This window comes from Nelumbo nucifera, chromosome 1, assembly GCF_055504915.1.
Source record: "Nelumbo nucifera cultivar China Antique chromosome 1, China Antique-T2T, whole genome shotgun sequence".
NCBI lineage: Eukaryota > Viridiplantae > Streptophyta > Magnoliopsida > Proteales > Nelumbonaceae > Nelumbo > Nelumbo nucifera.
Window position 1 is genome coordinate 99,103,592 of NC_142649.1, and position 68,522 is coordinate 99,172,113.

The 68,522-nt window shown below is 36.9% G+C and overlaps 1 protein-coding gene and 1 pseudogene across 10 annotated transcripts; one reads left to right on the plus strand and one right to left on the minus strand.

The window, feature by feature from the left end:
- Positions 1-17,447: 17,447 nt before the first annotated feature.
- On the minus strand, positions 17,448-37,689 carry LOC148803599 (uncharacterized). Of its 10 annotated transcripts, none has more exons than XR_016077457.1 (6): positions 37,453-37,689; positions 36,894-36,992; positions 36,702-36,760; positions 33,294-33,319; positions 32,871-32,989; positions 17,950-19,730 (listed from the first exon to the last, which is right to left on the minus strand). XR_016077457.1 is itself a non-coding variant. In XM_088889933.1 (5 exons), exons 1-4 carry the CDS (start codon positions 37,106-37,108, stop codon positions 32,912-32,914), a joined length of 378 nt encoding a protein of 125 aa, XP_088746059.1. In that variant the 5' UTR covers positions 37,109-37,445; the 3' UTR covers positions 17,450-17,908; positions 32,871-32,911. The 10 variants fall into 10 exon arrangements, 6 of the variants coding, with proteins under 6 accessions (XP_088746073.1, XP_088746059.1, XP_088746062.1 ...); XR_016077458.1 differs by lacking the exon at positions 37,453-37,689 and adding an exon at positions 37,112-37,445; XR_016077454.1 differs by lacking the exon at positions 37,453-37,689 and adding an exon at positions 37,106-37,445.
- Positions 37,690-43,115: 5,426 nt separating this feature from the next.
- On the plus strand, positions 43,116-50,742 carry LOC148803600 (protein FAR1-RELATED SEQUENCE 5-like; annotated as a pseudogene).
- The last annotated feature ends 17,780 nt before the right edge of the window (positions 50,743-68,522 follow it).

Sequence of the window (68,522 nt, forward strand, 5' to 3'; positions counted from 1 at the left end):
AAGCGTCTCAACCAGTGTAATGGAAAACTAGAAGACTAAAAACAAGAAGGATGCGACTGTGGTGGTGAAGGGAGGCAACGAGGATATTCAAAAGAAAGCACCACTTCTGGATATGACTCTCAACATCATGGGAGTGGTAAAATATTGATTTTTAGACTGTACTCTACCTTAGAAATCTGATTTGAACTGCAGGCCTACCTACAACAATTCAAAATTATAAACATCTCCACCTATAACACTCATACCAGTCCGTGAATTGGCATCAATTCCGACCTGACACCTACCTCCAACTGTATGGTGGAGCTAGGATTTCTGAGGTGGAGTGCAGTCTAAAAACCTCAATATTTTTTTTTTGTAACAAAAATGCAAATCTATTAAAAAAAAAGCAGGATATGTTGTAAGAGTGCTGACAAAGCATAGAAGCATAGCACATTCAGCATTCCCTTAAACCGGATGCACCAATAACCGATCAAACCAGATGAAACTAAAAAACCAATCTTTCACTGAGTAAAATAAAGTAAAACTTATTAAAAAGAAAAACATAATTCTAATGTTAATTCAAGTCTTTTTTTTTTGAGTCAAGTTGAAGTTTGAGTAGTCCAGAAGATCTCTCATTCCTTATAAAAAGGGCCATTACTCAATGTTGGTACTAACAGTCCACGGTTAGCACATTTTAAGATTCAAACCTACCTTTGGCATTTTTTCCACAAAGTGACCATTCTAAGATTCAAAATCACATCTCACACTAGTCAGCACTTGAGTAGTTCGGAATTCTACTTATGAAGTTTGAGTAGTAGTCCTGAAGACCTTTTTCTTTTTTTTTATAGAAATGGCCATTACTCAATGTTGGTACTAACAATCCACGGTTAGCACATTCTAAGATTCAAACCTACCTTTGGCATTTTCTCCACAAAGTGACCATTCTAAGATTCAAAATCACATCTCACACTAATCAGCCTGAGATTTTAACATTACACCAGGCAATGTGACAATTCTACTACCTAGTGACTGACAATTGCCCCCCAAGCCATTACTTCCTTTCTACTTATGTTTATCTTCATTACTACAAGTGGGAAAGGCATGCTTATTGCACATGGTATTCATATCAGATAGAAAAAGAAGAAACCCACTTTATGCATTTCTTTTCTTTTTCGTATGTATCGAAGCCTCTCATGAAAGTGGTCATCTGTTTTCTTTTATATAGTAATAGATTACAAAATTAAATGGCTGAACCAGATGCAATAGTTAGAAGGATGAATCTGCTCTTACAAATTACAATATCCCATACATAAAGCATGATTATTCTGATGTTTTCCATAAATTCTTTGGAATGCAAGCATTAAAAAAATATATGTGGTATAAATGGAATATCCATAATTTACCCTCTTAAACGAATTCTTCCTCTTGATTTGCAAAGGAAAGTTACTGTATTGCCTTGCATGGTGAACCAATCCTTTAAATATGTACCAACAGATACAATCCTCATTTCACAAGAACAATATTCTCTTCCAGGCCTTTCAAATAATCAATACAACCTACAATTGCAGCTTTTTCAAAACTCAAGTAGGTTCTTTGAAACCATTAGAGCTATCAATTGGTCGGGTATAGCTAAGTATCCAACAGAACTAAACCAACCAAACCAGTTATGCCAGTTCTCATTCTATGGCTTGGGTCCCGATTAATAATTAGCTCAGGAGTGCTTCTTTCTGTCCCAAACTGATTATATATAGTTAATAATATATGTCTAATTAATGGGGTAAATTTATGTCCAAATGAGTAAATTCTTTTTGTTAATTTCTGTCTAAAGGGGTAAATTTCATAGACACTATATAGATATTTTTAGTTAAAAACACTTGTTTTATAAACACTATATAGATATTTTTTTTGTCTAATGGGGTCTATTGATAATTCTTTCTGTTAACTTGGAGAAACTTTGATACGGGTTCTAGATATAGTTTAAAGTTGGCACTTGGAGATCAAAGGGAAGCTTTTTGATTTCCTTTAAGGCCGATTTATGTTGGACAGTGTTTTGGAAACTCTACTGGAACGGTTGCACTTTCTCTTCTTCTCCCATCCTATTGGGTCTTGTGAAACCCTAGTTTTTTTTTTTTGGGGGGGGGGGGTGAAGAGTTGTTTTTTTGCTTGGGTTAGAAATTTTAGTTTAGTAAAACCCTAATTTAATTTCCGTTTGCATTCGTTTACTTAATGGAGCAAATTGAAGGAGAAATCAAATATACCATAGATTTCGGGTTTGGACATGGAGGGTTTGTGGAGACTTTATTAGGGGCAATGACCATTGTAGATTTGTATGGAACTAATTATTTTGCATGGTCTTCATCTATAAAAATACTTGTATGTAGTAGAGGGAAATTGGGTTACATCACCAGGAGCAAGAAGTAACCTGTAGTGGATGATACTACCTATGAGAGGTATGTTAGATAGTGTATGCCCTTAGCTCCAATCAGATTGATGTATATATCCATCAATTGTAAATGAGTAAAAGTACATAATTGTTTCATGTTATAATTGATGTGTTTCTGTGTAATTACCCTTAAACTGGACACTTATGAGACTCGCGTTAGTTTAGAATGTTCTCAGCCGTTCAAAAGACTTGGGGAAGTTTATCCTGCCAAGCCTAACACTGATGTGCTGCCAAGAAGGTTGGGGCAGCCTGTCTCAGTTGCTAGGGTTGGACCCGAAGCACATGTGGTGTGTGTTTGTTTGAAACACTGAACCCGGACCAATTTCCGGTCATGCCCTGGACACTTATGGGAAAAATTGGAAAGTAACACAATCCCTAGACTCGATTATGGTACTGCACTGGGTGTCGAAATGGGGTGTCTTTGATATGCCAAGTAGTTAGATCCTTTGGGAGTCAAAACCTGGGTATGCTGGAGTTGTTTGAGAATTCACTCAAGTGGATGATCATAGTGACAAGATCAACCCCTTTGTCGGACAAAGTGAATGATCGAGACTGCACTCTTTTTGATGGAAATCAAATTTGCCGGCAGTCGATTTCAATCGTGTTTGAGATTTGTTTTGCAAAATATATTTATATGATAATATATTTTATGTTTTAAGAAAAAATGTTTGCAAAAGGTTTTAATTCCCGAGACCCATTCAAATAGAGAGTGCAACACTGCACCTTGCAGCCTGGGGTGAGATCCTTCCCTGTCGGGTAGTGTTAAGTGTAAGAGACCATTAAGGGCGGTATACCTGATGGGCTATATCTTACTTAAGTCCATTACCCTTGGGCCTTCATAGGATGGCTGGAATCAAGGATCATTTAATGTAAATTTTGAGCCCATTAAGAGCCCATAGTGATGGACTCAGGGGTTCACTGTACTTGATAGTGATTTCGGCCAGGCCTTTTCACAAAGGCTGGGCCAAACCCATTTGGGCTTATCTCAAGTCATTGTTGGGGTCCCACACCATACAAAGTGAACCTAAATGGGCCAACAACTACCTAGGGATGTAAGCCACTTGCTTAATGGGCCTAAAGCCCATGATTAATTTGATTAATCAAGTGGTCACATGACAAACTTAATCAGTCATATGACTTGGGCGAATATGGGTTTGGATAAGGGTATGAAGCACCCATTAGATTAAGAGGATAAGTCTTATCCACTTAGAGAGTCCAAATCCAAATAAAGATTTGGATTAGGAACCTCCTAATTCAATTAGGAGTGGTGCTATTTTAGGCTTATAAAAGGAGAGATCGAACTGCTTCAGTGAAACACTCTACTATCAGCTCTTTCTCTTTGCTCTTTCTGCCCTAGAAACCCTATTTCGTTCTCCATCTTTGTGACTGATTTTGATCGATTTCAACTTCTGATTTTTGCAAGAAAATATCATAATTATTTCGTGCTCACCTCCCTTGTACGATCCAATCTGTTGAATTGCAGTTTTGCTGAAAACTGCGTTGTTGTACCGGCTTCATCTCAAGTTACGCCATCTTCAGTGGAGGCTGGTTTGGGATTCAGTTTGGGCGTGAAATACCACTTTGGGAGCTACATTTGTGGAATCCATATCAGGTATACTTCTCCCTTACTTTTGGTTTCAGAATTGGTCCGGTTTCGGTGCAAGAATGATGCTTGAAAAATGCAGTTTTTCTAAAACTGGGAATACGATTCCCGAAAGGTTGCAAGAAAATTTTTGAAATTTTGCCAAAACCATCTACCATGGTTTGGCCATCCATATGATGGATCTAACCTTCCTTCAAGGTCGATGTAGGAGAATTACACAGTAGTAGGCTGGTTGGTAAATTCCATGCAACTACATATTAGTCAGCACTACCTGTGGATGGATACTACAAATATTGTTATACCCATTCTAATTGGAGTGGAAAATGTAATCAAAAAGAAAATGAGAGATTTCTTAAAGGGAATTTGGAAGGGTGAGAAGAAATATAATTTGGTTAATTGGAAAAAGGTATGCAAAAACCTAAAGTTCAAGGCAGATCGGGTGTACGGAGAGTGAAGGATATTAACACAACTTTGCTGGGAAAGTGGTTTTGGAGGTTTGGTGAGAGCCAAGGAGGTCTGTGGAGAAGGGTGGTAATTGCTAAGTATGGACTGAGTCACACGGGATGGGAGTCAGGGGTACCTACTCAGCCTTATGGGTGATATGTTTGGAGGGGCATAAGGAAAGATTTTGACCCTTTCTTAAAGGGAATATGTTTTAAGATTGGTGATGACCATCGAGTAAAATTCTGGAGAGACTATTTGTCCGAAGGCAGACCTCTGAAAGAGTCTTTCCCTACCCTATATGTGTTGGCAATAGACAAAGAAGCTTAGACAAAGAAGCTTGGGTGGTAGACCACTTATAGGTGCAGAATGGGAATGTAGTCTAGACTCCTCAATTCAGAAGAAACCTAACTGACCGGGAAGTGGAGGCAATGGTGGAAATGCTTCATAAATTTTGTAGCACTTAGGTGGAGATAAGGAGCAGTGATAGAAGTGAAATGGGAGAAATTTGGAACTTTTACAATCAAATCTTTCTATAATTACATTTCCAGATCAGAGGAGTAGACTATTCCACCAAACATCATTTTGTGTAAAAATGTTCCTTCAAAGGTAGCCTTCTTTGTGTGGACCACTTACCGTAACAGAATTCTAACTAGGGATAACTTGACCAGGGGGGACATGCCTCTAGAGTCCAATAATTGTGTGTTATGTGACAAGCATGTCAAATTAGTTAACCACTTGATGTTACACAATCATTTTGCCCATGAGATATGGTCAAGGATTTGGAAATTTTTCGTGGTGCAAACCTATAACACAAAATCAATGGTGGACTTCATACAAAGCTGGAAAAATGATGGTCAAACCAAGAGGGGGAAGGTAGCATAGAACATTATTCTTGCAATAGTTTTTTGGTGTGTATGGCAGGAGATAAACTCAAGGATTTAAAAACAATAGCAGCTTGGTAGACTTGGTTTTTCAAAAAATCTTGGGGAAATTGTTTTCCTAGATGGCTATGAACAAAATTTGTAGGGAAAAAAATTTCAATTCCATTTTCATATTTGATAATCTTTTTGTAAAGCCGGTTGTGGGGGTGTAGGAATGTATGGGCATCAACTGTGTATTCCCCTTTGTACAACAACTTGTCATTCTTGTTTTGGTTTTATCAATGAAATTATAACTTACTTTCTCTCAAAAAATAAAGGAAGTGTGGGATAGTATCACGAAGACCTATTCCCAAAAGCTGAATGTTTCCCATGTTAAGAGTCTCAATGATGTATCATACTCTGTATTCCCTGTTGTATTGTATTTTCCTTCTTGTTTATTTCCTGCAAGGGATTTTATGTAAATATTAATTTTCAAATATCTAATATTTCATATATATAGTTGTTGTCTCTTAGGGTGGAGTTGATGGGTTCAATTTTATACCCCAGAACTATGTTCTCTTCTCGTGTACGAACTGGTTGTATGACATGGTATCAAAGCAAAGTTTCATTCTTGGTTGTCAAGACTATTATTTGAGTGTTCAAATCGGCCTATTGGAGTTGTTAAAGGCTTCTCTTTGGGACTGTTTCGATCAATACACGGTGAACAACGTTTTTTGGGAAGAATGCCATTCAAGTCATATCATAAGAAGCCTTGAATTCTCACACTTCATCATGCATCATTTAAACCATAAAACACCAGGGCAAGAGACTGAATTATAAACTCTTTTAAACTAACCATTGCTATGTACTTAGTGGAATTCCACTGCTCTTTGGAAAAGCCTGCTTTTTCTTTCAGTCCAGATAGTGCTACTCACTGGAGCCATTACAAAGACCCAAACACTGCTTTTAGTGGAAATTTTTTTAGTATAATTTCTCACATAACATAATTCACCCAATTAGACTAATAACTGAGTTTTTTTTTTTTTTTGTTATTTGGGTAAACCCATTCAGGATATCACGTAGATATTCCCTTAATTACGTCTCTAGTAGGGGCAGAGAAAACCTTTTGATTCTGATTTAGAAGTACGAATTAATAGACTAAACTAAGTATCATTTCTTTACAGAATTTTCCTTTGAAAAATCTAGTATATATTCCCTCTGTGTTTAAGAAAAACACCAGCAAATAAATAAACAAACTTTTATATATAACAAGTAAATAGGTATCATAAATAATCGTATTTCATTAATAAGGCTGCAAATGGCCTTTAAATTGAGATTATGCGCATTTATCATGGTGTGAGAAACCATAATCAACCAAGTTTCATGAACAAGGTTGTAGATATTTTTCCCCCTTACACACAGGTTAATAACTTATGACGAATCATAACCAGCCAAGTTTCATGAACAAGGCTGTAGATGGTTGCCTCCCTCACATAGGATTGTAATGAGACAAGAATAAAAAAAAGGAAATAATAACAACAAAGAAGGAAAGTGTGTGAAAGGAGTATAAGGAAAGACATAAGTATAATAGAGGAAGTTGTAGGAGTATCATAATGAAGAGGTGGAGGAGGAATACTGCAATCCCTACCTTCTTCTTTCTCCTATTCTCCCTTTTTCTTCCGCACCACAATCTTCTCTTCTTTCTCCTTTGGTTTGTCTCTTGTTGTTGTAAATTCTATCAACTAAATAGAATTAACCAACAAAAAGGCATTAGCCCCTTCCCCTTGTAGGAGAGGGGTTTATATAGATCATTCTTCCTTGTAGAAAATAAATCCTACTTCGTAGGTTGACATGTGTCCCCCTCCACTTAAAGTTATTGGAGGAGGGAAAGTAACTCTCTCCCCTAAGGTGACATGTGTCCCCCCACTTAAAGTGGTTAAAGGAGAGAAAATAAATCGTTCTTCCTAGGGTGACATGTGTCCCCCCCCCCCTTAAAGTGGTTAGAGGAGGGAAAGTAACTCTCTCCCCTAAGGTGACATTTGTCCCCCCACTTCAAGTTGTTAAAGGAGGGAAAATAGCCCTCTTGTTAGAATAAGACAAGTGGCATCCCCTTATAAATAATTGAGACATGTCACAAAAAATTAGTTAATACAGATTTATTCTTTTAGGGCCTGGTGTTCCCTTAAATGGGTTATATTACAAGCCCATTAAATGCTTATTGCATTACAAACAAGACCAATTAACTTGGGGCCTGTTGCTCACCAAACTAGACTGCATGCCCCTTTCTTTACTAAAATGTTTCAGCCCATCAATAAGATTAACTAGGCTTATAAGAAAGCCCTTTTTCTTCTTTATTATTATTATTATTGTTATTGTTATTTTAAGATATGTTTGGGAGTATCTTAATAACCTACTCCTAATCTAGCAAACTTAAGGACTTAACAATGCCCCCTTGAGCACTGTGAGCTCAAAATAATAACTTGAGGTTGTAGTGCTCAAGCCATTTTTAATTGATCGGGCTAGATTTTTGTGAATTAGACTTAATTAGGACTTAAAGTGAAAAACAAAATCCCCTTCAATGGGCTGGAAATTGTAAAAGAAAAAGGGTCTACACGTATATTGTTAAACTTTCTTTTATTATTATTGGCCCATATGACTTATGTGTGGCCCATTATTTAATAGGCCCAAGAATCTTTTACATAAGGCTTAAAGAGTATAATTAAATGGGCTTAAGAAAATTATGAATGTGGGCCCATACATAAAGTGTAGTCCCTTGTTTTAAATTGAAGTTGGCCCAAGTTATGTGTTAATGGGCCTACAAACTTTTATGGTAAATGGGCCTTAGTAATATGTTAATGGGACTTAAAAGCTTTTAAATAATTATGGACCATTATTTAAAGTGTGGTCCCATACTTCACACTTGTCTTTATGGGCTTAAAAGAAAGGCCCAACAAATTAAAAGGCAGCCAGCTATCCATTAGTTAGGTAAACAAAAGTCCTACTATGATTAGGACTTCTGTTTAGATAAATATAGAAGCTAAAGAGACCTAGCACGCTTCTAACTTCTCTAGCTCATTACTCTAGCCAAAAGAGAAAAAAAAAGAGATTCAGCTTTATTGAGTCAATCCATTTCACGTATTGGCTCCGAAAAGAAAGGCTGAATATGATTCTGCCTCTTTTCTTTTTGTTTTTTTAACTGTTGTCAACAACAAAGAGAGAGAGCAAAAAAGGCTGAATATGATTCGGCCATCCCTTTTTTTTACTGCTATCAACAACAAGAGGCTGAATGTGATTCTGCCTCTTTTTTTTATTACTTTTTTTAACTGCTGTCAACAACAAAATTGTGATTTTTATCACTGATGAAAGAGACTTAATTTATTTATCTAATGTTTAGACTTAATTTATTCAGTTCTTATATTCCCCTTATCCTGGAGTTGTATTTATTTATCTAATGTTTAGAATTGTGATTTTTTATCACTGATGAAAGAGACTTAATTTGATTTTTAACATTGTGCTTCGGGGTTGTTTTACAAACATTCCCATTCTCCCTAAGAATGTTCAGGGTTGCCCTAAAATATTAGGGAAAACTATTTTAGCTCAAGACATTTAGTGATCTCTAGGTCTAGATCACAAATAAAAGTGAAAATCATTGAGAATTAAAAACCCACATAATTATCATGGTATAGATGATTAGGTTAGTGGTTATGATGGTCTCCAGGTGTAGATCATCATGTAGAACCAGTGGCGGTTAGCATCAAAGATTAATAAAAATTATCAAGGTGAATGATTCTCAAAGATTAATTAAAATTCAGGTTCTAATGATCTCTATGTGCATATCATCATATAGAACCTATCAAGATTTAAAGCATTATTGTAACAAATGATAAAAATCACTTATAGGTTCTGATGATCTCTAATTGTAGATCATTATATAGAACTGGTAAAGATCAAAATCAATCAAAGTTTGAAAGTATTGATAATATTGACATAGAACCTATCAAGGATTAAATTAATCTCAAAGATTTAAAACATTTCTAAAACAAATGATCAAAACCAAGTACAGGTTCTGATGATCTCCAAGTGTAGATCATCACATAGAACCAATGGAGATTAGCATCAAAACTAAAAGTTATCAAGATGAATGAATTTCAAAGATTAATTGAGGTTCAAGTTTTGATGATCTCTAAGTGCAGATCATCATATAGAACCTGTCAAGACTTTAAGAATTATTGTAACAAATGATTAAAATCACTTAAAGGTTCCGATTATCTCTAATTGTAGATCATTATATAGAACCGGTAAAGATAAAAATCAATCAAAGATTGAATGTTTTGATAATATAGACAAAACCTATCAAGGGTTAAAAAGATTTAAAACATTTTTGAAACAAATGATTAAAATCAAGTACAAGTTTCGATGATCTCCAAGTGTAGATTATCACATGAACCCATCAAGAATCAAATTGTGATTAAAAAAGATTTGAAGATGATCAAAATTAAAGGTTTTGATGATCTCCATGAACCCATCAAGAATCAAATTGTGATTAAAAAAGATTTGAAGATGATCAAAATTAAAGGTTTTGATGATCTCCATGAACCCATCTTCATCTATTGAAATAAAGATGAAAGATTAATAATATGGATGATTAAATGCATAGATCATTATATAGAACTGATCAAAGGTTCTAGTAATCTCAAAGTGTAGATCATCATATAGAACCTGTAACGAATTAATGAGAAAAAAGTATGTTTAATGAGGATGTGGCTGGACCTAAATATTAGGCTGCCTACGTACCCATTTGGTATCTAGCCAATGTAGTTCGTGTGCCGATCCAACAGTTTAACCAAGTGAGAGTGATTAGGGGGGCATTTTAGCAATTTTACCACGTATTGATATCATTGGTGGTTTGTCCAAGCAGTTTAGACACATGCGAACATGGTGGTTTGTCCAAGCAGTTTAACCACATGCAAACATGGTGGTTCATCCAAGCAGTTTTGCCACGTGCAGACATGGTGGTTTGTCCAATCTGTTTAGCCATGTACAAACATGGTGGTTTGTCCAGGCAGTTTAGCCACGCACAGACATGGTGGTAGAAAATTAAGCAAAAAGACGCTTAAGGAATTTTCCATTCACACAAGGATATCTAATTTGGCCTTCAGAGTTGGGTAACTCGTATGCCCCTTGTTGGTGGGGTAAAGGCAAGGTTGGGGAAGCGGTCTCTTTGAAAGACAAAGAAAGACCGTGGGTCTAGGGGATCGGTTCTTAAGCTAGGGCGTCTCGTCGAGATGATAGAGCTTGGGAATCAATGATAAGGGTGCTTGATCACTGAATGAGTTTCATTACGAGGAGGATCTCTATTTATGGGGAAGATCCCGAGAACGTAAAAATGAAGGAGCTAAAGGTGCTCGTTTCCTATTAGGAAAGGGAATATTGGATTTGTTATTAATCATTAAGGGCACTATTGGGGTTTCACCACATGTCCCTATGGGAATCTTTTCGATGATCGACTTTCCTTTCACTTGAAGATCCTCATAACTCACATGTGTTACTACCTCTTGTTTGCCTTATCCAATTGACGTGGCGCTAATGACATCATCGTCTGGCGGACGACGCCTTATTAGACTTACATGGTGCCTTGCCATGTTTGTCCCCTCGATCTTACACGCGTAGGTGGTATATGGACGCGGTTCTTAGCGGACTGTAGTGCTGCAACGATTGAGGGTATATCGCAAGGTCGAGTGTGTATGAACCTCCTCGTGGGTTCAACCTAAGTTTGCTTTGGCTCGAGCTAAGGATGGGCTCATTACGAGCGTGTCATGAATCGTGGGTTTATCGCGGTCCAGCAATGCGCGCTGTTGGTTCATCACGGAGAGAAGGCTGGTTGTAGGCTGATCGCAAGCGTCCGTATGGTATCGATGTGGTGTTTACTGTGCTCTGAGGGACTGAGTGAGCACTATATACCTACATTAGCCCCCCTACTTATCAATCAGTGGGAGCTTATCGATAAGCACTTTGCTTTCACACTTGTTTTTAGGTCTTGTGGTGGATTCATTTGCGTGTGTTGGGTTTGGGGATTTACCCTATTTTGTGATTTTGTGTGGGTGGTATAAACTTAATTTTGTGCTTTGTCAGCCTCCCTACTTATTAACGAGCTGGGAGTTAGTTACTTGGATGGTCATGCATTTTGTGCGTTTGTGATCTTAGATGGGGTTTCCTGCATTCCATGGTTTATCCCCCTTGTCTTTTGGTGATTTCCTTTTTGTCAATGGGCAATGCTATGCTTCGTTTGTGCGTTTCAACCCCCCTATCCATTGGTAGGAAGGGAATTAGCAAAAGACACTAACTTATTATTTACCTGTGTGGGCAACGGGCCCCCCCTTTTATGTGCTAGGTGGTCCTTTATGTGGGTTTGTGATATTGAATAGAAATTGTACTGTAGGTGATCCCCTTTCTGCAAATGGGTGAGCATATGTTGAGTTTGTGAACTTCAGCCCTCTGGTTGTTGGCGAAAAGGGATTGCTCAAAGGTACTTGTGCATTGTATTTTAGCCTAGGTGACAAGCCCCCCTGCTTGTTAGGCGGTCCTTTAAGTGTGGTGACAATACCGTTCCCGATAGCATGTTCTGTTCAGTGACCGTTGGGAGTCGAGGGGAGGGTGTTGGATGATGTGGTTGTTATCATTGGGGTTGTTTTAGCCGTCATTTGTAATAAATATGCTGGTTTATGCGGGAGGTGTGGCCCTGGTGTCCTATTTTTAGAGTGGTGGCTAATGACGTGGTGGGTTGTTCAAATTAATGTGTCGTTCCAACCTGCCTATTAGAGGGGTATATCGGTAATTTTCCTCAGGTTGCTTTTTCATTAAGCATTATTTGGGTTGCGTATTGGCGTCTGTTCATCTTCTCCAGTGTCATTTGGTATTCTGGATGCATGCAACTCCTTATAAAGCTGCACGGGAGGCAACGCATCGGCTCCCTACTTTGATTTCTCTTGCATTTGTTCCTGTGTTGCTCTGGGTGTGTTTTCAAATGCATTTCAATGCTCTTTCTTGTTCCTTTTCTGTTTTCCATCTTGTTCGCTATTCCTTTCACATGGCTCCTCAATAGAAGAAATTGGAGTGCCCCTTTTTGGACTTCGTTTTGGAAGTCGATAAGCAGAGTTGCTATTGGAGAGGGAGGCAGCCATAGTGGCTGATGGGGGTAAGGGATTTTGGCCCCCATTGCCAGTGTCTAGGGGCAAAGGTGGTCTATTTGGTGTCATCAGTGGCACTGAATTTATGCGTCTTTGTGGCTGGATGGATCGGTCGGTATCCTATAAGTGTTAAAAGCCCAGGACTGACAACTCGAAGTCTTTGACTAGCTATACTGCCTGGACCATGTTCATTCTTGAGAACCCTATTTACTATCGGATGTTGCAAGACTCGGGCCTTCTATGCTTTGTGGATTGCTACACCGATTTGAAGGGGTCTCGAGCTGCGGATAAGTTTTTAGTGTCAAAGTTTGTGTCGAAGTATGCTACGGTTGTGATTCGGGGTGAATGGCTACCCTCTACAGAGCTCTCCCCTGTGGTCGTAGGGCCAGCGCTGAATACTGTTGTGACAATAATGTTTGATTTTATGAATCGGCTCCACGATCAGCTTTCATGGCTTGACTTTGCTCAATGGCTGAAGACTTGTGAATGTTTTTTAGCTATTGATTTCTACATGGGGCAAGTTGAGGAACACGTTGTCGCGTTGGCCCATATATTTGGGAAGGTTGTGGCCTTAGGGGATCAGAGCTGGTTTTTGGTTGGTCGTTGAAGGACGTTTGCTTCCGTCTTAAGGTGGCCGAAACTAATCTTGCAAAAGCTATTGAGAGGTTAGAAGCCCTCACGGAAGAATGCAGTCGCCAGTGAAAAGTAGTGGCTGAATGTGAAGTTGAGGTAAAGGAGTTGAAGAGTTTTGAAGCTCGGAGACCGGAGTTAGAGAGTATAATGTCAGTGAGGAAAGAATGAGCTACCCTATAATCAATAATTTTTGTAAACGTGTTTATAATGAATAGATATGATTGTTTTGTATTTACATTTTCTTTGTATTAGAATGGAACCCGTAGTTATTCGTATGGGAGAAATGTTTGAGACATGTTGTTGCCCCCAAATTTTATTGGTGTCTTTATCGCATTGTTAGTAAGTTACTGACCTTACCGCATGGCGTCCAGTGGATGTGAAACATAGAGGGGAGTTCTTTCGTTGAGTTATGAATTACAGGGTTTCCGCCATAACTTCCAAAAATCCTTATTGTACTGGAAAAGAGGTGCTTGGTTTTGTAACAAAATCCATCACATTTTATTCAGTCAAAATTATGTATGGAATCACGTGGAAAGCACGAGGTAGGTCTATGAATTATTGTCCATATTGAAGTGTTTTGTGCACATATTCCAGGCAGGTGTTATTGCGAGTAAGTGTTTTCGGGTTATTATAAAAAATGTGTGCCATCTTAGGTTGGAGGCTCATCGCAATTGCTAAATGATGTCAATGAGTGAAATTGTGTCTGTTTGTTGGCAATAAAAGACACTTCTTGTCTATGCAATCATACACCCAGGCAAGGTTAATTGTTGAATGAAGACACTTAGTGTTGATATCATCGCTAGTAGTTCGACTAGTATGATTGATGAATGAAAGTTGGGGTTCTATCGTGACCGTGTCAGTTAATGTGTTTGATCATCGTGTAAGTGAACTTTATTGCAGATTGTTTTAGAAAAGAGAAAAAAGCTAACAATGTTATTCCAATATCTGAGAGATTAGCAGGTATGAAAGAGTTATCCCAAATAACGTTATGTAGATAGCATATTTGTAGAAAGGAATTGTCTCGATAGCTAAAAATTATCAAGTGTGAAAAAAATGACAGAGCATGAATGAGCTGTGAGGTGAGTATTAGGGTCCATATTTGTAGAAAATGGAAGTTGAGCTATTTTTTGTAGGGAGATGCAGTTTTGCTACCTATACAAGGATCGGGGGTTGTCATGCCTTACGAAGGCGAGGCCCTTCATGGGCGATGTAGTAAGGGTTCAATCATAGTATAACTAAATAATTGGCATAAGTTAGAGTTTATCTCAACCATGTTTGGCAAGGCAAATAGCCCGAAGGGTTAATTATGAGTTCCAGACCTTTGTGGAAGATTTTGGTCAGTGCATAAGAGGGCTATCTGAGCCTTCCTGTGGAAATGAGATATCAATGGTCTACTGTCATTTTTTAGTAAAATGTAATTGTTAGTGTACGGGATGGGTGGAGTTTGTTCCCCCCCCCCCTAGACTACTGCATTTGTGAGTTGGACAAGGTATCATTTATGAATTAGATAGGAATCATGCTAGATATTGACAAAGCCCCCAAGGGTTGCCTGGGGGTGTGAATGCGCTTAGTTTTGTTGTGGAATTTGGATGTAAGCCTAGAGTTGCTAGGTAATGTGAGCGTGCCTGGGGTTGCCGGGGGATCTGAGTGTGCTTGGGGTTGCTAGGGAATATGAGCAAGCCTAGGGCTGCCATGACCTTCTCGGGGAATCTGAGTGTGCCTGGGGTTGCCAAGGCCTTCTCGGGATTGTCAGGGAATTTGAGTGCGCTTGGGGTTGCTAGGGAATATGAGTGCGCCTGGGGTTGGTAGGGAATATTAGTGCGCCTGGGATTGCCAGGGAATATGAGTGCGCCTGGGGTTACCAAGGCCTTCCCAGGGTTGCTAGGGAATCAGAGTGCGCTTGGGGTTGCCAGGGCCTTCCTAGGCTTGTCAGGGGATATGAGCGTGCTTAGGGTTGCCAGGGCCTTCCTGGGGTTGCCGAGGAATCTGAGTGCACCTGGGGTTTCCAAGGAATTTGAGCGCACCTAAGGTTGCTAGGGCCTTCCCGGGGTTATCGAGGAATTTGAGTGCTATCCTGGGTTGCCAGGAGATAAGAGCGCACCTGGGGTTGCCAGGGCCTTCCCGGGGTTATCGAGGAATTTGAGTGATATCCTGGGGTTGCCAGGAGATAAGAGCGCACCTGGGGTTGCCAGGGCCCTCCTGGGGTTGCTGGGGAATTTGAGTGCAATCTTGGGATTTCCAGGAGATAAGAGCACACCTGGGGTTGCCAGGGCCTTCCCAGGGTTGCTGGGGAATTTGAGCACGCCTGGGGTTGCCAAGGAATATGAGCGCGCTTAGGGTTGTTAGGGAATATAAGCGCGCTTGGGGTTGCCAGGGCCTTTCTGGGGTTGCCGGGGAATTTGAGTGCAATCCTGGGGTTGCCAGGAGATAAGAGCGCACCTAGGGTTACTGGGGAATTTGAGTGCAATTCCCCGGCACACGAATTGCACTCATTAAATGCTTATAAATAATTGGGACACGTCACAAGAAATTAGTAAATACAAATTTATTCTTTTAGGGCCTGTTGTTCCATTAAATAGGCTCTACTACAAACCCATTAAATGCTTATTGCATTACAAACAATACCAATTAACTTGGGCCCTGTTGCTCACTAAATTAGACTGTAGGCCCCTTTCTTTACTAAAATGTTTCAGCCCATCAATAAGACTGACTAGGCTAATAAGAAAGCCCTTTTTCTTCATTATAATTATTATTTTTTTATGCTATGTCTGGGAGTATCTTAATAACTCCCAGTCCAGCAAACTTTAAGGACTTAACAACTGCAGCTGGAACAAGGTCCAACACTGTTAATTGATGGTCTGCTAAGCTCTACATTTTAGGAATTAAATAAAAGATCATCTACATTTTCTAGCATCATCATCATCTAAGCCTCCCAACTATATGACAATTAAATCATTTCTGGTCCCAACCATTTATTCTTATTTTATTTTTAACAAATAAATAAGACAATTAAATCAAAAGCAAAAGTAAACCAGATTTTACACTTGGACTAATTATGCTCCGTTGCATCTATACCATACTGCAAACAAACTAAGCCTTACTTCTGAAGTTTTGTATGCAGCTCTACATATTTCATTCCTCTTTATTTTTATATCTGATTTGATTTATGAGTTTTTTTCTTTTGCAAGGAGCAATGTGATATTTGTATAGAAAGCTTTAATCTGTGAAGGAAATGGCAGCTGGCTTGATGGTAAAGCTTCATGCTTGCTGGGTTTCAGTTACAGTTCAGAACCAGAACTGTGATTGGGGAAACACAAAGAATTGTTCTTTTTACTTTTTTAATCCCTTCCTTTTTCTAGGAACAAGTTAAAGGTTCTGAACATGGCTTCTCCATCTAATTGTTTCTTCCTTGCCACCAGCACTTTCTCTGGAGCGGACTTGATTATAAATTACAATTGAGTTGGTTTGGTTCAGTTCTACCGGGTTTATCCGATCCATTGATAGCAGCACCAGCACTTTTCTTTCATTGGTGGTTGTGCACTAGCAGTGGTCTATCATCCTTTAAAAGAAATAGAAAACAAAAACTTTTTGAATACTGAGACCCTAGTTATTGTGGATATGAATTTAGATAGGGTATTTCCACTTTAAGAAGCAACAAGAATACAAATGATCTTTGATCCTTAACACTTAAATGGAATAAATTGTGATCCTAGTTACAAAACCAACCCCCCTATGTATACAGGCTAAAAGTTCAAGTTTGGGATGCTTAGGCCCCAACATCCTAAGGAATGCATGCAGGAAGTCTAACATTACACCAGTTATTTAAAGCAATGCAACTAGAAGATGGTCAAATGTTTTCCTTTTTTGCATAAATAGCCATGAGAGTTTCATTGAACAGTCTCCATAGTTACTACCCAAAAAGTGTAGCAGGCCAATGAAGTACAAGCCCATTTGGCTCGGAACTGTAACACTTTGATTACAAAATAAATCCTGGCCTGGGTTCACCTCATTCTATCCTTTTCCTAACAGCACCTAGTTTTTCTGAATGCAGCTGCAACCTAGGACCCATTCAGCACCAACCTTCCTTTCTGAGATTATAGTTTGACAATCACTCTGAACTCTATTCTCAGATCATCCTTTTGTAGCAGCCATGATCGGTCCTTGGTTCTAAGGGGAATGTTTTGGCACATCCTATTTTTTATGAAAGGGGTGCACTATCACGAGGCAAATGTATGTTTGAAAAAGACAAATGTAGAAGTCCAATCCATTCTAATTTTCACAGTTTGATTTATTGAATAACATGCATGTTTACTTGTTTGATTGTTGTTGGACCATTTAGGGGGAAAAACAGCTTCGGCTGTTTGGGAGTTCATCTGCATGATACATTATTGAGACTGACCTGTTAAACCATTGTAAATATCATCTGTATCTGCACATCTAACCATAAGAGTGGGACTTATAAATCTGAGATGTGTGGACACAGATCATGCTGGAAATACATTGGAATGTTGTTTTGTTGGGATCGCATTTGTTAATTAAAAAAGAAAGGAACAAACCATTTATGTTCACACTGATATCAGGTTTTATTGGTTTGAGAGGATGATCTGTATCATGCTCATGGGCTATTCAGCATATATTGAAGGACATCTTACATATGGCTGCTGAGTTTCATTCGATTTCTTTTTAATATGTTCATCAGTCCCCATTTCCCACCAGATGTATTTCTTCATCTTTTCAATGCATAAGTGGCTCTGTAAATCTGGCATTTCCAAACATCCCAGTAAAATTAGTAGAATATTCCCGATTTTTTTTGTATTTCTGTATATTAAAATTGCAAACAATGATGACAAGAGAAATTAAGAGGGTGAGTGGGTTGGGGAAGAGAAACAGGAAAGAATTAGGATAAAGGATGGGAGTCAACAAAAGGTTTAAAAAGATTACAAGAACAGGAAAGAGCTGGTATTAGGAATCATTAAGAACGATGGTCTGCTAAGCTCTACATTTCTGGAATTAAAAAAAAAATATCTAGGTTTTCTAGAATCAACCAATCATCTATTTCAAAACTGTCATGTTTCTATAAGCAATTAAGCATCACCATCATCATCCAAGCCTCCCAATCATCTCTTTCCTTGGGAAGGGAGAAGAAAGTAGAACGAAAAGGACTACCAACATCCTGTTGTGGGCTCATGGCATGTACCTAAAATCTAGGTTGACCCAGCAACCTACTTGACCCAATCATGTTCTAGTTCAGGTCCTAGGAGTCTCTAGGTCTGGTCCAGCTTCTAATAATATTGATTTTTTAAGGAAACATTGCTTGGTATTTTAATTATTATTCATGTAACTACATTTTATATTTGTATACTAAACAATCCTTCTTCTTTTGGTGGGTAAGCTGTGATTAAACCCCAAAAATTTCAATTAAAACTACAGCAATGACATGTTAGAACTCCTATATCAAGAAACCTTTACTTTTCATTAAAGAGCTTATAATAATTTTATATAGTTCTATTAGTAGATCCTAATTTTCAATAATGTGAGAAAAAGGTAGAGAGCAGAGACTGGAACATGTGAAAATCCTTAAAATTTATCAATGTATGAAGCATGGCGGCAGCTATCTGAGATTTTTTTTGATAAATGAATGAACTTTATTAATAAGCAGAGGAGAAGAGTACAATGTCCCAAGGAGAGGCACGAGATGCAACCTCTCCAGGTTAGTTAAGTGCAGCTTCCAAAATATTATAACAACTTACAAAGTAGCACAAAAAAAGATCTCCCTGGATACCCCCTATTTAGCCAGAGAATCAGCCACAGTATTAGCTGACCTACTTACCCATTTTACCTCAAATCTCATATTCCTAGTTAACCACTTTACTTTTCTGATGAGGTCTTTGTAGCCCCAAATGGTAGCATCCGGGTTTAGAAGCCACCTTGTTACTACCTAAGAGTCCCCTTCAACTAGGAGATGCTCTACCCCAAGCTGGTTAGCGATCTGAATTCCTTGTACTGCAGCTAGTATTTCTGCCCTCGTAGAGTCCCCCACTCCCACCGGTCCTGAGAATAAGGAGATGATGTTGCTGTTCGTGTTTCTCAAGACACCCCCTATACCTGACGGCCCTGGGTTACATTGGCTACTTCCATCAAAATTTAACTTGATGATACCTTCTGACGGCGGATCCTATTCTGATAAGTGTTTATTCTTCTTTGTAGAAGTATTAGCTATTACTAACCAATTCCTTTTTTTTCTTTTGATCAATAACAATTTCATTAATTCACCAAAGAGGTTACATAAGGAAGACAAACACACTTATCTTCTAAGTACAATCAAGAAAACAAAAGAATAGGTAGAGACAAAAAATTACAACTTCGCCCAAAACATTACTAACCAATTCCTCCACAAGTCATCAAAAGAAAAATCATCAAATATCCCCACGGTTTTCAGCCAATGTATTGCTCTTCTTAGGATGCAGTCCTTCACTTCATCTAATCTTCTTTCCTTCTCTAAGAAAACTCTTGCATTCCTTTCCTCCCATAGGGTCCATAAGATTGCTGCCCTGACGCATTTCCACATGAACTTGCCTCTTCTAGTGTGCCAAACAATAAAAGATGGGTTAAATAACATATTCAAATCAGTTGGTGGAGACCACCTACCTCCAAATAAACTAACTCCAACTCCATAAGTTTGTAGCAAAAGAGCAGGAAATCAGCAAATGGAAACGGTCCTCATTCTGGGCCTTGCACAAGAAACACCAATTCGGGGAGAAACAAAGAGAGGGTCTCTTTTTCAACAAGTTTTCCAAGGTATTGATTTTCCCATAGTAGACTTTCCAACAGAATACAGCAATTTTTGGAGGGATTGGTCAGGCCCAAACTTCTTTGAAAGGGAACCCTTGGGAATTGGGGTTGGAACTAAGGGATTTTTGAAAGAAGAGCAGGTGAAAGTACCTTTACGAAGAGGAGTCCAAACTCTTTGATTAGACAAAGTGGGGTCCAAACAAACAGACTCTAGTAAATGAAGAAGCTCAGTGATACAAATCGACTCACCATCCCTAATCCCCTACAAAAAGCGAAATCCGAATTTAAAGACGAGGGACTTAACGGGTTCGGAAAAAAATTTGCAATCAGCTCAGTTTTGTGAAGGGATAGGGTAAAGCGAGGGGAATCGATCTTTGAGGGGTTGAGTACCCACCCAAACATCCTCCCAGAACCTGATAACATCGCCAGAACAGGCATCATACCTGATAAAACTGAGGAAGCGAGGGAGAATACCATGTATAACTTTCCAAGGTGTTGTAAGGGTAGCTCGACGAGATATCCCACCATCCCAACCATTTCCTGAGCAGCCATGAATGCTAAACACTACCTCATGCCATTCTCTCTCTCTCTCTCTCTCTCTCTCTCGGGGCCATCTCCATAACCACTTTCCAAGGAGGGCTACATTCTTCAGCACTATATTCCCTATCCCTAGACCCCCTTCTTCCTTAGGTTTATCAACTATCTCCCATCTAACCAGATGATCCTTTTTCACCTCCCCTGGTTCCCACAGAAAGTCCCTCATTACCTTCTCCAGTTTCTTAGCCTCACTTGGGGGACTCCTGAACACTGATAGGTAGTATAGGTTGGAAGGTTGGCAAATGTAAAGAACCGGAATATATATAAAACCTTCGGTGAATCACCGTAACTTCATTTTTTTACCTTAAAAATACATTTTTAGAAAGCATCCAATGCATCACATGAGTCACCGCTAGTAAATAAGAATGAAATAAAAGAACATGGATATCAGCAAGGCACAGATACATTATTATCACAACACTTATTTATTGAGTTTTTATTTGCTAAAAAAACACATAATAGCATATAAACACATATAATAATGTAAGCAAAAGCAAGTGTAACTTATCCTTTTCAAATATAGAAGCATATTTTTCATTTTCACAGATGGGTTGGAAATGTTTCGGAGAAGCTCCAAAGCAGTCTTAAGAAGGATAATGCTTGATATCAGCACCTGTCTCCTTCTAACATTATCAACACCATAGGCCACATTGAAAATTTTGTTAGCCTTGAAACAGTAGTCACAGAAAACCCTATCTTGAATGGCATCATGGACCAGTTCATCACCTCTATAAATATTAGAAGTATGCAGCTTCCAGAATACAGCCACATAAAAACTTCTTTCTCTATAACACTATCTATGCACTATTTTCAAGAAATTCTGCTTACCAGTTTCTTTATAGTGTAAGCAACTTAAATATTATTATAGCAGAGTTCTATTTGTGGAGTCATGTTGTTTCATGTTATATCTTCAGAAAACATTTGATGAAAACAAATATACATGTATTTTATGAGAAAATGTGAAGGAATGATGCTCACCACAAATTTATGCCTATGATTTTCGATATCCCACAAAACCGCCAAAACATTATGCCACCGCGTTGTGGTAAGTATGCATGAGCTAACAAATAATGGTTGGAATGATGGATTATGACACAAAACTACTCTTGACTTTCCTTCGATAGACATCCAGTGTATCCTCCCACTATTCCTCAATCACTAAGATTCGACACGGAGTAAGGACAAGGAAATACACCATTCAACAACGAAACTACTTTTAAGCTTTCTAACCCCTACTCCCCTTTGGTCCAAGATGGAATTTTAGGCTAGTGAAGAAAAACCTTTTCAACTTTGAAATTGCTCTTGTTTCTAGCCTTTTGCATGTGTTAAATGGCGTTACTCTAGATCCTCTTAAATGGGAGCAAATTCAACGCTCTTGGATTTCTTCTAAAATCCAACTTCCAATCAAATCCAAGGGATGAAGAGTTAGAAAAAACTTAAAGATTGTTTTCTAATTATGATTCGATATGTAGTAAGGACGAGGAAATACACCTTTCAACAAGGATTCCCCAAACTAGAGATCTTCCATGATTTTGAGCTTGTTTCCATATGAGAGACCATACATGATGCCATAAGGAAATAGGGGTAGATTACTATGAATAGCCCTCCAAGGGGAAGTTAATGTATTTATGCACAAAACTCTAGCACCCCAACCATTCTCTGAGAGCCCATGAATGCTCACCACATATTTATGCCTATGATTTTTGAAATCCCACAAAGCCGCAAAAACATTATGCCACCGCGTTGTAGTAAGTATGCATGAGCTAACAAATACAGGTTGGAATGATGGATTATGACATAGAACTACTCTTGACTTTCCTCCAATAGACGCCCAGTGTATCCTCCCAATATTCCTCAATCACTACAAGTTTGACCTTGTCATTGGTATTAAAATCAAATCATGGGAAGGCCCTTGGTTGAGGACTCTCCATTGAAAGGTAACTACCACACTATATTCATCGTTCCATCTCTTAAAAATACTACTTTTGAGCTTGTTAACCCCTAGTCTCCTTTGGCATTAGATGGAACATTGGGCTAGCAAAGAAAACCTTTTCATCTCAAAAATTGCCCTTGCATCTAGCCTTTTGTATGTGTTAGATGGCATTACTCAACATCCTCTTAAATGCGAACAAATTCAAACGCTCTCGCATTTCTTTTAAGATCCAAATGAAGAGATAGAAGAAAGTTAGAGATTGTTTTCTAATTAAGAATCGATATGGCATAATGACGAGGAAAAACACCATTCAACAAGGATTCCCCAAACTAGAGATCTTCCAAGAATTTGAACTTGTTTCCATATGAGAGACCATACATGATGCGATAAGGAAATAGGGGAAAAGTACTATGAATAACCCTCCAAGGAGAAGTTAATGTATCTATGCGCATAACTCCAGTATCCCAAACATTCTCTGGGAGCCCATGAGTGCTCACCACAAATTTATAACTACGAATTTCGATATCCCTCAAAGCCGCCAAAACATTAGGCCACCGGTTTGTGGTAAGTATACATGCATTCAACAAGGATTCCCCAAACTAGAGATCTTCCAAGAATTTGACCTTGTTTCCATACGAGAGACCACAAATGACGCGATAAGGAAATATGGGAGAAGTACTATGAATAGCCCTCCAAGGAGAAGTTAATGTATCTATGCACATAACTCTAGTATCCCAACGATTCTTTGGGAGCCCATGAGTGATCACCACAAATTTATAACTACGAATTTCGATATCCCACAAAGCCGCCAAAACATTATGCCACCGATTTGTGGTAAGTATACAAGAGCTAACAAAAAACGGTTGGAATGATGGACTACGACACAGAACAACTCTTGACTTTCCTCCGATAGACATCCAGTGTATCCTCCCAATATTCCTCAATCATTACAAGTTTGACCTTGTCTTTGGTAATAAAATGAAATCATGGGAAGGCCATTGGTTGAGGACTGTCCATTGAAAGATCACTTCCACCCTATCTTCATCGTTTCTTCTCTTAAATATAAAACTATTTCGGAGCGTTTTATCACCTTGTCTCCTTTGACTTTAGATGAAACTTTGGGCTAGTGAAGAAAACCTTTTCAACTCTGAAATTGCTCCTGTTTCAAGCCTTTTGCATGTGTTAAATGGCATTACTCTAGATCCTCTTAAATGGGAACAAATTCAAACGCTCTCAGATTTCTTCTAAAATCCAACTTCCAATCAAATCCAAGGGATGAAGAGTTTGAATAAACTTAGAGATTGATTTCTAATTATGATTCGATATGTAGTAAAAGACGAGGAAATACACCTTTCAACAAGGATTCCCCAAACTAGAGATCTTCCATGAATTTGACCTTGTTTCCATATGAGAGACCATACATGATGCGATAGGGAAATAGGGGTAGAGTACTATGAACAGTCCTCCATAGAGAAGTTAATGTATCTATGCACATAACTCCAGCATCCCAACCATTCTATGAGATCCCATGAGTGCTCACCACAAATTTATGCCTATGATTTTCGATATCCGACAAAGCCGCCAAAACATTATGCCACCGCATTGTGGTAAGTATGCACGAGCTAACAAATACAGTTTGGAATGATGGATTATGACATAGAACTACCCTTGACCATCCTCCGACAGACATGCAGTGTATCCTTCCACTATTCCTTAATCACTACATGTTGGACCTTGTCTTTGGTAATAAAATCAAATCATGGGAAGGCCCTTGGTTGAGGACTCTCCATAGAAAGATCACTTCCACCCGATCTTCATCGTTCCTTCTCTTAAAAATAAAACTATTTCTGAGCTTTTTATCCCCTAATCTCCTTTGGCTTTATATGGAACTTTGGGTTAGAGAAGAAAAAGTTTTCAACTCTGAAATTTCTCTTTTTTCTCGCCATTTGCATGTGTTAGATGGCATTACTCTAGATCCTCTTAAATGTGAACAAATTCAAACGCTCTAGGATTTGTTCTAAATTCCAACTTCCAATCAAATCCAAAGGATGAAGAGTTAGAACAATGCTAGAGACTATTTTCTAGTTAAGATTCGATATGGGGAAAAGACGAGGAAATACACCTTTCAACAAGGATTCCCCAAACTAGAGATCTTCCATGAATTTGACCTAGTTTCCTTATGAGACACCATACAACATGCGATAAGGAAATAAGGGAAGAGTACTATGAATTGCCCTCCAAGGTGAAGTTAATGTATCTATGCACACAACTTCAACATCCCAACCATTCTCTAAAAGCCCATGAGTGCTCGCCTCAAATTTAAGCCTACGATTTTCGATATCCCACAAAACCGCCAAAACATTATGCCACCGCGTTGTGGTAAGTATACATGAGCTAATAAATAATGGTTGGAATGATGGATTATGACACAAAACTACTCTTCACTTTCTTTCGATAGGCATCCAGTGTATCCCTCCTACTATTCCTCAATCACTAAGTTTCGATATAGAGTAAGGACGAGGAAATACACCGTTCAACAATGATTCCCCAAAATTGAGATCTTCCAAGAATTTGACCTTGTTTCCCTACGAGGGACCATACATGTTGCGTTAAGGATATAGGGGAAGAGTACTATGACTCCAAGGAAAAGTAAATGTATCTATGCACATAACTCCAGCATCCTAACAATTACTCTACATCCTCTTAAATGGGAACAAATTCAAACACTCTTAGATTTCTTTTAACATCAAAATTTTAATCAAATCCAAGCGTTAAAGAGTTAGAAGAAACTTAGAGATTATTTTCTAACTAAGATTCGATATGGAGTAAGGACAAGGAAATACACCGTTCAACATGGATTCCCCAAGAGATCTTCCAAGAATTTGACATTGTTTCCAATACGAGGGACCATACATATTGCGTTAAGGAAATATGGGAAGAGTACTATGAATTGCCCTCCAAGGAAAAGTAGATGTGACCATGCACATAACTCCAGCATCGAAACCATTCCTTGAGAGCCCACGAGTGCTCACCACAAATTTATGCCTATGATTTTGGATATCCCACAAAGCTGCCAAAACTTTATGCCACCGGGTTGTGGTAAGTATGCATAGCTAACAAATAAAGGTTAGAATGACGTACTATGACACAGAACAACTCTTGACTTTCCTTCGATAGACATGTATTGTATTCTTCCACTATTCCTCAATAAATACAAGTACGACCTTGTCTTTGGTAATAAAATCAAATCATGGGAAGGCCCTTGGTTGAGGACTCTCCATTGAAAGATCACTTCCAACCTATATTCATCGTTCCTTCTCTTAAAAATAAAACTATTTCTGCGCTTTTTATCCCCTAGTCTCCTATGGCTTTAAATGGAACTTTGGCCTTGTGAAGAAAACCTTTACAACTTGGAGATTCCTCTTGTTTCTAGCCTTTTGCATGTGTTAAATGGCGTTACTCTAGATCCTCTTGAACGGGAACAAATTCAAACGCTCTCGGATTAGATATAAATTCCAACTTCCAATCAAATCCAAAGGATGGAGAGTTAGAACAATGTTAAAGATTGTTTTCTAGTTAAGATTCGATATGGAGAAAAGACGAGGAAATACACTTTTCAACAAAGATTCCAGCTTCACAACCACTCTCTGAAAGCCCATGAGTGCTCACCACAAATTTATGCCTATGATTTTTGAAATCCCACAAAGCCGCCAAAGCATTATGCCACCGCGTTGTGGTAAGTATGCATGAGCTAACAAATAAGCTTGGAACGATGGATTATGACATAGAACTACTATTAACATTCCTTAGATAGACATGCATTGTATCATCCCACTATTCCTCAATCACTACAAGTTTGACCTTGTCTTAGGTAATAAAATCAAATCAAGGGAAGGCCCTTGGTTGATGACTCTCCATTGAAAGATCATTTCCACCCCATCTTCATCGTTCCTTCTCTTAAAAATAAAACTACTTTTCAGCTTTTTAACCCCTAGTCTCCTTTGGTCCTAGATGGAATTTTGGTCTAGTGAAGAAAACCTTTTCAACTCTGAAATTGCTCTTGTTTCTAACATTTTGCATGTGTTAAACGGTGTTACTCTAGATCCTCCAAAATGGGAACAAATTCAAACGCTCTAAGATTACTTCTAAAATCCAACTTCCAACCAAATCCAAGGGACGAAGAGTTAGAACAAACTTAGAGATTGTTTTCTAATTATGATTCGATATGTAGTCAGGATGAGGAAATACACCTTTCAATAAGGATTCCCCAAACTAGAGATCTTCCAAGATTTTGACCAAGTTTCCTTAAGAGAGACCATACATGAGGCGATAAGGAAATAGGGGTAGAGTACTATGAATAGCCCTACAAGGAGAAGTTAATGTATCTACGCACATAACTCCAGCATCCCAACCATTCTCTGAGAGCCCATGAGTGCTCACCACAAATTTATGCTTATGATTTTCGAAATCCAACAAAGCCGCCAAAACATTATATCACCGCATTGTGGTAAGTATGCATGAGCTAACAAATATAGGTTGGAATGATGGATTATGAAATAGAACTACTCTTGACTTTCCTCCGATAGACAACCAGTGTATCCTCCCACTATTCCTCAATCACTTCAAATTTGACCTTGTCATTGGTAATAAAATCAAATCATGGGAAGGCCCTTGGTTGAGGACTCTCCATTGAAAGATAACTACCACCTGATCTTCATTGTTCCTTCTCTTAAAAATAAAACTACTTTTGAGCTTGTTAACCCCTAGTCTCCTTTGGCATTAGATGGAACATTGGTCTAGTGAAGAAAACCTTTTCATCTCTGAAATTGCCCTTGCATCTAGCCTTTTGGATGTGTTAGATGGCGTTACTCAACATCCTCTTAAATGGGAACAAATTTAAACGCTCTGGCATTTCTTCTGAAATCCAACTTCCAATCAAATCCAAAGGATGAAGAGATAGAAGAAAGTTAGAGATTGTTTTCTAATTAAGATTCGATATGGAGTAATGACGAGGAAATACACCATTCAACAAGGATTCCCCAAACTAGAGATCTTCCCTGAATTTGACCTTGTTTCCATACAAGAGACCATACATGATGCGATACGGAAATAGGGGAAAAGTACTATGAATAGCCCTCCAAGGAGAAGTTAATGATCTATGCACATAACTCCAGTATCCAAACCATTCTCTGGGAGCCCATTAGTGTTCACCACAAATTTAGGCCTACGAATTTCGATATCCCAAAAAGCCGCCAAAACATTATGCCACCAGTTTGTGGTAAGTATACATGAGCTAACAAAAAACGGTTGGAATGATGGACTACGACACATAACAACTCTTGACTTTCCTCCGATAGACATCCAGTGTATCCTCCCAATATTCCTCAATCATTACACAAGTTTTACCTTGTCTTTGGTAATAAAATTGAATCATGGGAAGGCCATTGGTTGAGGACTGTCCATTGAAAGATCACTTCCACCCTCTCATCATCGTTACTTCTCTTGAATATAAAACTATTCTGAAGATTTTATCACAGGGTCTCCTTTGACTTTAGATGGAAATTTGGGCTAGTGAAAAAAAAAACTTTTCATCTCTGAAATTACTCTTGTTTCTAGCCATTTACATGTGTTAGATGGCGTTATTCTAGATCCTGTTAAATGGGAACAAATTCAAACGCTCTTGGATTTCTTTTAAGATCCAAATTTCAATCAAATCCATGCGATGAAGAGTTAGAAGAAACTTAAAGATTGTTTTCTAACTAAGATTCGATATGGAGTAAAAACGAGGAAATACATCGTTCAACAAGGATTCCCCAAACTAGAGATCTTCCAAGAATTTGACCTTATTTCCATACATGCGTTGAGGAAATAGGGTAAGAGTACTATGAATTGCCCTCCAAAATATGTATCTATGCACATAACTCCAGCATCCCAACCATTCTCTGGGAGCCCATGAGTGCTCACCACAAATTTATGCCTATGATTTTCGATATCCCACATAGCCGCCAAATCATTATGCCACCGGGTTGTGGTAAGTATGGATGAGCTAACAAATAAAGGTTGGAATGGTGTACTATGACACAGAACTACTCTTGACTTTCCTTTCATAGACATCCATTGTATCCTCCCACTCTTCCTCGACCACTACTCTTGACTTTCCTTTCATAGACTTTCCTTGGTTGAGGACTCTCCATTAAAAGATCACTTCCAACCTATCTTCATCATTCCTTCTCTTAAAAATAAAACTATTTCCGAGCTTTTTATCCCCTAGTCTCCTTGGGCTTTATATGGAACTTTGGTCTAGTGAAAAAAACCTTAACAACTCTAAAATTGCTCTTGTTTCTAGCCTTTTGCATGTGTTAGATGGCATTACTCTAGATCCTCTTGAATGGGAACAAATTCAAACGCTCTCGGATTTGTTTTAAAATCCAACTTCCAATCAAATCTAAAGGATGAAGAGTTAGAACAATGTTAGAGATTGTTTTCTAGTTAAGATTCGATATGGGGAAAAGATGAGGAAATACACCTTTCAACAAGGATTCCCCAAACAAGAGATCTTCCAAGAATTTGACCTTGTTTCCTTACGAGAGACCATACAAGATGCGATAAGGAACTAATGGAAGAGTACTATGAATACCCTCCAAGGAGAAGTTAATGTATCTATGCACATAACTCCAGCATCCCAACCATTCTCTAAAAGCCCATGAGTGTTCGCCACAAATTTAAGCCTATGATTTTCCATATCCCACAAAACCGCCAAAACATTATGCCACCACGTTGTGGTAAGTATGCATGAGCTAACAAATAATGGTTGGAATGATGGATTATGACACAGAATTACTCTTGACTTTCCTTCGATAGACATCTAGTGTATCCTCCCACTATTCCTCAATCACTAAAATTCGATATGGAGTAAGGACGAGGAAATACACCGTTCGATATCCCACAAATAAAGGTCGTGGTATGTATGCATGAGCTAACAAATAAAGGTTGGAATGATGTACTATGACACAGAACTATTCTTGAGTTTCCTTCGATAGACATCCAATGTATCCTCCCACTATTCCTCAATACCTACAAGTGCAACCTTGTCTTTGGTAATAAAATCAAATCATGGGAAGGCCGTTGGTTGAGGAGTGTCCATTGAAAGATCACTTCCACCCTATCTTCATTGTTCCTTCTCTTAATAATAAAACTATTTCTGGCATTTTTATCCCCTAGTCTCCTTTGGCCCTAGATGGAACTTTGGGCTAGTGAAGAAAACCTTTTCAACTCTGAAATTGCTCTTGTTTCTAGCCTTTTGCATGTGTTAGACGGTGTTACTCTAGACCCTCCTAAATGGGAATAAATTTAAATGCTCTAGGATTACTTCTAAAATCCAACTTCAAATCAAATCCAAGGGACGAAGAGTTAGAACAAACTTAGAGATTGTTTTCTAATTATGGTTCGATATGTAGTAAGGACGAGGAAATACACCTTTCAACAAAGATTCCCACAACTAGAGATCTACCAAGAGCTTGACCATGTTTCCATACGAGAGACCATACATGATGCGATAAGGAAATAGGGGAAGAGTACTATGAATAGCACTCCTAGGAGAAGTTAATGTATTTATGCACATAACTCCAGCATCCCAATCATTCTCTGAGAGCCCATGAGTGCTCACCACAAATTTATGCCTATGATTTTCGAAATCCCTCAAAGCCGCCAAAACATTATGCCACCGCGTTGTGGTAAATATGCATGAGCTAACAAATACAGGTTGGAATGATGGATTATGACATAGAACTACTCTTGACTTTCATTCGATAGACATGCAGTGTATCCTCCCACTATTCCTCAATCACTACAAGTTGGACCTTGCCTTTAGTAATAAAATCAAATCATGGGAAGGCCCATGGTTGAGGACTCTCCATTTAAAGATCACTTCCACCCTATCTTCATCGGTCCTTCTCTTAAAAATAAAACTACTTCTGAGCTTTTTATCCCCTAATCTCCTTTGGCATTAAATGGAACTTTGGGCAAGTGAATAAAACCTTTTCATCTCTGAAATTGCTCTTGTATCTAGCCTTTTGCATGTGTTAAATGGCCTTACTCTAGATCCTCTTAAATGGGAACAAATTCAAACGTTGTCGGATTTCTTCTAAAATCCAACTTCCAATCAAATCCAAAGGATGAAGAGTTAGACCAAACTTAGAGATTGTTTTCTAATTAAGATTCGATATGGAGTAAAGACGAGGAAATACACCATTCGACAAGGATTCCCCAAAATAGAGATTTTCCAAGAATTTGACCTTGTTTCCATACGAGAAACCATACATGATGCGATAAGGAAACAGGGGAAGAGTACTATGAATAGCCCTCCAAGGAGAAGTTAATGTATCTATGAACATAACACCAGTATCCCAACCATTCTCCAGGAGCCCATGAGTGCTCACCACAAATTTATGCCAACGATTTTCAATATCCCACAAAGTCGCCAAAACATTATGCCACCGGGTTGTGGTAAGTATGCATGAGCTAACAAATAAAGGTTGGAATGAAGGACAACGACACAGAACAACTCTTGACTTTCCTCCGATAGACATCCAGTGTATCCTCCCAATATTCCTCAAACATTACAAGTTTGACCTTGTCTTTGCTAATAAAATCAAATCATGGGAAGGCCCTTGGTTGAGCACTCTCCATTGATTTAGGGGTATTAGAGTAACTCTACTTCTTTAAAGTCACAGATATAAATAAGATTTAGTGGGGCGGCTAGAACAATCCAACCGCACCCTTTCTCTTCTTTCTTCTCTTCTCTCTTCTCTCTGAACCTAGGTTGACTTCTTTTCTTCTTCTCTCTAAATTACATCAGAAAACACATTCTTTTTCTGATTTTTTTGTTCAAGTAAGAAAATCATTGGAACTTTGAAATTTCTCTTGTTTCTATCATTTTGCATGTGTTGGATGGGGTTTCTCTTGATCCAAGATTGGAAGGTTGCTTTTATCCTAGTCCCTCCCAGATGTCCTTTGTTGTAAAGGAAGTTTGATGTGTTCGCATCCCCTTGAAAATTAGTGTCTTCTGCTGGGAAGTCTTCTGTCAGAGCATTAATACTAGTGATTTAATACAAAAGAAGAGACCCAACTGGAATTAATCTCTTGATTCATGTCTAATGTGCAAAAAAAAAAGAATGGGGAGACGGCTTACCACTTCCTAATCTCCTATCCATTTGTCTATTGTATTTCGGAATATTTCCTAGCTCTATTTAGATGCAAGTGGTCTCTCCCTACTAGTTTGGACAATTTGTTTGATGGTCCATGATCAAGTTGTCAAAGAAGGAGGAAGATTAACATGGACAATTGCACTGGTTACTATGATTTGGACTATATGGGAAGAAAGGAGTGCATGATTGTTTAAGGAAACTGAAAGAAATGAAGAGGATTTAATGGAAAACATTATAGTGAGGGAGGCACATTGATTGAAAACAATATATTTGTTCTTGGATTTCATAATGAATGATATTCTTAGAAATTAGGCAGCAATTGCAGCCTCATCAACAAAAAAAAGCAAAATGCAAGGAGGGAGTGGAAATCACTGGCAAAGGGATGGATGGATGGAACTAGATTTTTACGGTAGGGGGAGTGGTAAGATATGAGAATGGACTCATTCGTGGAATGTTTTCAGGTCCAATCGGTGGAGTTCAAGTAGTTACCGGAGTATGAAACATAAAGGAGATGGGAGTTGAATAATTGGTTATTAAAGGGGCACCCATGTTACAATCAGATGGTTAACAAAAGGAAGTAAAGCAGCTTTGTGGAGTTATAGAAATGATATCAAACACTTTAAGCCTTTAAATGGCTTTCAAAGGACATGTAATTCAATGGGTACAAGGGTTTGATAAAAGTTTGGCCTTAGGCCAAATGCAATTTGCATAGGGGACAGAAACCAGTGTCATACTCTCATTTTCTTTTAAGCTGTAATGACAACCTCTTTTCATGTTTCAGTAGTTCACTAATAAATTATGTTTATTTATCGAAAAAAAAAGTTTGTATTTGTTAGTTGTTACTGATCAAAAGAGAAAAAAATAATAATATTTTTTTAATTTTAAGCAACAAAGGAAGATTAGAACTGTAAAAGCATTGAGCAGATATCATCTACGTTACATACATCCCTACAGAGCTAATTTATGCAATGCCAGGAATTCACAAAATTCGTACTAATATGGTACTACTGATAACAATTTATGTAAACAGGTATTTAAAAAGCATAACATTATTTTAATATTCAAAATGAACAAAACATAGTCCAATTCTTTTTAGGGTAGAAACATTGTCGAATGTACTCTACAGCCATGCACCCAAAGGTTGGGCCCAAGCAAGTAGGACATTTTAATTAATACCTAATGCTGATACATACCTGGGCAATTATGATCACAATAGCAGTCATTCAAACATCTACTAATCAAGAATAATGCCATGCATCGAAAATATGGTCATATCCATAGTGAGTGGTTTGCAACCATGAGACATTACAACCTGCACAGTTGAAAACAGAACATGTAATTTAACTGGAATGCATAATTATCAAAAAAAATCACTGCAACTCATGCATTATGCACACACAAAGATTTGCATAATCCAAAATAATAGATTACCACCTTCTTGACTGATGTATAAAATCTATCCACCAGCTCTGGAACTCCAACCATGCCATCCAAAGGTGGCTTGTTTGGAGAGGGGGGCAATAATCACCTTAGGATCATAAAAATGCAGCAAGGTCTTTGTGTTCTGATATGTACTGCTAGTTTCAATGAATTGAGAAAGATGTAAGGAAGCTGACCTCAAATGAAAAGCAGCCACTCCAACCTGTAATGAAGTTGGTGTTGTAACAACCATATAATCATTGAAAAACACAAAAGTGATGTCTGTGCGACAATGCTTTCTTTTCTTAAAAGAAAAATTATTAAAGAAAAAAGATTACAGAAGGTGATAAGACATCTCCTATAGCAAGAAGCAACCACAGGAAACCCAAACAGGCCTAAGAAAACTAACCTCTCAAGCAGAATAAAACCCAAACAGACTCCTGAAAAGAAAACAGGCCTAAGAAAACAATCTGTGAATTCCTCATCCCAGACCTTGCTCCCTTTCTAATGCTCTTTGATCTTTAATTTCTCTTCCTCCTTTTTTCTTTCAAATTCTTCAAAGGCCCTCCTGGCAAATTCCTCACTGCCCCAAAAAAATAAACCCAAGCTTTTCCCAACTGTGACCTCCCTTATCAACTAATTCTTTGATAACCATCTTATATGTAGCTTTATCAGCACTTTCATTCTCCTGTAACAGCTGCATTGCACAAGGTTCTGAATCGGCATCAGAAACCTTATTGACATGTTGTTCCTTCAACAAAAGGGGGGACAGTGATTGATCTTGCACTATTCCCCCCTATTATCAGTACCAGATATCCCATTAACCTTCACACTTTTCCTTCTGTCACATGGACTATATTGTGAGTTCTCAAATTATCGATTTCTTGTTAATTCTCCCACCATTGTGATCTTCCTTCTCTTTCATTCTGCTCCTTTGACCCAAATTTACACCTAGCCTTCCAATCTCAACTTCCTGATAAAATAAGCCATCTTTGTCCGGATTTTCAGCCTGTCCACCGAAAAAATCTTCAACGGCTAAATCTTCCTTTCCTCCAACCTTACCTCCATCATTGCCTTCAGCATCTGACTCAGCATCTATATTAGTAATCTCTTTCCTAGTTATTGCCTCCCCTCTTTCCAAGTTCTCCAATTCAACGGGAGGTGTCTCTTCCATTGTGATCCTATCGAAGACCTTTCTTTTCGAGAGAAGTGCCTATAATCTTGTCCAAAAGGCAGCTCTGGTTCACCCTCAAAAGAAGGACCTCGTTCGAATCCACTCTGGTTTTAAAATGCCTTGTGGAGCCAGAGGGTTAGCTGGCATGGCTCTGCCCTTAATGATCTCCACATAAGACTTTTTGCCTACACTTTGGTCTCCACTTTCCAAAAAAATTGGGCTACCATCATTCTTATCCAGATACTTACTGACTGACCCGGGTGGTGTCTCTTCGTCTTCGTTCGTCATCTATACATTATTCAAGACCTTCTGGCTCGAACTCTTTTTTCCACGTGTAACCCAACCTTCAAGGATGTCGACATCTTCTTCCTTAGAACCTTTCATCCAAGGAGTTGTTTCACCTTCCAGCAGAACCCAAACCTTAAGCCAGCAACCATTAATGAGCATCTCTACGCATCTAGGAACTTCTTCGAGCTTCAGACCATCGACCCTAACCACCTAGGACATGAATCAATTTTACCAGAGTTTCCTCATTCCAGTAATTGAAGGGAAAAGCCCTACCAGCTGGAGCTTGAGAGGACTTTCTGAGATGCTATTATGGTTACAAGACAGAAACCAGTTCTCTATCCTTACTCTTCTGACTGGAGTTTCCACCGACTCAGCATCTGGGATCACTACTTCTTCACCAGCTCCATAATACACAGCCTTTGAGTCATCAAAAGGTCTAGCTATAGCAGTACCATTTAAATTAAATCTCTTCGCAAACGCCCCTGCAACATTCTCCTAATCTTGGACTCTCTTGTCTACAGTCAAAATCAAGTTCTTCTCCCACTCTCCATCCGCTACTTCTAAGAGCAGTCCTCAGCTCCTAGAGTCACTGCAATCTATGGCTTGAGGTCCTTTGATACTTTGTCCTTCATCCTTCGAATTATCTTTCAAGTTATCTCTGTAACTCTGCTTGTCACTGATTTCTGAACCACCACTTAGATTTGAACTTTGTTTTCTATATACACTTAGTAGATACTCCTGCAGAGCCTCTGAGAATCCAAAGAAACTAGTATGCAGGGACTTCCACAACAGGTTATCAGTATAACATGGAGTTCAACCTTGATAAAAATTATGGGTGGCAGTACTATATTCACCATGTACACTCTTAGAATAAACAATAGATAATGCCAAATTCTAGTTTACCAATAAATGCAACCTGTCATGGTAAAGCTAGTTCTCACAATATTATAACGTAATAAATCAATATGATTCATCATCTTATAAACTAAATGACAGCGCATACTAAGTGGAAAATCGTAGTTTTAATAAGTACTCCCACACACCAATTGTTCTTTTGTATCAATCCTACAAAAGAGAAATCTAGGAAATCACAGTGAAGTTCACCAACTTTTAAAGCATTTGATTTCAGAAGATATATTGCAAATAAGTTATAATGAAAAAGGAACTTACAGTAATTTTAAAATTAAAAAAAAAAAAATCTTAGCATATCATGAAAACAATAGTCACATTTATCTTTTTAATTTTCTGTGTGGGCAAGCAGATTAGGGGTTAGTAGGTCAGTAGATAAAAACAAATATCAAACCCAGTTTTGGGATATTAAGAATGAAATTTTTTACCAGACAAGCCAGATAACATGTAACCTTGAAAATAAAAAAAATAAAAAATAAAAATCCCACCATAAGACAAATTGCAGTGTAAAATTTAAAAACTCGGTAATGTTTTATACATCTTAAACTTTTACTTGTGGGTAAGGTGGATTGGGCAGTGGACCCCACTGCCAACCGATTGAAAGAAATTTTCCTTGAAACTTCTTGCGAATAAATTATTTGATACGGATGCAGTTGACATCAAATGTGAGATAGCGCACCCTACCTCGTATGAATTGAGAAAAGAATGTAGCAAGCCATTTCATGGGGACTAGATCCCAAGAAGTTTCAGCTTGATTTGGCGAAGATCTGTTTTATTTCATTAAATAATTATTATTAGCACAGGTTCAAAACAAGCTTGACCACTACATTTTTAATTATTCAACATTTGTTTAACATCAGAAATTCAAAGATTACATAAGACTCATGTTTAAAGCATTTGAATAGGCTACTTCTCGTTTTCTATACAGGTTCAGCCTTCTGGCTTCTACTGCTAAGAAATATAACAGATGCCTTTAGATTCAAGATTTTGCTCTTAAATGCATAAACACTTTCTAGTTTCATTTCCACAAGAGAACTATAGCAAATTCGTTGTCTCAATTTAAATTAGAGGTAAATTCTCTTAGTTCATATATATCTGGATCATTACTTTAATCTTCTCAATCAAATCTGGAACCGTTAATCTCAGTCCTCTTAAGTCTGAGATGAGCTAGTAGCACTAAGAGCGAGAATAAAGCAAATAAGGATTTTCATTTCCAAATTCCAAATTAAGTTACCTTTCAGCCAAGGCTTGTGGATAGGATCATAGGTTGATACCCGAGAAGCTGCAGATGATCTGAATACCGAACAACGTTAAGGAGGAAAAGAAGAAAATACTTGCAGTTTCAAAAATCTTCAACCTCGATAAGATCGCAATAGAATATTTGAGTGAGAAAGAGAGAGACAACATCTTGGATCAAATACGATACCTCCACTGTTCTCGATCAGACCGATCACAATGCTCGACTTCTCTCCACCTTTGTCTTCCATTCTCCTTTTCTAGCCGATTATAACGGTGACTTCTACCACTGCAGAAAGGATATACATGTCTTGTTAGTCGTTGCATCGGGTATTTATCGTGGGATGTAGGAACTTGATCTAATAGGACGAATATCCACGGCCATGATATAGGATACATGACCATTACATCGGAATCTTCGGAAGTTCCACTTTCCCAACTGTCGCACTTCCATTTGTGTGGGAATAATATCTTTCTATTTTTCTTTCTGTTGAATTCGGATCTACTTTTGATATTATTAACGAGTTTTTTTTTCTTTCTTTTTCTCCGAGATTTTGGGTCGGGCAGGGCTTTCACATGGTATAAACATAAAATATTAGGCACGGACAGGAATTTGGCCGGGGCCTACATTTTAAGCCTGAGCCGGCCCTCATAAAAGCCTGAGGCCCGAGCCGAGCTAATGCCTAAACTAAAATGATTTCAGAAGGGTCGGCGAACTGGAGGAGTGGAGGAGATAGAGAGAGAGAGACATGATAGGGTTTTCTGTCACCGGTTGTCACTTGTCCGACTTCCGTTGTAGATGCCACCGGCCGTTGTTAGGGACTGGGGACACCGCCTCTAATCTGAGATGTGCTAATGTATATTTAAAAATTAGAGAATGGGAAATTGGGCACCGCCTTGCGAGAGATGATAGATGAAAGATGATACCGCTCAGGTGCACACTGCTGCTAGTGCCGGCTGTGATTTGGAAGGTTTAAAGGATATTGAATGAAATGGCCTGAGTCGGCCAAGATGCACAGTCCACGAACAGATTTATTTTTAACCCTCTACCAAATTGATTTAACACCACACATCTCACCATGAGACTGGGACCTGCCATGTATGAGATGTGCGATGTGTAGGGGTGTCAATTGTGGTTTTGATTTGGATCCAATCAAATCCAAACCTTATCAAATTGGATTTGGGCGGTCCATTATAATTATTGGATTGAGTCCATCCAAAATAAATTGTTCCATATTCCTATTGGTTTGAATTGGACCAAAACCAAATTTCCAATAATCTGATCATGATGCCAAACATTTGTCCAATTTGAAATCAGTCAAAACTGAAGCTAGCATAAAATCACTTCTATGAAAGTACTTTTACAAAAGCACTTTTATGAAAACACTTTTATAAAAGTAATTTTATGAAAAGTATTTTTACGGAAGTATTTTTATAAAAATACACTTACAAAAGTACTTTTATAAAAGCATTTTTATACAAGTAGTTTTATAAAACCACTTTTGTAAAAGTACTTTTACACGAAAGCACTTTTTCGAAATCATTTTTACAAAAAAAAAAAAACTTTTACGGAAGTACTTTTACAGAAAAGTACTTTTACGGAAGCATTTTTTATAGAAATACTTTTATAAAAGCACTTTTACGAAAGCACTTTTATAGAAGCACTTTTATGGAAGAACTTTTGCGAATGCACTTTTGCAAAAGTACTTTTCTGAAAGCACTTTTATAAAAACATTTCTACGAAAGCACTTTTACAAAAGCACTTTTGTGGAAGTACTTATATAAAAGCACTTTTACAAAAGTACTTTTACAAACACACTTCTACAAAAGTACTTTTACACAAGTCTATGGAAGTACTTTTCTAAAAGAGCTTTTTTTACCAAGTACTTCAAGAAAGTGCTTTGTAAAGCACTTTTATGAAAATACTTTTACCAAAGTACTTTTACAAAAGTGCTTTTATATAATTTATTATATTTCATTATGCTTGGATTGGAACCAATCCAATCCATTTACATTTTAATTGATTGGATTGGATTTGGTTTGTATTGGATTTGGACTAGATTGGGTCAAGTCCATTTGTAAGTGGACTCACATTGGACTGGATTGGGTTGACCAAATTTGTCCAATTGACACCTCTAGCAATGTGAGATCATGTCGGTAGAGGGTTGGAACGTGTTGTTGGCAAGTGATCCGGACTCCTAATTTGTTGCCTTTATTGTTGATTGTGGATCACTTGCCAACAAAACACGTTCCAACCCCCTACCAACATTACCTCATATCGCACATCTCATACGTGGCGAGTCCCACTTTTATGGTGGGTCATAATCTCATAGTGAGATGTGCGGTGTTCCATCAAGTTGGTCGAGTGTTGGGACATGTTTTGTTGGTAGAAGATCTCAACTCTTTATTATTATGGTTAAATTCTTAAACTACCCTTACACTTAGTTTGGAAGGAGTACAAATACAAATACAAATACGTAGAGTGCAAAACCTTATATTTTGTATTATTTTGAATGTATTTACATTGTACATATTTGTATTTGTAATTCTTCCAAACTGAGCCTTATGGTTTAACAAATGGACACAAATAAGGGTGTCAATGGACCGGTTTTGGATTGGGCCTCTTCTCATCCAAAATCAATTTGGATAGATTGGATGGACCTACAAGACATATTGGATTGGACCAATCCGATCCAAAATATTTATTAGATTGGATTGGACTTTGCCCTTCCATAATAAATTTATATTGGATTGGATTGGATTAAGCCAATATCTACACCATTGAAATAAGATAAGTATATGGACCAATTTTGGGATGAAACCAATCTAAATCAAAACGAATTTGAATAGATTGGACAGTCCAAACATTGATTTGGGCCGGACCAAAATGGTAAAAACTATTCATGCAATTGGATTGGACCTGGTCCATTTACCATGGACCTACATTGGTCTGGATCGGATTGGACCAAATGCAATTCAATTAATAGAAAAAGGCAAAAGGACTTTATTGCCCTTTCATTAAGTGAATATGTGAAACCGCTATGAGGGAAAAATGTCTTTTCTTGACTTGTATGCTTAGGCAAAAAGATACAAGCACATTTCACCCTCTTTAGTTATTACCTTTCACCGTTGAAGAGTAAAAGACATGGGATAAAGGGGATTTTCCGGTAACTGCTTCAAGTTTTGGAGAGAAAGAGAGAGAGAGAGAGAACTTGGATCTACAAATCTACTTTCTCTATCTCTTTCATTCACTATACAAAACCCTCTCTCATTGTCATTCCTTTTCTTTTCTTTTTTTAATAGAAACCTAGAGGAGCTACATGAGACAAGGGGTAGCACGTCCCCACAAAATCAGACTTACAAATACTAGCTAAATTCCATGGAAGATCACTAAGATTGAGACTTACTATACCCTGTTGGGTAGAAAAGGCTTGATTGGCGAGCCAGTCTGCCGCTTGATTAGCTTGCTGATACACGTGATTGTAGACCAAATCTTCATTTGCTCAATTCTTCAAATCTAAACACTCTTCAATGATGTTCCGTAGATTCCAAGGGGTCAATGAGCCACTTTAGACAAGAAATCACCATTAAAGAGTCACTTTCAATGATGATGGAATGGTTTGGGAAATTCACTGCCAAGTTGTGGGCCTCCCACGCGGCCCAAGCTTCCGCCATGTTGATAGTCGAAGAACCTAAATAATAAGCCTTATAATCTACCACCTCACCCAAAAAATTCCTAGCTATGGCTGCAACTGAGCACATCCCATTGTTTAGTCGGGATGCATCAAAATTTGTTTTGATAGTACCAATTTTTGGAGTTTGCCACATAACATACTTGCACAACTTATGGGCATCAGCTCCATTTGGCTTCATATTGGTTTCATAATATTCCGTAAAGGTCGATAAATCTCTTTCAATCACCACTTGAATAAGGGTTGACACATTATTAAAAGATTTTTTATTTATATTCTTTCAGATATATCATAATAGGAATGCACACTTTTTTCTTCCATTATTTCCTCCATTTGAACTTTTCTTACCAATTTTTAGCCACCATTCCTCTAAGGAAAAGTTAGAGCATGTAGGACCCACCCAAATGGGATTTATTGCATCCCATGTTTGACTAGCAACTATACAATTCTTAAAAATATGATCACATTATCTACACAAAAATTACATTTTTCATCAATACTTAAACCTCTATTTTGCAGGAGCATTTTTGTTGAGAATCTTTTATTAAAAAGTAGATAGAGAAAAGTTTTCAATTTTGGGGAACAATTTACCTTCCAAACAGTTGAGTTCAACTTTGAGTTCAAATTTTCATGAAGAGGCAAGCTACATTTTAATTTATATGCAAACTTAATTGAGAATTTCCCATTACAACTAAGTTGTCAAACTACTTTATCTTCTTTTGGATTTTAGGGGATAAAGATTGATTTTATTTTCCCCTAAATATTCAAAGGAACCAAGCTACAAATTCTATTTTCTATTTTCTATCCACACACCCATTTTTCTGATAAATAACCTCACTAAGAAGGAGATTATCATTTTCAATATTATCGGGTGGAATAATTTGGTCCAATGAGGCATCACCTACCCATATATCTTTCCAAAATTTGATAGATTTGCCATTGTTTATTTCCCAACATAACCCATTTTTAAGGAGATCTCTCCCCTTTATGATACCTTTCCAAGCCCATGATATACCTTTATTTTCCTTAGCATTCCAAAAATCCTCTTTCTGAAGATAATTTACTTTAATAATTTTAACCCAAAGGTTATCAATGTTTAATAATATTTTTACAACCCAACTTTGCTAAGTTAGCTTCATTAACCCATTGAAGGTTTTTTAGACCCAAACCACCCTAACATTTTGAGGTACACACCTTGTTCCAACCAATCAAATGAATCGGTTTTTTTCATTAGAATTTGTCCATAAGAAGTTCCTTTGGCTTTTATCAATTTTCATCTATGATATTTTGGGGAAGCTTGAAAGAACTCATGAGGAATTGCGGCATCGTATTCGTTGTAGCATTCAAAAGGGTCATTCTACCTGCCAAGGATAAAGTGTTTTTTTTTTTCCAACTTGCCAGTTTGTTATTTACCCTTTCCTTGAGATTCAAGAATGTGTTTTTTGAAACTCTACTATTTTTTATGGGGGCTCCCAAATAAATATCAGACTTTGCTTGGATTTGGATCCTCAAAATTTTTACTAAGATTTTTTGGAATCTAATTGGTGTATTTTCGAAAATTGGAGTGTAGATTTTGAAAAGTTTGGGCACTAGTTAGAAGCCGTAACAAATTTAGTGAGAATGTCTTTTATTTTCAAACATCTTGTAATTGAGGTCTCAATGAATATCAAGCAGCAATCATCTGCAAACTATAAAATTGGTATTTTTGGACTTCCTTTGGCAACCTTACAACCAATTGAAATTTTCTTACCTAGAGATTTTTTTACAAGCTTCTTTGCTAACGCTTCAGTGCAAAGAACAAAAATATAGGGAGAAAAAGGATCTCCCCGTCTGATCCCTCTAGAAGGGGCAAATTCCTTCGAGGGGGTTCCATTTATTAAAATTTGATATGATACACCTTCTTTATAGATTCCATAACCCAGCTAATCCATTTCTCATGAAATCCAAAATTTTCACAAGACTTTCTCAATGAATTCCCATTCTAGTCTATCATATGCTTTTTCCATGTCAATTTTGCATGCAAGCATACCAATTTTCCTTTTCTTCTTTTTCATTGTATGCAACATTTCATGAGCGATAAGAATGTTGTCATTAATCTTCCTATTTGGCACAAAGGCACTTTAATAGGGAGATATAATATTATCCAAAAAAGGCTTAATTCTGTTAATAAGGATTTTTGAAATAACTTCATAGATGACATTGCATAAACTTATGGGCCTATAATTATTTACATTTTTTGGGATGCGGGTTATAAATGTTTTGTTCAATATTAGACACAATTTCATTGTCATTCTTTTTCTCCTTTATTTTGTGGTTTCTAAAAACGTTCCTTCTATCCTTATCAAATGAAAACCCTCCAACCCAGTTGTCTAGGAGGAATATAGGACATTAAAGATAAAGAAAACAAGGCTAATCGGGTAATTCTAGACAGTTTCGGTGCCGCGTGGTAATTTGGGAATAACTCTCCCATCCGGACTCCGATTGAGATGATTCAAGATGTGTTGGAAAGATAAGGAAAAGTTATATAACTTTCATGTTTTGAATTTTGATAGATACGGACTGAATAGAGGTCAAACTTGAGACCGAATTATCTGCAACCGGACTGCTGACGTGCTGGAGCAATTCCTTAGCCTGCAAGTTTTCATCCAGGAATTCACCACTCTCCCACTTACACGAGAACAAGGTTTTATCTGAAGAGAAGGATATAAAAAGAGGAGATAATGGTTCAAACCCCTAAAAGAAAATTGAAGAAGAAGGCTGCTAGGGAGAGGAGGAGGCTGCTGAATGCGGACTATAGGAGAATCACAACAAGGAGATCGAAGACTGACACAAAGATCTTAAGTGTCTTCCTCTTTGGTTCTGCAGTTTGGTAACCTATATTCAATTAGGGTTTTGAGGTTTGTCTATTGAATCTTTTTCTTTTTTCCTTTTTATGCGAACCATGATTAGCTTTAATCCTGATTTGTAATTAAACTTAGGCAGATCCGATTGAGTATGTTTTGTTCTTGGGATTCTTGATTAGGGTTTCAATTTATAGAACAATCTTGGCCAAATTGTTCTTGCATCTGTGATTACTTGAACTGCTTGAGAAAGAATTAGGTAATTAGATCATCTAATCAAGAAATGAATTGAAGGCACCTTAGAGATAAGTTGCATGGTTCGGTTGACAATCATTCATACCTGAATTGATGATCTGCGAATTCTTGTTCTTAATGCCTCTTTGGTGAGTAAAATTCTGATAGAAATATAGGATTTGTCATTCAGAGATAGGGTGGGCTGCGCTCGAGAGAGGTTGCTCATAAATTAGGGTTTCGCCAACCCAAGACTGACTTCACCTCAGTCGGATAGCTTAAAGATTTGATTGCTGAATTGGTTATGTCAATTCTTGTATGCAGTGACTCTTCTTATCATCAAGAGTGGTTTGATCCAAAAGTAATTAAGGTATTTTGCTTGTTCTTAATTAAATCATGAGGGGCTAGGTTTTTATTGTTAGGGATTAATATTTGATCATGCATTGATTTTCAGTCATTAGTAAAATCGATGAGGTTTTGCTATATTGTGTTATTTGTGTTGATTACTTATCATTGATTGATCACCAATGATTCGTTATTTAATCAAGATTATGCATCGAGAGATGATAATCGAGGTGGAACTAATAACACTTGTTCAACCAATAATCAGGTAGAGATATCATTTGTTGGTATGATTTCCTTATAGGTGTATTAACAACTTATGTTTATGCAAAGAGGATTTCAATTGAGAGAATGATAATTCCTTGATTGTAATTCCATTTAATTAAACAAAGGTTTAGCTAATCGACTCTTGAGAAAGATCGACTAGTGCTTTTAGGAAACACCTTGGAATATAACAGCTCTCGTGAGATTTTATTAGTATTGAATCTTGATGATCGTGATAGGATTAATCCCTAGCAACTTTGTTATTGATTTCGTTCAAGTTCTTGTTTTTGTCATTTATTTTCCTTAATCAGTAGTGCTAGTCTAAATTCCTTAATTCGCAACCCAATTGATTATTGTTTTAAACAAGTTGAGAAGAAATTAATAGGTGGCTAAATAATTCATTCCTCGTGGGAACAATTATGTACTCCTTACTATATTACTTGCACAACTCCGTACTCTTGCAGACAGCGGTCAGCACGCGCACACGCCACCAGTCCTCTTTTTCTCTCTCTTGTCTCTTTCACAATTCTCATTTTCACTTGCACTATCACACATTCTCAAGATCCGGCGAACTCAGGCACCGACGCCAGCTACGCTACTAATGAACTCAATTGTCCCTCTCTCCGGCGGTGAGTCTTGCACTTCTCAACTTTGTACAAGTCATGCATTTCAGCCTCTGTTACTCTATAGTTTGTACAAGTTGTTAGGTCGGGCTTCAGGCTTTTTATGAGGGCTGGGCTCGGGCACAAGTTATAGGCCCGTTGGTCGGGCCGGGCTCGGGCTCGGGCCTGAAAATATTCTGTTGATGAAGAGCAAAAGCCCGGCCTGGCCCATGAACAGGTCTAGTAGTGACGGGGGGTCATTATATGTTTTATTTTAACGCAATATATATTGTTTTGGATAGTTTTTAATCTTGAAAGACTCTTCCCACTAACAAACTCTTCCCACTAACAAATATATTGTTTTGGAGAGTGTTTTTAATTGAGTAAATCTTTCAATGTTGTGGAATGTCAATAGTAAGCTTTTTTTTTCTTTTTTAGGAAATAAGGCCCGCTTGTGCTTCAATTCTCCCATTTTTCATTATTAGAATCATCTTGAAAAGAATGAATTCTAAGAATTTTTCAGATTCTAAAAAAGAGTAAAGCATTTTGAATTACCTATTTCTTCTTTTTGTTTTTTCTTTCTCAGAGTTGTTTTGTTTCTTCTTTTCTTAGAGTTGTTTTCTCCAACAATGATAACTAGAGTGGTTTTCCCTAGCATGGTTGTCAATATTTTCTAAATACCACCAGCCACTAGCAATAGTCGTTAGAGTTTCACAAGCAATAATCATTAGTGAGAAGAACAAAGGAAACACGAGATCACGTCGGAGTAACAACTTCCTAACATCGGAAATATGACAATCTACACTTGTTCAAAGCGAATGCTTTGAACTGTATTGATGCTGTCAGAAGAAAAGAAGAAGAGAGAGGGGGTTACCGACTTTTCACCGAAGGAGGTTATGATAAATAGTCAGTTATAGTTTTACCCCTATTTTCATGTGTGACCGAGTCACACATGTTCAAAATTTTAAAGTTACGTAGCAAGAAACATAAGCACGGCCTGGCCATGGGCATGGGCTTTCAAACTAGGCCCAGGGTGCAGGCCTGGTTGGGCCAAGGCCTAGGTTAAGGCACTTATCATTAGCGCGAAGCCCAGGCTCGTTCCATGATCACCCCTATTGAAACTCTTGCAGGATAGACTAAGACTCGATACACCTATTGATGATCTCTCAATACATTTGATGTTTTTAATTTGAGTTTTGTAAGATTCCGGAAAAACCTGATACCAATTTCACTTTAGGCAAGTTCATAGCACTACTTAAACATTTTGCTATCTACTTTTACTTAAGATGTACTATGTGCGGGAAATTTAAATATTTGAATGTAGTGATAAGTCCATGGTATTGTTTTAATAGACAAACCAATAATATCCATTAAAATGTATTATGTGCAAAAACTTGAAAATTTTGATTGAATTATACCATCCGTGGTACTATTCTAATAGACTGACCGATAATACCCATCTCCATTTTGATAATTTGCTACACAACTCTCTACAACTCTGTTTGAAGGAAATTCTAAAAGTGAAGATAACTTCTTTTAAGTTTTTTTAGTCTATTTAGTTTTATCGTATGTTTTATTGGAAATAAGGAAGCTGATTTACTGTAAAATAAAAGGCTCATATTTTGCCCCACCATTTCATAATTCGCCGTTTTAAATCGGAGGTCCAATTTATTATCAACCACTACCATGAAGCTAAAGGATTATGCAGAATTGCTTCACTCATTTCCATAACCATTCTCTAATATATAATTTTCTTTCATCTTTGTAAATAATAACTTTTTAGTCTTTAACTTGTACCTAAAAATTAATTAATGGCCTTTATTTGCCGAGCTTCCACATGCTTAAATTATGAGAATTCATACCATATAAATGAAGCCTAACCTCCTAAGAAAATATTTTTCTTATGAAAAAGGTTCTTCCTTGCTTTTTAGTACTTTCTTTGCATTAGGTTATGCTTGGTTTTAATAGAAAATAATAATAGAAACAGAGTAATATAACCACATGTTGCAATTAAAAAAAAGATTGGAATATATTGGTATATTAGTTGATTTGTGTTTTTTTTTCTAGAAAATGGAACAATTTCCTAGTGGATAAATAATGAAGAGTGTAATGAGAAGAACACTCAACTTTATGAAGGTATAAAGAATCAATGTTTTCAAAACCGAATTGGAGCATACAGTCGGACTGAAAAAACTGGGAACTAGTCGCCTAACCGGTTCTGTTTACCCTAAAACCACTATTTGGCCAAAAACTATTGATTTAGTCAGCGAACCGTTGACCTAGGCGGTCGAACCGTCGAGCCATTAGACCCGAGAATTGTTTTGGCCATTTTTTTGGTTTTATATGTTTTGTCAAAGTGGGCCGTCCGTTCAGACCAAATGGTCAAACCATTTGACTTGAGAGCCGGACCCTAGAACGGTTCCCTGTCTAGTCTGATTTTAAAAACATTGTAGAGAATAATCAACTTGTTGAGGGTTTGGAAGTTGTATGTAGTGCTGCACGTAGGCTTGATTTTGATATGAAAGGAATCTATACTATCCTGTTAAATGCAAATTTCTCACAACCAAGCAATGAGACAAATGTAGACAAAAAATTTATGGTCCCAAATGTTGGCATGATATTTGAAAATTTGGAAGATGTTTACCATTTTAATAATGGGTTTGCTAGAAATGAAGGTATTAGTGTGCGGATATCACAAGGCTACTTGCTAAAATCTAGTATTTGGAAGACTAAAACATTTTGTTGTTTCCATGAAGGCTTTCGTAGTAATGATAACGGGTGAATTGATAGAAAATTTCACCATGACATAACAAGAATAGGTTATAAAGCAATGTTTAATCTTGTGATGCAAGAAAACGGAAAATATTATTTGATTGAATTTGAAGGAGGTCATAATCATCAACTTGTTACTCCAAAAAAATCATACATGCTCAGGTCACAAAGGAAAATAACAGTAGTTCAAGTTGCGCAAGTCAATCTTGCTAGTGGTTTTGGTATGTGTCCAAAGGCAGCATTAGAAGGTAAACAAGCTAGTGGAATTTAAAATCTTGGTTTCACTAATGTTGATTATAACAACTATTTCCATAACCATTATCTAATATATAATTTTCTTTCATCTTTGTAAATAATTATTTTTTAGTCTTTAACTTGTACCTAAAAATTAATTAATGGCCTTTATTTGCTGAGCCTTCACATGCTTAAATTATGAGAATTCATACCATATAAATGAAGCCTAACCTCCTAAGAAAATCTTTTTCTTATGAAAAAGGTTCTTCCTTGCTTTTTAGTACTTTCTTTGCATTAGGTTATGCTTGGTTTTCATAGAAAATAATAATAGAAACGGAGTAATATAACCACATGTTACAATTAAAAAAAAAAGGATTGGAATATATTGGTATACTAGTTGATTTGTGTTTTTTTTTTCTAGAAAATGGAACAATTTCCTAGTGGATAAATAATGAAGAGTGTAATGAGAAGAACACTCAACTTTATGAAGGTATAAAGAATCAATGTTTTCAAAACTGAATTGGAGCATACAGTCGAACTAAAAAAACTAGGAACCGGTCGCCTGGCCAGCTCTGTTTACCCTAAAACCGCTATTTGGCCAAAAACTATTGATTTAGTCAGCGAACCATTGACCTAGGCAGACGAACTGTCGAGCCATTTGACCCGAGAATTGTTTTTGCCATTTTTTTTGGTTTTATATGTTTTGTCAAAGCGGGCCATCCATTCAGACCAAATGGTCAAACCATTTGACTTGAGAACCGGACCCTAGAACGGTTCCCTGTCTAGTCTGATTTTAAAAACATTATAGAGAATATCAACTTGATGAGGGTTTGGAAGTTGTATGTAGTGCTGCACGTAGGCTTGATTTTGATATGAAAGGAATCTGTACTAGCCCCTCAAATGCAAATTTCTCACAACCAAGCAATGAGACAAATGTAGACAAAAAATTTATGGTCCCAAATGTTGGCATGATATTTGAAAATTTGGAAGATGTTTACCATTTTAATAATGGGTTTGTTAGAAATGAAGGTTTTAGTGTGCGTATATCACAAGGCTACAAGCTAAAATCTAGTATTTGGAAGACTAAAACATTTTGTTGTTCCCATGAAGGCTTTCGTAGTAATGATAACAGGTGAATTGATAGAAAATTTCACCATGACATAACAAGAACAGGTTATAAAGCAATGTTTAATCTTGTGATGCAAGAAAATGGAAAATATTGTTTGATTGAATTTGAAGGAGGTCATAATCATCAACTTGTTACTCCAAAAAAATCATACATGCTCAGGTCACAAAGGAAAATAACAGTAGTTTAAGTTGCTCACGCCAATCTTGCTAGTGGTTTTGGTATGTGTCCAAAGGCAACATTAGAAGGTAAACAAGCTAGTGGAATTTAAAATCTTGGTTTCACTAATGTCGATTATAACAACTATTTGTATGCTAAAACGAAGGACATGGAAAATGGGGGTGCATGAGCTATACTAAGGTATTTCGATTCGATACATTGCATGAAGAGAATATATCATCCTTTTAACTCTATGCAGCTTGATGAAGATCACCAAATTACAATTATCTTTTGGGTTGATGCAAAGATGTTGGTTGATTATGGTTGTTTTGGAGATGTCGTTTGTTTTGATACCACTTTTCGAACAAATGAAGATAAACAACCATCTGCTCCTTTTGTGGGAATTAACCATCATAAGAAAACCATGTTTTTTGGATCCACATTGATGTATGATCATAGTAAATATTTTAAGTGGGTGTTCCAATCTTTTCTAAGGGCAATGTCTGAAAAACAACTAAAAACAATTTTTACAGACCAAGATCCAGCAATGGCAAATGCAATAAAGCAAGTCTTTCTAAAAACATGTCATTGTTTATGTATATGTCACATATATCAAAATGTAGCCACACATTTGAGTAATATATTTGTTGCTTCTCCATCATTTGATAGAGATTTCAGTAGTTGCATATATGACCGTGAGCATGAAGATGAGTTTCTTATCTTAGTGCATGGCATGAGATGAGTTTCAAGGGTTATTTCAAGTAAAGGAGAAATGGGCTTTATTATGTGGGCAAAATGAATTTTGTGCAGATATGAAAAGCACACAAAGGAATGAAAGCATGAGTAGATTGATAGGGTACTTAAAACCATCTCTTAATTTAGCTGAATTTTTTTATACATTTTGAGAGAGCTGTAGTTGTTCGCCATTGAAAAGAAATGGAAATTGAGGTAAAGATGAACCAAAGTACACCCAATGTGTCTATTCCAATAAAGATATTGAAGTGAACTTCATGTATATACACTCCCACAATATTGAAGGAATTTGAAAAGGAATATTCAATGGCCCTTGATTGTGATATTGTAAATAAAGTCAATGTTGGAACAACTTTTCTACACAAAGTGAAATATTCCAATAGACCTCGTGAACATAATGTTACATCCAACCCATCAAACATAGTGGTTGTATGCAGTTGCAAGAAGTTTGAGTTTGTGTGATTTTTGTGTTTTTATGCACTTCGTGTTTTATAAAAAGATTATTAAAACAGGTTCCATTACAGTATATTTTAAAACAATGGACAAGGGATGCGAAGGATGGAACTACTTTTGATTGTTGTGTAAAGTTGATCCTAATGCTGAATTTTCTATAATGCTTACAAACCTAATGAGACTATTAGTATCTAGAGAAATATCAACATGTGTTGCAGAAGATAAAAGGGCATTCTCATAATTATTAGATGCATTTAATAATGCACGTGTAGGAGTAGAAGATATATTGAAGAGTAGGGTCTTGGATTTTGAATCTTCTAGTGTAAATGAAATGGAAATAGATAAGAAAAAAATTTGTTTGGAAAAATGAAAGAAAAAAAAGGACAATCTCATCAACATGACGTTGTATGATATTTTTTATATATATTATTATTGGAATTTTATGCTAATTCATATTATTTACTTTGTTTGTTTTATTCCTTGTTAGGAATCACATCAAAGTGCTAAGGAAAAAGAGGTTAATGGAAAAGAGAAGAGAAACATGAGAAACATTAAACATGATATAGTGTGATACTTCTTTTTTTATTTATATACTTTTAATTGAATTTTAATCTCATTCATATTATTTACTTGGTTTATTGTATTGCCTGTGAGGAATCACATGAAGGTGCCAAGGAAAAAGAGGTTGTCAGAAAAGATAAAAGAATAAAAATACATCTTTAAGGATAATTTTTCTTTATTTTAAATAATTTGATAGTAACTTTTTTGTATTTTTGTGATGTTATAAATATGGTTCATATGATGTTACTACTAGAGTGGCTTTTAATCCTAATGTATCACACATGCTCAATCTGAATCACTTGGCTTTATATGTACCAAATAAAATTATTAAATGCCAATTTTCATCAAATGAGCCTGCATACAAGTTGTTTACAAGTAATTAATTAATTATTTTTTCTTGTATTTTAATACTTATTTAATATTTAAATTGATTAAATAATAAATTTCTAACATCACTTACATTCTTTTAGGCTTCATTAGCTCTAGGGGATTTACATAAAAAGTTTGTAAGTGCAAATGCACAATTGGGTCAGGTTAATATTTTAAAATTCATAGTAAATGTGCACTTAAAAATGGAACTAACAAATACATTTTAAATTTATTGATTGTACAGGAATCGTTAAATGCTAACATCTACACAAAGAATTTAATTACAACTAACGTTGACCAACATGAGAAACCACTTTCCCTGCAAAATTCATGAAACATGTTAAAAAGTTTACTATTTTTATGTGAATGTCAATTACTAATAAATGTGCTACCCAAACCTTGCTGCTTTTTTGAAATAGATTTAGAAAGAATTTGTCAAGACCATTGAAGAAACATCAAATTTTTAAAATCTAGGCCTCAATAGATTATTAATATATTTATTATTATGCTTTCTAGGACCTTGCCACTACAAGAGCAACCATGGGGTCTATATGTTATGTCTTGGTGATAGCCAAGCCTAAAAGGGAGATGTGTATGAACTTCCATCACAAACTCCATGATTCAATTGTGTATTTAGAGTTTCTTTGAATTATTATTTTGTCTATCTTAACATCCTTCTCTCTGTCTCTTTCTTATTAATTTTTTTTGGAGGGGAGGGGGTAATGGATTATTTTAGAACCTTTGGAATTAGAAAAATTTACATCATATATTTAACTTTACAATTATTATGTAAATTAATGATGCTAAGATACCAAAGCTAGTTGGGAGTTTGTTCATTTTAATTTCCAAAAATTGAACTTTCTACGAAATTACATCATAAATTGATTTACATAGTAATCTATGGCTTCATATGAAGCTAAATATTCCATTTCACCTATGCAAACATCAATAGATACAAATAAGTATTTGTAGATGAGTATTCCTTCTCATCAATGCTTAATTATGATACAAATAAGTCTAAGGGATCATTATATTTGACTTAGGAACTGAGATGAGTCTTATTGGGCTAAGCTGGCGATTGATAACACTTTTCACGTCTAATGTCTAAAGAACTTGCTTTTCAGACATCGGACGCGTTTGGATTGTGTTTGAAATAATGATCTGAAATGGTTTTTTAGATATGAAATATTAAGATCGCAGACCGACACTTAATGCACTTATACAAAGATAAAAATACCTCTACATACTTTTTAAAAGACACAATATACCCCTCATTTAAATCCACTCATTCATCTTCTTTCTCTCGAATGAGGAAGAACAATCGCCGAACTACCGAATCCGAGCATTCGTGTTCTTTATCTCGAACCAGGTATATTTAACATCTCAAATCCAACTTTTGCTTTTTGTTTTGCTTCTTCATTGTAGTAAATCTGAGCATTCACTTTCCTTATCGTTTTCTGCATTTTTTAGGGTTTCAAATAGCATTCTGACGTTAGTGTTCCGTGGTGCACAGTGTAGACAACTGTGATGCTCATGGACTTTAATCCTTTCCTCTCCCATCGAATCTCGATCTCTTTTTCCTCATTATGCAAAACTCTCTCTCTTCTCATTCTATCCAATATCTCATTTCTAATATGTTAGTTCCAGTTCAATCCGATAAGGTTTCATTCTCATTCTATGATAGCAAATAGATCCAGCTGGGATGACGTTTTCTAAATTTCGCAAGCCAACATTGACTTGGTTGATTTCTCAAACCTTCAAGGATCTTTGAAAGGATCAAAACTTGTAATCAAGGAAGTTTTCATTTTCAGTCAAGTTTAACAAATCAATTCCTTTTGTCTCATCAATCTAAACATTATGTTAACTAAAAGTTTTTGCCATTTTGGATGTTGTATTTCTATTTTGTATTCACAAAATTTTCCCCTTTGTTTTTTCATAGTTTTTTGGTTTTTTTAGTTGGAAAACAACTTTTGTTAAGTTTCTAGCATTTAGGGGAAGATTTGAGAGAGCAATTGGGGTCTTTCATTGACCTGACATGATGCTCTATTGTGGATCACAATCGGGTCAAGAAGATGAAAAATTCCGGGTTGGGTATTCAAGTATCCCTTAATGCATGGCTTATTTGGGTAAAATAAAACCCGTATTGACCTTCTTATTCGCCCATCTATTACAAAACTCACATCTTTCTCATCTAAAATCTGAATTCTTAAATTTGAATTTCAAACTAAGCGTCTCTTTTACCATCAAAACTCTACACATTTGTAGTAGTATATATTATAAAAATGACTAACCATGACTTCAATGGGAATACAGGCATTGATCTGATGTTGATAATAAGATTGATATTGTGGGCCTGAAGGAGTCGTAAGCATGGGAGGTGTCAACCAAGGCCATGTTTGGTTCACGGCTCTTGGCCTCATTCTCTTAATTCTTACTCATTCTAGGCAAGAATGATTAACATTAGAGTGTTTGGTTACAGAATTCTAGAAACTAATTAATATGGGATTTATTGATAATTAATTAATTGATAAATTATTTATGAACAATAATTGTGGGATTGATCAATTTAGTTACCTTTAAATTTAAAGATAAATTTAATTGTTCTTATTTAATATGAATATCAGAAATTAACATTAATTATACTAATTTGTGCATTTATTGTTATTTATGCATTTACTGATAAACAATGTATTTTAGAAACCATGATTATTCTGATGTTTTCCATAAATTCCTTGGAATGCAAGCATTAAATAAATACGTGGTATAAATGGAATATCCATAATTTACCCTCTTAAACGAATTCTTCCTCTTGATTTGCAAAGGAAAGTTACTGTATTGCCTTGCATGGTGAACCAATCCTTTAAATATGTACCAACAGATACTATCCTCATTTCACAAGAACAATATTCTCTTCCAGGCCTTTCAAATAATCAATACAACCTACAATTGCAGCTTTTTCAAAACTCAAGTAGGTTCTTCGAAACCATTAGAGCTATCAACTGGTCGGGTATAGCTAAGTATCCAACAGAACTAAACCAACCAAACTAGTTATGCCAATTCTCATTCTGTGGCTTGGGTCCCGATTAATAATTAGCTCAGGAGCGCTTCTTTCTGTCCTGAACTGATTATATATGGTTAATAATATATGTCTAATGGGGTAAATTTATGTCCAAATGAGTAAATTCTTTTTGTTAATTTCTGTCTAAAGGGGTAAATTTCATAGACACTATATAGATATTTTTAGTTAAAAACACTTGTTTTATAAACACTATATAGATATTTTTTTTGTCTAAGGGGTCTATTGATAATTCTTTCTGTTAACTTGGAGAAACTTTGATATGGGTTCTAGATATAGTTTAAAGTTGGCACTTGGAGATCAAAGGGAAGCTTTTTGATTTCCTTTAAGGCCGATTTATGTTGGACAGTGTTTTGGAAACTCTACTGGAGCGGTTGCACTTTCTCTTCTTCTCCCATCCTATTGGGTCTTGTGAAACCCTAGTTTTTTTTTTTTGGGGGGGGGGAGTGAAGAGTTGTTTTTTGCTTGGGTTAGAAATTCTAGTTTAGTAAAACCCTAATTTAATTTCCGTTTGCATTCGTTTACTTAATGCAGGAAATTGAAGGAGAAATCAAATATACCATAGATTTCGGGTTTGGACATGGAGGTTTGTGGAGACTTTATTAAGGGCAATGAAGAAACATCAAATTTTTAAAATCTAGGCCTCAATAGATTATTAATATATTTATTATTATGCTTTCAAGGACCTTGCCACTACAAGAGCAACCATGGGGTCTATATGTTATGGTTTGGTGATAGCCAAGCCTAAAAGGGAGAATCATGCCAAGAAAAACCAGAAAAATTGAAAACATATGAGCAAGTTGTAGATGTGTAAGAACTTCCATCACAAACTGCATGATTCAATTGTGTATTTGGAGTTTCTTTGAATTATTATTTTGTCTATCTTAACATCCTTCTCTCTATCTCTCTCTTATTAATTTTTTTTTTGGAGGGGAGGTGGTAATGGATTATTTTAGAACCTTTGGAATTAGAAAAATTTACATCATATATTTAACTTTACAATTATTATGTAAATTAATGATGCTAAGATACCAAAGCTAGTTGGGAGTTTGTTCATTTTAATTTCCAAAAATTGAACTTTCTACGAAATTACATCATAAATTGATTTACATAGTTATCTATGGCTTCATATGAAGCTAAATATTCCATTTCACCTATGCAAACATCAATAGATACAAATAAGTATTTGTAGATGAGTATTCCTTCTCATCAATGCTTAATTATGATACAAATAAGTCTAAGGGATCATTAGAATTGACTTAGGAACTGAGATGAGTCTAATTGGGCTAAGGTGGCGATTGATAACACTTTTTAGACGTCTAATGTCTAAAGAACTTGCTTTTCAGACATCGGACGTGTTTGGATTGTGTTTGAAATAATGATCTGAAATGGTTTTTTAGATATGAAATATTAAGATCGCAGCCCGGCACTTAATGCACTTATACAAAGATAAAAATACCCCTAAATACTTTTTAAAAGACACAATATACCCCTCTTTTAAATCCACTCATTCATCTTCTTTCTCTCGAACGACGAAGAACAATCGCCAAACTACTGAATCCGAGCATTCGTGTTCTTTATCTCGAACCAGGTATATTCAACGTCTCAAATCCAACTTTTGCTTTTTGTTTTGCTTCTTCATTGTAGTAAATCCGAGCATTCACTTTCCTTATCATTTTCTGCATTTTTTAGGGTTTCAAATAGCATTCCGACGTTAGTGTTCAGTGGTGCACAGTGTAGACAACTTTGATGCTCATGGCCTTTAATCCTTTCCTCTCCCATCGAATCTCGATTTCTTTTTCCTCATTATGCAAAACTCTCTCTCTTCTCATTCTATCCAGTATCTCATTTCTGATATGTTCGTTCCAATTCAATCCGATAAGGTTTCATTCCCATTCTATGATAGCGAATAGATCCAGTTGGGATGACGTTTTCTAAATTTCACAAGCCAACATTGAATTGGTTGATTTCTCAAACCTTCAAGGATCTTTGAAAGGATCAAAACTTGTAATCAAGGAAGTTTTCATTTTCAGTCAAGTTTAACAAATCAATTCCTTTTGTCTCATCAATCTAAACATTATGTTAACTAAAAGTTTTTGCCATTTTGGATGTTGTATTTCTATTTTGTATTCACAAAATTTTTCCCTTTGTTTTTTCATAGTTTTTTGGTTTTTTTTAGTTGGAAAACAACTTTTGTTAAGTTTCTAGCATTTAAGGGAAGATTTACCATCAAAACTCTACCCATTTGTAGTAGTATATATTATAAAAATGACTAACCATGACTTCAATGGGAACTCAGGCATTGATCTAATGTTGATAATAAAGATTGATATTGGGGGCCTGAAGGAGTCGTAAGCATGGGAGGTGTCAACCAAGGCCATGTTTGGTTCCCTGCTCTTGGCCTCATTCTCTTAATTCTTACTCATTCTAGGCAAGAATGATTAACATTAGAGTGTTTGGTTACAGAATTCTAGAAACTGATTAATATGGGATTTATTGATAATTAATTAATTGATAAATTATCTATGAACAATAATTGTGGGTTTGATCAATTTAGTTACCTTTAAATTTATTGATAAATTTAATTGTTCTTATTTAATATGAATATCAGAAATTAACATTAATTATACTAATTTGTGCATTTATTGTTATTTATGCATTTACTGATAAACAATGTATTTTAGAAACCAACCAAAGGCTGAACCATTTTTGCCCTGGGTTGATGGCCAATAGTTAAATAGTTCGGGTAAAACGGGTTACACCATGACACATCAAAAATGTATATAATTATTATGAGGTTCATTTTCCCTCAATTTCCCTTAAAAAATGGCAACCAATTTAGAATTTACAAACTTTTTCTTTTTATTCGTATTGTTGGAACAAATGTTCCATGTCATAACAGAGCGAATGACAAACTATTCTAAATGCAGGTACACACCTGTGTGCTGACAACGCTACAAGAAAGAGGCAAGGCCTTCAGAAGATTGCTCAAGCGTCTCAACCAGTGTAATGGAAAACTAGAAGTCTAAAAACAAGAAGGATGCGACTGTGGTGATGAAGGGAGGCAAGGAGGATTTTCAAAAGAAAGCACCACTTCTGGATATGACTCTCAACATCATGGGAGTGGTAAAATATTGATTTTTAGAATGCACTCTACCTCAGAAATCTGATTTGAACTGCAGGCCTACCTACAACAATTCAAAATTATAAACATCTCCACCTATAACACTCATACCAGTCCGTGAATTGGCATCAATTCCGACCTGACACCTACCTCCAACTGTATGGTGGAGCTAGGATTTCTGAGGTGGAGTGCAGTCTAAAAACCTCAATATTTTTTTTTTTGTAACAAAAATGCAAATCAATTAATATAAAAAGCAGGATATGTTGTAAGAGTGCTGACAAAGCACAGAAGCATAGCACATTCAGCATTCCCTTAAACCGGATGCACCAATAACCGATCAAACCAGATGAAACTAAAAAACCAATCTTTCACTGAGTAAAATAAAGTAAAACTTATTAAAAAGAAAAACATAATTCTAATGTTAATTCAAGTCTTTTTTTTTTTTTGAGTCAAGTTGAAGTTTGAGTAGTCCAGAAGATCTCTCATTCCTTATAAAAAGGGCCATTACTCAATGTTGGTACTAACAGTCCATGGTTAGCACATTCTAAGATTCAAACCTACCTTGGGCATTTTTTCCACAAAGTGACCATTCTAAGATTCAAAATCACATCTCACACTAATCAGCCTGAGATTTTACCGTTACACTTGAGCAGTCCAGAATTCTACTTATGAAGTTTGAGTAGTAGTCCTGAAGACCTTTTTCTTTTTTTTTAGAAAGGGCCACTACTCAATGTTGGTACTAACAATCCACGGTTAGCACATTCTAAGATTCAAACCTACCTTTGGCATTTTCTCCACAAAGTGACTATTCTAAGATTCAAAATCACATCACACTAATCAGCCTGAGATTTTAACATTACACCAGGCAATGTGACAATTCTACTACCTAGAGACTGACAATTGCCCCCAAGCCATTACTTCCTTTCTACTTATGTTTATCTTCATTACTACAAGTGGGAAAGGAATGCTTATTGCACATGGTATTCATATCAGATAGAAAAAGAAGAAACCCACTTTATGCATTTCTTTTCTTTTTCGTATGTATCGAAGCCTCTCATGAAAGTGGTCATCTGTTTTCTTTTATATAGTAATAGATTACAAAATTAAATGGCTGAACCAGATGCAATAGTTAGAAGGATGAATCTGCTCTTACAAATTACAATATCCCATACATTAAGCATGATTGTTCTGATGTTTTCCATAAATTCCTTGGAATGCAAGCATTAAATAAATATATGTGGTATAAATGGAATATCCATAATTTACCCTCTTAAACGAATTCTTCCTCTTGATTTGCAAAGGAAAGTTACTGTATTGCCTTGCATGGTGAACCAATCCTTTAAATATGTACCAACAGATACAATCCTCATGTCACAAGAACAATATTCTCTTCCAGGCCTTTCAAATAATCAATACAACCTACAATTGCAGCTTTTTCAAAACTCAAGTAGGTTCTTCGAAACCATTAGAGCTATCAACTTGTCGGGTATAGCTAAGTATCCAACAGAACTAAACCAACCAAACGAGTTATGCCAGTTCTCATTCTGTGGCTTGGGTCCCGATTAATAATTAGCTCAGGAGTGCTTCTTTCTGTCCCGAACTGATTATATATAGTTAATAATATATGTCTAATTAATGGGGTAAATTTATCTCCAAATGGGTAAATTCTTTTTGTTAATTTCTGTCTAAAGGGGTAAATTTCATAGACACTATATAGATATTTTTAGTTAAAAACACTTGTTTTATAAACACTATATAGATATTTTTTTTTGTCTAAAGGGGTCTATTGATAATTCTTTCTGTTAACTTGGAGAAACTTTGATACGAGTTCTAGATATTGTTTAAAGTTGGCACTTGGAGATCAAAGGGATGCTTTTTGATTTCCTTTAAGGCCGATTTATGTTGGACAATGTTTTGGAAACTCTACTGGAACGGTTGCACTTTCTCTTCTTCTCCCATCCTATTGGGTCTTGTGAAACCCTAGTTTTTTTTTGGGGGGGGGGGGTGAAGAGTTGTTTTTTGCTTAGGTTAGAAATTCTAGTTTAGTAAAACCCTAATTTAATTTCCGTTTGCATTCGTTTACTTAATGGAGCAAATTGAAGGAGAAATCAAATATACCATAGATTTTGGGTTTGGACATGGAGGGTTGTTGTGGAGACTTTCTTAGGGGCAATGACCACTATAGAATTGTATGGAACTAATTATTTTGCTTGGTCTTCGTCTATAAAAATACTTGTATGTAGTAGAGGGAAATTGGGTTACATCACCAGGAGCAAGAAGTAACCTGTAGTGGATGATACTACCTATGAGAGGTATGTTAGATAGTGTATGCCCGTAGCTCCAATCAGATTGATGTATATATCCATCTATTTTAAATGAGTAAAAGTACATAATTGTTTCATGTTATAATTGATGTGTTTCTGTGCAATTACCCTTAAACTGCACACTTATGAGACTCGCGTTAGTTTAGAATGTTCTCAGCCATTGAAAAGACATGGGGAAGTTTATCCTGCCAAGCCTAACACTAATGTGCTGCCAAGAAGGTTGGGGCAGCCTGTCTCAGCTGCTAGGGTTGGACCCAAAGCACATGTGGTGTGTGTTTGTTTGAAACACTGAACCCGGACCAATTTCCGGTCATGCCCTGGACACTTGTGGGAAAAATTGGAAAGTTACACATAATCCGTAGACTCGATTATGGTACTGCACTGGGTGTCGGAATGGGGGGTTTTTATATGCCATGTAGTGAGATCCTTTGGGGGTCAAAACCTGGGTATGTTGGAGCTGTTTAAGAATTCACTCAAGCGGATGATCATAGTGATAGGATCAACCCCTTTGTCGGACAAAGTGAATGATCGAGACTGCACTCTTTTTGATGGAAATCAAATTTGCCGGCAATCGATTTCAATCGTGTTTGAGATTTGTTTAGCAAAATATATTTATATGATAATATATATTATGTTTTAAGAAAAAATGTTTGCAAAAGGTTTTAATTCCCGAGACCCATTCAAACAGAGAGTGCAACACTGCACCTTGCAGCCTAGGGTGAGATCCTTCCCTGTCGGGTAGTGTTAAGTGTAAGAGACCATTAAGGGCGGTATACCTGATGGGCTATATCTTACTTAAGTCCATTACCCTTGGGCCTTCATAGGATGGCTGGACTCAAGGATCATTTTATGTAAATTTTGTGCCCATTAAGAGCCCATAGTGATGGACTCAGGGGTTCACTGTACTTGATAGTGAATTCGGCCCGACCTTTTCACAAAGGCTGGGCCAAACCCATTTGGGCTTATCTAAGGTCATTGTTGGGGTCCCACGCCATACAAAGTGAACCTAAATGGGCGAACAACTACCTAGGGATGTAAGCCATTTGCTTAATGGGCCTAAAGCCCATGATTAATTGGATTAATCAAGTGGTCACATAACAACTTAATCAGTCATATGACTTGGGCGAATATGGGTTTCAATAAGGGTATGAAGCACCCATTAGGATAAGAGGATAAGTCTTATCCACTTAGAGAGTCCAAATCCAAATAAAGATTTGGATTATGAACCTCCTAATTCAATTAGGAGTGGTGCTACTTAAGGCTTATAAAAGGAGAGATCGAACTGCTTCAGTGAAACACTCTACTATCAGCTCTTTCTCTCTGCTCTTTCTGCCTTAGAAACCCTATTTCGTTCTCTATCTTTGGGACTGATTTTGATCAATTTCAACTTCTGATTTTTGCAAGAAAATATCATAATTATTTTGTGCTCACCTCCCTTGTACGATCCAATCTGTTGAATTGCAGTTTTGCTGAAAACTGCGTTGCTGAACCGGCTTCATCTCAAGCTACGCCATCTTCAGTGGAGGCTGGTTTGGGATTCAGTTTGGGCGTGAAATACCACTTTGGGAGCTACATTTGTGGAATCCATATCAAGTATACTTCTCCCTTCCTTTTGGTTTCATAATTGGTCCGGTTTCGGTGCAAGAACGATGCTTGAAAAATGCAGTTTTTCTAAAACTAGGAATACAATTCCCGAAAGGTTGCAAGAAAATTTTTGGAATTTTGCCAAAACCATCTACCATGGTTTGGCCATCCACATGATGGATCTATCCTTCCTTCAAGGTCGATGTAGGAGAATTACATAGTAGTAGGCTGGTTGGTAAATTCCATGCAACTACATATTAGTCAGCACTACCTGTGGATGGATACTACGAATATTGTTATACCCATTCTAATTGGAGTGGAAAATGTAATCAAAAAGAAAATGAGAGATTTCTTAAAGGGAATATGGAAGGGTGAGAAGAAATATAATTTAGTTAATTGGAAAAAGGTATGCAAAAACCTAAAGTTCAAGGCGGATCGGGTGTACGGAGAGTGAAGGATATTAACACAACTTTGCTGGGAAAGTGGTTTTGGAGGTTTGGTGAGAGCCAAGGATGTTTGTGGAGAAGGGTGGTAATTGCTAAGTATGGACAGAGTCACACGGGAAGGGTGTTAGGGGTGCCTACTCAGCCTTATGGGTGATCTGTTTGGAGGGGCATAAGGAAAGATTTTGACCCTTTCTTAAAGGGAATATGTTTTAAGATTGGTGATGACCATCGAGTAAAATTCTGGAGAGATTATTTGTCCGAAGGCAGACCTCTGAAAGAGTCTTTCCCTACCCTGTATGAGTTGGCAATAGACAAAGAAGCTTAGAAAAAGAAGCTTGGGTGGTAGACCACTTGTAGGTGCAGAATGGGAATGGTGGAAATGCTTCATAAATTTTGTAGCACTTAAGTGGAGATAAGGAGCAGTGATAGAAGTGAATTGGGAGAAATTTGGAACTTTTACAATCAAATCTTTCTATAATTACATTTCCAGATCAGAGGAGTAGACTTTTCCACCAAACATCATTTAGTGTAAAAATGTTCCTTCAAAGGTAGCCTTCTTTGTGTGGACCACTTACCGTAACAGAATTCTAACTTGGGATAATTTGACCAGGAGGGACTTGCCTCTAGAGTCCAATAATTGTGTGTTATGTGACAAGCATGTCAAATTAGTTAACCACTTGATGTTACACAATCATTTTGCCCCTGAGATATGGTCAAGGATTTCGAAATTTTTTGTGGTGCAAACCTATAACACAAAATCAATGGTGGACTTCATACAAAGCTGGAAAAATGATGGTCAAACCAAGAGGGGGAAGGTAGCATAGAACATTATTCTTGCAATAGTTTTTTGGTGTGTATGGCAGGAGATAAACTCAAGGATTTAAAAACAATAGCAGCTTGGTAGACTCAGTTTTTCAAAAAATCTTGGGGAAATTGTTTTCCTAGATGGCTATGAACAAAATTTGTAGGGAAAAAAATTTCAATTCCATTTTCATATTTGATAATCTTTTTGTAAAGCAGGTTGTAAATTCTATCAACTAAATAGAATTAACCAACAAAAAGGCATTAGCCCTTTCCCCTTGTAGGAGAGGGGTTATTATAGATCATTCTTCCTTGTAGAAAATAAATCCTTCTTCCTAGGGTGACATGTGTCCCCCTCCACTTAAAGTGGTTGGAGGAGGGAAAGTAACTCTCTCCCTTAGGGTGACATGTGTCCCCCCACTTAAAGTGGTTAAAGGAGGGAAAATAAATCGTTCTTCCTAGGGTGACATATGTCCCCCCCCCCCCCCCCCCTTAAAGTGGTTAGAGGAGGGAAAGTAACTCTCTCCCCTAAGGTGACATGTGTCCCCCCACTTCAAGTTGTTAAAGGAGGGAAAATAGCCCTCTTGTTAGAATAAGACAAGTGGCATCCCCTTATAAATAATTGAGACACGTCACAAAAAATTAGTTAATACAGATTTATTCTTTTAAGGACTGGTGTTCCCTTAAATGGGTTATATTACAAGCCCATTAAATGCTTATTGCATTACAAACAAGACCAATTAACTTGGGGCCTGTTGCTCACCAAACTAGACTGCATGCCCCTTTCTTTACTAAAATGTTTCAGCCCATCAATAAGATTAACTAGGCTTATAAGAAAGCCCTTTTTCTTCTTTATTATTATTATTATTGTTTTGTTATTTTAAGATATGTTTGGGAGTATCTTAATAACCTACTCCTAATCTAGCAAACTTAAGGACTTAACAATGCCCCCTTGAGCACTGTGAGCTCAAAATAATAGCTTGAGGTTGTAGTGCTCAAGCCATTTTTAATTGATCGGGCTAGATTTTTGTGAATTAGACTTAATTAGGACTTAAAGTGACAAATAAAATCCCCTGAAATGGGCTGGAAATTGTAAAAGAAAAAGGGTCTACACGTATATTGTTAAGCTTTCTTTTATTATTATTGGCCCATATGACTTAAGTGTGGCCCATTATTTAATAGGCCCAAGAATCTTTTACATAAGGCTTAAAGAGTATAATTAAATGGGCTTAAGAAAATTATGAATGTGGGCCCATACATAAAGTGTAGTCCCTTGTTTTAAATTGAAGTTGGCTCAAGTTATGTGTTAATGGGCCTACAAGCTTTTATGGTAAATGGGCCTTAGTAATATGTAAATGGGACTTAAAAGCTTTTAAATAATTAAGTATGGACCATTATTTAAAGTGTGGTCCCATACTTCACACTTGTCTTTATGGGCTTAAAAGAAAGGCCCAACAAATTAAAAGGCAGCCAGCTATCCATTAGTTAGGTAAACAAAAGTCCTACTATGATTAGGACTTCTGTTTAGATAAATATAGAAGCTAAAGAGACCTAGCACGTTTCTAACTTCTCTAGCTCATTACTCTAGCCAAAAGAGAAAAAAAAAAGAGATTCAGCCTTATTGAGTCAATCCCTTTCACGTATAGGCTCCAAAAAGAAAGGCTGAATATGATTCTGCCTCTTTTCTTTTTGTTTTTTTAACTGTTGTCAACAACAAAGAGAGAGAGCAAAAAAGGCTGAATATGATTCGGCCCTCCCTTTTTTTTACTGCTATCAACAACAAGAGGCTGAATGTGATTCTGCCTCTTTTTTTTTTTTTTAATTGGTGTCAACAACAAAATTGTGATTTTTATCACTGATGAAAGAGACTTAATTTATTTATCTAATGTTTAGACTTAATTTATTCAGTTCTTATATTCCCCTTATCCTGGAGTTGTATTTATTTATCTAATGTTTAGAATTGTGATTTTTTATCACTGATGAAAGAGACTTAATTTGATCTTTAACATTGTGCTTCGGGGTTGTTTTACAAACATTCCCATTCTCCCTAAGAATGTTCAGGGTCGCCCTAAAATATTAGGGTAAAACTATTTTAGCTCAAGACATTTAGTGATCTCTAGGTCTAGATCACAAATAAAAGTGAAAATCATATTAGAAATTCTTTAAGACCAAAAAGACTTTATTGGTTTTGATGATCTCATTGAGAATTAAAAACCCACATAATTATCATGGTATAGATGATTAGGTTAGTGGTTATGATGGTCTCCAGGTGTAGATCATCATGTAGAACCATCGGCGGTTAGCATCAAAGATTAATAAAAAATATCAAGGTGAATGATTCTCAAAGATTAATTAAAATTCAGGTTCTAATGATCTCTATGTGCATATCATCATATAGAACCTATCAAGATTTAAAGCATTATTGTAACAAATGATAAAAATCACTTATAGGTTCTGATGATCTCTAATTGTAGATCATTATATAGAACTGGTAAAGATCAAAATCAATCAAAGTTTGAAAGTATTGATAATATTGACATAGAACCTATCAAGGATTAAATTAATCTCAAAGATTTAAAACATTTCTAAAACAAATGATCAAAACCAAGTACAGGTTCTGATGATCTCCAAGTGTAGATCATCACATAGAACCATTGGAGATTAGCATCAAAACTAAAAGTTATCAAGATGAATGAATTTCAAAGATTAATTGAGGTTCAAGTTTTGATGATCTCTAAGTGCAGATCATCGTATAGAACCTATCAAGACTTTAAGAATTAATGTAACAAATGATTAAAATCACTTAAAGGTTCCGATTATCTCTAATTGTAGATCATTATATAGAACCGGTAAAGATAAAAATCAATCAAAGATTGAATGTTTTGATAATATAGACAAAACCTATCAAGGGTTAAAAAGATTTAAAACATTTTTGAAACAAATGATTAAAATCAAGTACAAGTTTCGATGATCTCCAAGTGTAGATTATCACATAGAACCCATCAAGAATCAAATTGTGATTAACAAAGATTTGAAGATGATCAAAATTAAAGGTTTTGATGATCTCCAAGTGAAGATCATCATTAAGACTCACAAAACCAAGGATTTTTATTTTCTTTAATTAAGAGAAAAAATCTATTGAAATAATGGTTAAAGATTAATAATATGGATGATTAAATGCGTAGATCATTATATAGTACTTATCAATGGTTCTAGTAATCTCAAAGTGTAGATCATCATATAGAACCTGTAACGAATTAAAGAGAAAAAAGTATGTTTAATGAGGATGTGGCTGGACATAAATATTAGGCTGCCTACGTACCCATTTGGGATCAAGCCAATGTAGTTCGTGTGCCGATCCAACTGTTTAACCAAGTGAGAGTGATTAGGGGGGCATTTTAGCAATTTTACCACGTATTGATATCATTGGTGGTTTGTCCAAGCAGTTTAGCCACATGCGAACATGGTGGTTTGTCCAAGCAGTTTAACCACATGCAAACATGGTGGTTCATCCAAGCAGTTTTGCCACGTGCAGACATGGTGGTTTGTCCAATCTGTTTAACCATGTACAAACATGGTGGTTTGTCCAGGCAGTTTAGCCACGCACAGACATGGTGGTGGAAAATTAAGCATAAAGACGCTTAAGGAATTTTCCATTCACACAAGGATATCTAATTTGGCCTTCAGAGTTGGATAACTCGTATGCCCCTTGTAGGTGGGGTAAAGGCAAGGTTGGGGAAGCGGTCTCTTTGAAAGACAAAGAAAGACCGTGGGTCTAGGGGATCGGTTCTTAAGCTAGGGTGTCTCGTCGAGATGATAGAGCTTGGGAATCAATGATAAGGGTGCTTGATCACTGAATGAGTTTTATTACGAGGAGGATCTCTATTTATGGGGAAGATCTCGAGAACCTAAAAGGAAGGAGCTAAAGGTGCTCATTTCCTATTAGGAAAGGGAATATTGGATTTGCTATTAATCATTAAGGGCACTATTGGGGTTTCACCACATGTCCCTATGGGAATCTTTTCGATGATCGACTTTCCTTTCACTCGGAGATCCTCATGACTCACATGTGTTACTACCTCTTGTTTGCCTTACCCAATTGACGTGGTGCTAATGACATCATCGTCTGGCGGATGATGCCTTATTAGACTTACGTGGTGCCTTGCCATGTTTGTCCCCTCGATCTTACGCGCGTAGGTGGTGTATGGGCACGGTTCTTAGCAGACTATAGTGCCACAGCGATTGAGGGTATATCAAAAGGTCGAGTGTGTATGAACCTCATCGTAGGTTCAACCTAAGTTTGCTTTGGCTTGAGCTAAGGATGGGCTCATTACGAGCATGTCATGAATCGTGGGTTTATCGTGGTCCAAAAATGCACGCTATTGGTTCATCACAGAGAGAAGGCTGGTTGTAGGCTGATCGCAAGCGTCCGTATGGTATCGATGTGGTGTTTCCTGTGTTGTGAGGGACTGAGTGAGCACTATATACCTACATTAGCCCCCCTGCTTATCAATAAGTGGGAGCTTATCGATAAGTACTTTGCTTTCACACTTGTTTTTAGGTCTTGCGGTGGATTCGTTTGCGTGTGTTGGGTTTGGGGATTTACCCTATTTTGTGATTTTGTGTGGGTGGTATAAACATAATTTTGTGCTTTGTCAGCCCTCCCTACTTATTAACGAGCTGGGAGTTAGTTACTTGGATGGTCGTGCATTTTGTGCATTTGTGATCTTAGATGGGGTTTCCTGCATTCCATGGTTTATCCCCCTTGTCTTTTGGTGCTTTGCTTTCTGTCAATGGGCAATGCTATGCTTCGTTTGTGCGTTTCAGCCCCCCTAGCCATTGGCAGGAAGGGAATTAGCAAAAGACACTAACTTATCATTTACCTGTGTGGGAATGGGCCCCCCCTTTTATGTGCTAGGTGGTCCTTTATGTGGGTTTGTGATATTGAATAGAAATTGTACTGTAGGTGATCCCCTTTCTGCAAATGGGTGAGCATATGTTGAGTTTGTGAACTTCAGCCCTCTGGTTATTGGCGGAAAGGGATTGCTCAAAGGTACTTGTGCATTTTGTTCTAGCCTAGGTGACAAGCCCCCCTGCTTGTTAGGTGGTCCTTTAAGTGTGGTGACAGTACTGTTCCCGATAGCATGTTGTGTTCAGTGACCATTGGGAGTCAAGGGGGAGGGTGTTGGATGATGTGGCTGTTATCATTGGGGTTGTTTTAGCCGTCATTTGTAATAAATATGCCAGTTTATGTGGGAGGTGTGCCCCTGGTGTCCTATTTTTAGAGTGGCGGCTAATGACATGGTGGGTTGTTCAAATTAATGTGTCATTCCATCCTGCCTATTGGAGGGGTATATCGGAAATTTTCCTCAGGTTGCTTTTTCATTAAGCATTATTTAGGGTCGCGTATTGGCGTCTGTTCATCTTCTCCAGTGTCATTTGTAAACGTGTTTATAATGAATAGATATGATTGTTTTGTATTCACATTTTCTTTGTATTAGAATGGAACCCGTAGTTATTCGTATGGGAGAAATGTTTGAGACATGTTGTTGCCCCCAAATTTTATTGGTGTCTTTATCGCATTGTTAGTAAGTTACTGACCTTACCGCATGGCGTCTAGTGGATGTGAAACATAGAGGGGAGTTCTTTCGTTGAGTTATGAATTACAGGGTTTCCGCCATAAGTTCCAAAAGTCCTTGTTGGACTGGAAAAGAGGTGCTTGGTTTTGTAACAAAATCCAACGCATCTTATTCAGTCAAAATTATGTATGGAATCACGTGGAAAGCACGAGGTAGGTCTATGAATTATTGTCCATATTGAAGTGTTTTGCGCACATATTCCAGGCAGGTGTTATTGCGAGTAAGTGTTTTCGAGTTATTATAAAAAAATGTGTGCCTTCTTAGGTTGGAGGCTCATCGCAATTGCTAAATGATGTCAAGGAGTGAAATTGTGTATGTTTGTTGGCGATAAAAGACACTTCTTGTCTATGCAATCATACACCCAGGCAAGGTTAATTGTTGAATGAAGACACTTAGTGTTGATATCATCGCTAGTAGTTCAACTAGT

What these genes read in the sequence shown, in the direction of transcription:
- LOC148803599 (XM_088889933.1), bottom strand. Translation starts at nt 37,108, where the DNA reads ATGGTCATGTATCCTATATCATGGCCGTGGATATTCGTCCTATTAGAT. An exon ending in TCTGATCGAGAACAGTGGAG is followed by an intron (nt 36,761 to 36,893) that starts GTATCGTATTTG and finishes TTCGGTATTCAG; the next exon opens with ATCATCTGCAGCTTCTCGGG. An exon ending in CCACAAGCCTTGGCTGAAAG is followed by an intron (nt 33,320 to 36,701) that starts GTAACTTAATTT and finishes ACTTCATTACAG; the next exon opens with GTTGGAGTGGCTGCTTTTCA.